This window comes from Mesocricetus auratus, unplaced genomic scaffold (genome assembly GCF_017639785.1).
Source record: "Mesocricetus auratus isolate SY011 unplaced genomic scaffold, BCM_Maur_2.0 Super-Scaffold_15014, whole genome shotgun sequence".
NCBI classification, from domain to species: domain Eukaryota; kingdom Metazoa; phylum Chordata; class Mammalia; order Rodentia; family Cricetidae; genus Mesocricetus; species Mesocricetus auratus.
Window position 1 is genome coordinate 24,456,917 of NW_024429186.1, and position 72,089 is coordinate 24,529,005.

Sequence of the window (72,089 nt, forward strand, 5' to 3'; positions counted from 1 at the left end):
AAACTAAGCTAAGGACTCTGGGAAGGCAGAGGACATAGGAGTCACCAACCAGATGAAGAATGAATCAGACACACAAAATAGGATACAGGTAAAAGCTAAGAGCCTTGGGGTAGCACATAGATTAATAGAAATGTATTAAAATTTAAGAGCTAGTTAGTAACAAGCCTGAGCTATTGGCTGATCATTTATAATTTATATTAAGTCTATGAGACAATTATTTTGGAAGCCTATGCAGGTGATTTGGTAGCATGCAGTTGGTGCAGGAAAACTCCATCTACAAATGGTACCCATTTGAGGCCAGAATTTCCACATAAACCAGTGAAAAGCAGGCTGAGCATTGGTGTAGCATACCTTTAATACCAGCACTCAGAAGCTAGAGACAGATGAAGTTTTATGAGTTTAATGTCATCCTGATATACAAAGCCAGTTGCAGACTAGGCTCCAAAGCTACACAAAGAAATCCTGTCTCAATCCCCACGCACACACACACATATACACACACACAAATGCAATCAAACAAGGCTTCTTGGTAGCCATCTTGTCTTTAGTAGGCTCTATTTGTTAGCAGCAAACAGAGTCATGGCTCCTTTAACACATGGCTACAGAGTTCATGCTAATGACATGGGCTGGATCTATTGGGGGAAGAATAGAGGAGAACAAGAAAAGAGTTACCTTAGTAGAGGGAGCAATTTTAGGTATAAAGAGAAATCTGGCACTAGGAAAATGTGCAGAGGCCCACAAAGATGATCCTAAGAATCTAAGTAATAGTGGAGAGGCTGTCTTAAATGCCCTTCCCTGACAATGAAATCGACGGCTATCTTATATGCCATCCTATAATGTTTATCCAGCAGGTGATGGAAGCAGAAGGAAACACCCCCAGATAAGCACTGAGCCAAACTCCTGGAATCTAGTTGTAAAGATGGAGGAGGGATGAACAAAGGGATCAAGACCATTCTGGAGAAACCCACAGAAACAGCTGACCTGACAAAGTGGAAGCACACAGACCCCAGCTGTAAAGCTGGAGAACCAGCATTGGACCAAACCAAGACTTCTGAATGTGGGTGTCATTTAGGAGGTCTGGGAAGTCTATGGGACCTCTGACAGTAGAACAAGTATTTACCCATAGTGCACAAATGGACTTTGGGAGCCCATTCCCCATGGAGGGCTACTCTCCCAGCCTAGATATACAGGAGAGGGCCTAGGCCCTGTCCCAAAGTACTTGATAGACTTTGATGATCCCTTGGAGAAGGCCTCACCATCCCTGGGAAGTGGATGGTGGTGGTATGGGGGGTGTTGATAGTGTACATGGAAGGATGGAAGGGAGAGAGAACTGGGCTGGATATTTAAAATAAGATTATTGTAAAAAAAAATGGAAAAAAAGATTATTGCTAATTTAAATAAAAATATCTTGACTTCAAAATTTAAGTCAAAATATGTTTCTTTGGGGAAGACACTATGCTTTAATTTCCACAGGAAGTGAGAAGCTATAAATTCATCCCAAACTAAACTAAAAAAAAAATAAAGTTTTTTTGAGGACTATCCCCCTGAAATGTTAACTACAAATGAATAGTATAAATGACATTAATCAAACACTTTACCAGTAGCTCTGTGTATTTAAAATGTTTTAAATAATTACATACAATTACATTGTACTTGCATGAAACATGGAGGTTTGTGAGGAAATAAATTAGCATCAAGAATTGGGAAATGAGAAAAATGGCCCAGTAATAATGTTGTTAATTCATTTAAAAAATCAGTAAAGCTAGCAACTAGAGGTAAAATTCACTTTAAAATTTGAAGAATTAATGAGTTTACTGCCTAGAGGAGGAAGCTTCATAATTTTAGAATATGGAATGAAACCATGTACTCTCACAGAGCCTTAGCTTCATATTCCTCCTTGATTTCCATGTAACTTGGGCAGCAATGCCAAATGTAATCATCCTCCAATACAGGAACAGATTTCATGTCATATGCCTTCACTTACTATCATTGTTCACTTATAATTTGGCAGGTGGCCATCACGTGTTGACAAGCTGTTTCTGTCTTCTATTTTGTGCCATGCATTTAATTCAGATTTACATAATTACTATCTTTTACTAGGGCAATCTCAGGAAGCATAATTTTAAAATTGCCTTTTGGCTGTAAGATTAGCTATCACATTGAAATCATCTTCCACAATTACCAAGTTAAATAAAAGAACTTTCACTGTATTAGTTGCTTCCTCAAAGAACCAATATTTTTAAACATACAGTTTTAATAATGTGTAGAACAAAAAACAAATTAAACATTTTTAGCTCATTAACATTTTTTCAGAAGTGTCTTATTACATTTCCAATTGACTATATTAGAAACAGTTTAGAAAGACAAGCAATTTTGATTATTCTGTTGACATAAGAAAATGTTACTATCTCCTCTTGTTTCAAACTTGTCCTAACCCTATTGTATGAATTGTTCTGAATAATGTGAATTTATTTAACATTCCTCAAAATCCTGGATTACTGAGTTACTTTTTTGCTATGTAAAATTTAAATTTGAAAGTAATATAGGAAAATATGAATTTTTACCCTGATTTGCAGAAAAACAAAGCAACATTGAAAAGTTAAATGTATTAGTGAATGCTTTATGGACGTCAAGCAGCAAGGCTGGTGAAAACATAGGTCTTTGTAGTTTGTTGAATTGGTACAGTTTGACAGTGCTCTTGTGTGCTGTGTGTCCTTATAAACATTGTGTTCTTCTAACTGTCTCTGAAGCTTTATGTCAGATCCCTTGACTACTAATCTACCTTAGCTGCTCATTATACAACAATTAGTCTTCCACTTTCTGGTTATTAGTTTTTTTTTTTTTTTTGGTTTTACGAGACGGGGTTTCTCTGTATTGTTTTGGAGGCTGTCGGTCCAGCCCAGCCTCAAACTCACAGAGATCCGCTTGCCTCTGCCTCCCAAGTGCTGGGATTAAAGGCGTGCACCACCACTGCCCAGCAGTATTTTTTTTATTTAAGTTAGAAACAAGCTTGCTTCACATGTCAATCCCAGCTTCCTCTCGCCCCCCCTCCCCCAACCTCCCCACCAGGCCTCCCAGTCCCCCACCCAATCTCCACTCTGATCCACAGGTTGGGTGGCATCCTCCATGGAGGATCTCCAGAGTCTGTCATTTCATCCATGGCAGGGCATAGGCCTTCCCCCCAATAGTCCAGGATGAGAGAGCATCCCTCATTGTGGGATGGGCACTCAAAGTCTATTTGTACGCCAGAGATAAATACTACCCAAGGACCCATAGATTACCTAGGCCTCTCAAATGATACCAGCATTCAGGGGATCTGGGTCAGTCCCATGCTTTCCATACAGCCATCAATCCCCTTTATAGGTCAACTGTTTCTGTGTGTTAAACCAGACCAGTCGTAAGTCCTTTGCTCATCAGTTCTCTCTTTCTGTCACTGGATTCCAGGAGTTCACTTTAGTGTTTAGCTGTGGGTGTCTGCCTCTGCTTTTGTCATTCTCTGAATGAAGGTTCTGTTTCCCAGACTCTCTGGCAGTGGGATTGTATGTTGGCACTCCCCTGATTCATGTCTAATATCCACATATGAGTGAGTACATACCATGTTCGTCTTTTTGTGACGGGTTAACTCACTCAGGATAGATTCCTCTAGTGCCATCCATTTGCCTGCAAATTCAAGATTCCATTGTTTTTTTCCACTGAATAGTACTCCATTGTATAAATGTACCACATTTTCTCTATCCACTCTTCAGTTGAAGGGCATCTAGTTTGCTTCCAGGTTCTGACTATTACAAATAATGCTGCTATGAACATAGTGGAACAGATGTCTTTGTTGTATGAATGTGCCTCTTTTGGGTATATGACTAAGAGTGGAATTGCTGGGTCTTGTAGACTGATTCCCATTTTTCCTGAGGAATCTCCATACTGATTTCCAAAGAGGGTGTACCAGTCAGCACTCCCACCATCAGTGAAGGAGTATTCCCCTTTCTCCACATTCTCTCTAGCATAAACTGTCATTGGAATTTTTGATTTTAGCTATTACTCTGACAGGAGTAAGAAGGTATCTCAGAGTTGTTTTGATTTGCATTTCCTGGATAGCTAGGGATGTTGAGCACTTTCTCAAGTGTCTCTCAGCCATTTTATACTCCTCTACAGAGAATTCTCTATTTAGTTCTGTACCCCCATTTTGATTGGATCCTTTGGTGTTTTGGAGACTTGCTTCTTGACTTCTTATTAAATATTGATTATCAGCCATCTGTGGTTAGTCTATATGTTTTCCTAATCTGTGGGTTGCCTTTTTGTCTTGTTGACTGTGTCCTTTGCCTTACAGAAGCTGCTCAATTTCAGGAAGTCCCATTTATTAATTGTGGATCTTAGTGTCTGCGCTACTGGAGTTATGTTCAGGAAGCTGTGCCAATATCTTGTCTTTAATATTTCAAATGGGGTCTTCTTCTTTGCTATTGTGAAGACAACTCTATAATGACTTCTTTTCAATCTGCTCTGCCTCATTGAGTCACCAGGAAATTTTTGTGAATGCTGAGATTTCAAGGGCAAAATGTGTCCTGTCATATTATCACTAAGTAAAACTACAGTTGATGGTAGAGGTGGGTTGGTCTAGAGAAAGTTCTGACCTTGAATAAGCCCATTCTCTGCAGAAAAATATAGTCTTGAAAGTTTCAAATAATGCAGATCCTGATACAGAACAGCTACAAGATTGATATTTAATAAACAGGTAACAGTGAAACAAGTGAAGGCACCAGGGGGAAATTTCAGTTAAAAAATAGTTAATAAATATTAAAATTTAAAAGACTAAACGCCATTTCCACCAGTAATACCTCTTTTATGCCAATTTAAGTTGTAAAAACTTATCTGTTGGGGTCCATAAAACTGCCTTCAATTTATCTTGGCTTAAGGTCATAGAGTTTGAAACTAACCTTACTCTTCCAAAGTTAAAATCACAAGACATAAAAATCTAAGTCTTGACTGCTATAGGATGTTTTGTCTTAGGTGTTGATGTCTCATCGAAATAGCAAGAGCCTTGCTGTGAGGTGTGGTTGTGCTTAATCCCTCAAGGCCAGATAATGAGATATTTAGTCTAAGGTGTGATTAACAAATATTTGCCAAATTAAGGAAGGTCTGTTTCTTGCTTGTATCTCGATAAAGAACTCCTTTGTCAGGAATTTAAGGTGGTCTCTCCACTATTGCTTGCCAGGTGGTGTCATCCATTTAGGTCACTAGAGGTCTCACTGGTGCCAGATCTGTCTTCTAACCTATGACTCCCTCTTTTATGGTATTTCTCATCCTGTTCTCCCCTATTTTACCCAACACTCAACCTTCCTGTTCCCCCATGATCTACTCTCTCTATCTCTTCTTCCCATCTCTTCTTCCCAGCTCCCACTCCCCTCCCACCCTTCTCCGTGTTCCCAATCTGTTCATAAGATTTTGCCTCAGTCCTCTTCTCTGGGCGTCTACACTATATGCCATCCTAGAACCTTCATCCAGTGATTGATGGAAGCAGAGGCAAACACCCACAGTTAAACACTGAACTGAACCCATGGAGCCCAGTGACAGAGAGAGAGGAGCGATGAGCAAATTGACAAAGAATGGGCTGGTAAAACCAGCAGAGACAGCTGATCTGAACAAGGGGGGAGCTCTTGGATCCCAGCCCGACAGCTGGGAGGCCAGCATGGGACTTATCCAGACCACCTGAGTGTAAGAGTCAGTGAGGAGGCCTGGGTAACCTATGGGGCCCTGGGCAGTAGATCAGTGTTTATCCCTGGCATATAAACGGACTTCGTGTGTCCATAACACAAAGAGGGATGTGCTCTCAGGCTGGACTCTTAGGGAAGTGCCTGGACCATGCCCTGAGCGAAATGACATACTCTGGATTTTCCCTATGTGGAAGGAAGTGGGGATAGGGTGGGAGGCTGGGGGGGATGGTGTGGGGGTGCGGGAGGAAGGGAGGGAGAGGGAACTGAGATTGACATGTGAAGCAAGCTATTTAAAATTAAAGTAATAAAAAAATCAACCTCAAAGAAAAAAAAAAAAAGAACTCCTTTGTCATGTTCCCTTTTTTGGTTGGGGTATTTAAGAATGTTTGACAATGAACTTGGCCATCCAGTATTTACTGATGCCCTTCTGACTCTATTCTGCATCTCTGTCTTTTCCTTAGCATCTTTACCTGCCCTTTCTCAATGGACAATCCCCCTCTCAGGTACAAATGGGGCAAGTCAGCTGGATCCCACTGCAGCCCCACAAAGGTGGGTGACAAAACTTACCTAGAATGTCAGTCTCAGATGAACTGACAAACAGACGAAAATGAAGCATATAGTCATCGGGAAACTGCTAAGGTGCCTCCCAACCTGCTCCTGGGGACTCTCTAAATGCAAGGTGGAATATAGCTCCTTTCAGAGTAGTTTGGCTCAGCTTAAACACAGCTGGGAAATCCCATTGGAAAATTCTAACTGTGAACACTAGAGAGTGAAATCCTTCTTCCCACATAAAATACTGAGATTTGTGCCTGCACTTCATAAAAATTCCAAGTGACATTTTAATTGTTTGAGATTTTTCACAGGCAGATTCATGTGCTTTTAGCTTTTCTTTTCTTGAGAATTAAAAGAGAGAGAAAAAAAAACCACCTACAAATACAAAGAATCTTCAGTTAAATATTCTGCTTTTAGTGGGGGTTGTTACTGAAAAGTAGCAGACTTCATTTTTAACGCAGTATCACCTTTTCACTTTGATGAATAATATTACTAAACTTTGAAACTAAATGTGTGGTCTTCAAGGAACTGGGATCTCTTCATTGACCAACACTATCCTCCTGAGAATGAAAATGAGAGATGACAGCAGAAATCTCTAGTGTGAAAACCATTCTTAGATCTTTTAGACTTCAAATATGATTATGGATTAACAAAGCATTGTTGGCAACTGTTAAGTATTGGAAATATCTGTTCATTTTCTTTGCTAGCCATACCCAAGGACCAATATTTGCTCATAAAACAATAAAAAGCCCAAGCTCCACTTATTGATTGACAGATACCTGTTTTTGCTGAAGTCTCTAGTGAAAGACGGGTTTGCTTTCTTTTTACTCCTGTTGTTTACGGGCAGTCTCTGGTCTTCAGTCAAAGCATTTCAATATCTGTCATGATTTAGTCTAAATAAATATGTCCTCAAAAATTCACTTGCTGAAACCTAACACTCAATCGGATCATAGTAGCAATTCAGATATTTATTAAGTGACTAAGTCATGAAAGAAAAGAGGACAAATTCCTTACAAGAGTTAGAGCCTGAACTGGTGCAGCAGTAAAACACAATTCTTCAAGGAAACATGTCTCACTAGTTACCAACCTAATAACTTGAACTTGGTCTTCTTGGTCTCTAGTATAGTTTGAAACAAATTTTCTTGCTTATAAGATATATGTGTCAATACATTTTGTTATAACAGGACAAATGGGTCATTACTTCCCTTCATAGTTAACCTGAATCTTTCTCCTATGTTTCTATATTTCTAGCTCTTCCATTTTTGCAAATTTGTTATTCACTGAAATGGAACTTATAACCAATATATTTTAGTATTATATTCCTGACTTGATGACCTCTGTATATTCCTTATTTCAAAATAAATTCATGTTCACTGGGACATTTTTTTAGTTTTTTTTTTTTACATACCAAATATAGTTCCACCTCCCTCCCTTCATCCTTTCCTACTGCCCTGCAACTCACCCACATCCAATCCTCAGAAAACAAAAGGCCTCCCAATGGGATACACCAAAGGCTGACACATTCAGTTGAGGCAGGACCAAGCCCCCCAACTTTGCATCCCAAAGGAAACTAATTTACCTCCTTCTCTTCCTCATCCCTGAACCCAGCACAACTTAATCTTTTAACTTAGTATTTTTCCCTTTTCTTTCATTTTGTATCTATTCTCTTATCCTTTTCCTGTTTTTAGTTCTGATGATGAAGTTTTAGATGAGTGTTATGTAAAGTGAGGTATAAAGTCCTACTTAAATTTTTACACATGTTCAAATATAGTTTTTCCAACATCATTTGTTGAAAATGCGTCCTGTATCCAGACATCATTTAACTGTATCTGTGTAGAGTTGAATCTGGGATTCCAATTTTATTCAACTGATCTGTCTGTTTTTATATCAACACTATGCTATTTTTATTACTATGGCTGTACAGTATAATTTGAACTCAGGGCTGATGATATGTCTTCTAATCTTTTGTTAAGGAATGCTTTAGACATCCTTGTTATTTATGCTTTTTTTTAATGCTGTTGTTGTTTGTTTTATGCCTCCATACAATTTAGTGATTTCTTTTCTATTTCTGTGTAAAGTGGATTTAGATTACTTTTTACTGAGATTGCAATAAATCTGTAAATTGCTTTTGGTGTTATAGCCATGTTTACAATATCAATCCATAAACATGAATGTGTTTCTGTCATCTAGTGTCCTCTTGAATTCCTTTCTTAAGTGTCTTAAAAATTTCAATACATTGTTATTTTATTTTAGTTTTATTGCCAGTTGTGTGTATGTGTATGTATGTGTTTGTTTGTGTGTATGTGTGTTTGTGTGTGCGTGTAACTGTGTGTATGTATTATGAATGGGTTTGTTTCCCTAATTTCTTTTTCATTGTGTTTGTCATTGGTATCAAAGAAAGCTACTGAAATTTGTCAGAAAGAAGAGATGGCCTTACAGAAATATACTAAATTGTAAGCTAATATCAAAATACTACTCTAAAATGAAAAATTTTAAATGGAATTACTCTCCATAAGTGCATGATATCACTCTCATAATACATGGGAAACCATCTGTGATTTATTCCAAAGAAGGCTCCAGAGTTCTTCTAAGCAAAAATGGCTCTTGCCTTCAGTAATCTGTAGTAAGGCACTGTTTCTGAACACATCACACACATTGGCTGCAGGGCACAGAGACATCAGTCTCAAACAAACTAGAAAACTTCATCGCCTCTACTTAAGGTTCATAATGCCATAGATTATGCTGACTGTTGCATCATAAATCATTAGAGTTCATTTTCAGTCTTGGACCCTGAATGCCACAATACTGATATGTGAGGCAATATGTACCTACTGGTCCAATAATGGCATGGATATTATGGAAAAGTTAACGACTTTTAAATCGGATTTAAGAGCATCTCCATAGAAATTAATTTCATGTTTAGTACTATACTCTTGGTGGAAAATCATATAGACTCTATAGTAGAAACTACTTTGGATATCTGGCTAAATAGCCATGCTGCCAATTCTCCTTCTGCATACTTATATCATACCTATATACAATTATGTTTGCAACCTTTATCAGGTAAAATTTTTCTTGTCAATGAACAACAAACAATTGGGAGACCCATAACTAGCCAAAATTAGGAGAATAAGAGACTCAGTGCTCATCCTCAATGGATATCTATATCAAAATCCTTACACTAACACAAATTCTCAAGAATCTTCACAAAAGAGGAGGTTGAAATAATTTAGCACCTGAAAACTGGGGAGTAGTACAATGAAATGCTGTCTTTTGTACATGGTATTGCTATAGCATTCGTGATCACATAGGAGCTGTAGGTATTTGCTCAAGACCATGCAATGTTGAGTCAGTCAATATCTTATCATAAATGGTTATATAATTTCTAAAACACATCTCTACCTCTGGAAACATTATTAGTGGATAGTTTGTGAGGGGGAATCATTCTCTGTGAAGACATAGTCACTGGTAGGTTTCCCATTTCCCCATGGATATTTCCCTACATATCCACATACAGGCATATTGGCAGTACTAGACAGATTTTATAAAGAAAGTGAAGGAAACATGAAAATTAGGAAGAGGTATATAGAGGAAAACACTTGGGTGTTCTGAGGAAGAGAGGAACAATTTTTTCATTATACACATGTAAAATTGTCACAAAACTAAAGGTTGGAAAAAGGGGAAACATAGTTAGGATACGTCTCGTGTATCAAATGAACTTTCAGGGTAATGATTAAGAAGTTTTACTTGTTCTTATTAATAGATGAGGCCTTACTGAAAGCATACACTACTTTAACAATTTATCATTTTTGCCTTTTAGGGAATAAAGCTTTCAGTGCTTTACATTCATCAGGAAGACAAGGGAACAATAGATGATTTGGAGTGGGGGTAGAAGTGAGGCCTGATTGATTATTCAAAGGAGTGCATAGCTCAGATAAAAGGTCAGCTTAACTCAAAACAATTACACCATTTCTTTTCACAGCCTTCATGTTTTATTGCTGGTGGTAAAAGGATGACATGAGGATATGAAGATGTCAAGAATGTGCAGATTTTGTAATTAAGCCACTTGCATGTTGATCAAGTCCAACTATATTTTTAGAGGAAAAATAGTGTCAGTGTACATCTACTCAAAAGACAGGGAAGATTGGTTTTACACACAAGTTTTCACTGCTTGAGATCCTCATCATTCATTTTAAAGATTTATTTAATTCATCTTTTTGCATAGTTCACTGCTCAAAGTGGTAGTCTCCATTCTGATTCTTCCTGTTTCTTTCAATAAAATCTCCTTTGTCTTAATCTTTGTTGTCTTCAAATACTAAACCATTGACTACTTCCTGCATTACTCCACATTAAGGTGTCCATGAAGTTTGATTTTCATATAAATAATTTGTGTTATCATTGAACTCAAAATTCAAATATAAAAGAGTTATAATGAAATTAATTCATTGTGAAAAGTTGTTTTCTGAACAAATTTCAAAACATCAGGTTAAGTGATCTTTGCAAAATGGAGAATCAATACAAGAAGTTATGTAAATTTCTTTTACTAGAGAAAGCACATTGAATTTTAATGTCCTTGAAAGGAATTTATACAAATATCCGGTAATTATCATGTGGTCAAGATAAGATAAAAGACTTATTTTTGGTAGTCATTGCTTTAATTACAAATCATAATACACCATCTACTTTAAAATAATACTTTAAATCACCAAACTGCAAACAATCAACTACAAAAGAGAAGTCAAGATTTTATAGGTCACAAAATTCTGAGTTAGATCCATGAGTTCAATTTCTATTTTTCTGCTATTTATGAGAATGGTAGTTTTTATCAGGGCACCATAACTTCACCCAGGCTTAGAATTAATGATCTAATAAAGTTGGAAGTATATAGGCCTTTTGTAAGGGCAAATAGAAAGTGTTCTGTAGGAGAGAGATAGGCAGAATGAGAGATAACGTTTTAGTTACTACAGATTTCTCAGATGCAATGGATGAGAAAGAAGTGTATTGCTACAAAAAATAATCCTACTTACTAAAAAATTATCTAATACTGAGTGTTAGAGAATAGTTGCAGCCTAAAGAGGAATGTACAAGATGAAATAATACATTGAACAAAAAAAACAAACTAAAGGCTCAGTGCATTGTATTTGTTCTTCTAATCTCACTTTAAAATAATGGTTCTAGAGTTACTTGACTGGTCTCGGAATTACAAATAATTTTCTATAAAGATCTATTTTATTCTTAAAACTTTGTTGGGAATAAATGCAGAGATATAAATTTTTATTGCAGGTAGTGAGATATGGACTGAAAGTAGTTGAGAAACCCGTCCAATTGCATAATTGGCAAACATGGACCATCTGAAATCTGACTCAGTGGCTGGTCACCCTAGTTCTTACATGAGTGAATCTCATGCAAGTTGAAATCTGTAATCTACCCCTCCCATATAAGAATGAAAGAATGTGGTGGGCAGTATGGGTACCAATCCTTTAGAAATAAATACTCATTATTTTAGAACCAAGACTTTCTTTAGACAGAGTCTTTGTGTTTACATCTTTTATACCATAGCAGCTAAACTGTATGTATACCAAAGATATTCCCTTTCTCAGGCTAATGACATTTAAGGATTAACTACAAAAGAGTATTAATACCTAAACTCATCACTCGAGACATCTATAAACACAATTCCACAAATATCCTTACACTAAAATGTTGCCACTTTCCTTTAAAAGTGAGAATTCTAGATGTCAGAAGAAATCTGTCATTGTACCACAAGAGCTGATAGTCCAGCAGAAGCTATGAAATTCTGTTTTGGATAAGAAAGGATAATCATGAGCGTTATTCTGACCTAACTCCAAGAAAGCCTGCTTTTGCATAATTACACAGGATGAAACCAGGGGACATAACCCGGTTCTTTTACTATTTGGTAACTGTTCACTGGGAACAGAGAAATATTTCTGTACAGTAAATATGGACAATTCTTCTATTGTCTGATTTCACAGAATTGTGTCTCCTATAGTGTTACTATCACTGTCTGGCTCCAGTTTGGCCTGGCATGGTACAGGGAGATGAGAACAATAAGAACTTTTATGGACAAGAGAAAGAAACATCAAACAATAGAACATGGAAAAAAATTCAGGACAAAATTGGAGAACTGTACTCAAAATGCTCAGGAAAAAAGCTCTGTGACACGAGGAAAAACTACAGTGCTAAGGAAAAAAATTCACTCTGTCTTTTTACTCAAAAAGATAGAGCCCCAGAATCATGTTAGAAACATGTTCAAACAGCATGTTAGAAAGAAAACAAGGCACTCTATGCACTAGCATACACACACATACACACACACACACACAAAAACCAATGTTACAAAAAGGTATAAGTAATTCAAGGACTCATACATTAGAAAGGAATATTTCCAGTGCATACAACCAGGATGAAAACTTCAGGGTTTAACTGAAGAGGATCAATAGAATTCTATTTGCTGTGTTGGTACAGTTGGATTGTAATCTACCATGTTCATCACTGCTTTCTATGCATTCCCTTAGCCTTTATAAGCTTCTCAATTTTCATTATTGCAATTTTTCATCATTTTTAAAAGTCCATATTCACATATCTCTGAGGCTATCTACTAGAACTCTAAGAAACAAAATGCTTACAGGTTTGCAAAATTATTTTATAATCATTTACAATCAACTTTCAAATTATGCTGTATCAACTCACAGATCATGCATGTTACTTATGATGGGTATTGATTTTCTTTCTGTATATTAAAATATGATTGCCAATTATTACAATTTATATATTCATAGTCCTATGGACCAATTCATAGATGGAGATTCTCATTGCATAAAATGAGTTGCAACAAATATTGTCTATGATCTACAAATCCACTTGTTAGGATTTTTATTAGAAATATGCTTAATCTGTAATTCAAGCATGTGCAATTGACATTTCAACAATACCACATTACACTACAAACATCTCCATATACTTAGATCTTCTTTGATTTCTTTTGTCAAAATTGTGTAGTTTTCTTCAAGTGGCATCATCACTTTTAGAAGGATTGATATATAAGCCAAAGTTCAAATTTTAGAATCGCAGAACAATTATTCTATATATATATATATATTTATATATATATCTTCTCAAAACATAGTACCTTGTACATAAGCATAAAATAGTAGGCTGTTAAAGAAAAAAATCTACCAGTAAAATTACACACACATACACACACACACATATATATGTATTAGACAAACAAATACATTTGCTTTTCCGCAAATATTATGATAGAATAGAGTATTTTAATGAATTGACAAGAAAGTAATTCAAGCCAGTTCCCAGAATACAAACAAGGCTTATTACACAAAATTGTATATTATTGTTCATATCATCATTTGATAGGGGACAACCTTCTGTGTATATGTTTGTCTGATTGGTTGATAAATAAAGCACTGTTGGCCGATAGGGAAGCCATTATAGGTGGGACTAGGAGTTGAGGAGGATTCTGGGAAATATTATTAATAGTGGAAATTTGCCTTTTGATCCTGAGAAGAGAGGACACATGAAGCTGCATCCTTGGTAAGAAAGACCTTATAAAAATATATATTAGTAATTATGGGTTAACAATTAAATCAGAACTAGCTATTAGGAAATCATAGAAAACAGCCAACAGCTTCATAGCTAATATAATGACCTGCGTGTTCATTTGGGACTAATGTGGCTCAGGGACCAGGTGGGAGGGAAGAATGCATGGTGAAACAATTAAAAATTTGGAGCTGATATCTTGAGAAAAATATACTTTACATTACTCTTAACATAAATTAATTTTTTATTAACCTTTCAAATGCTATATGGTGGAGAACAGATGCACAACCAATTTATAAAATGGGACATTACAAAATGACAAAACCACATCGTGTTACTTAAAATACATATTAAATTTTTAAGCAAATAGATACATAGATTAAAATACATGTTAACATAGAAAATATGATTAACAATTATGTTTATTTACATAGAGGATTAGTAGACAAATATAGTCAGTGTCATCTTTCTTGTTTTAGGTTTGAGGGCAGAAAATTGGTTTATGGTAAAAGCCAGAATAGTTATTGGTACAGATACTGAATGACATGTCATGAAGGAAGCCTCTGGGGTACCAGAAATTTTCAGTAATTTAGGTACAGAGTATGTATGTGTGAAGGCTGATTAACAGCAAAAGAATTTTGTTTCTCCTTTATCTAGAAATAAATCTGCAAACTATTAAGACCTAAGCAATACCATTGCTATGGTCAAGATTTTAAGTTATAGGATCCTTTCTCCCAGTTTGGGACTGAAAAATGAATATATCCACTTCTTCTGATTTATGTTTGCAAAACATGAAACATTCACAGAAATAGGAAGATCTTTCAGAAGGGAATCCAATTATAATTAATTAAAATTAAAAAATGTCTACAGTCACTCTAGAAAATTTCTAAAAATTATATTATTTTACTTAAGAAATCAATTTTGTATAGTCATTTAACATTAACAACTCATATTTAGGCAAGCTTTCATTTATAACATAGCTTTATATTGGTAATAATTAACCTGGTTTGCTTATTTTGATTACTTATAAATATATCTTCATTTTGGGAAATCTTAAAATAACTTGAATAATATGTCTACTATTTGAAATAAGGTTTTCCCAGGGTAACATTTCATTGGAAATTACTAAACACTGAAATATATATATATAATTTCAGGTCAGGTATATTACAGATTTAAGAGTGAGATAAGGAAAAGCATTGTTCATGCAACCCTTTGTACAGTCCTGGGAGCTGGCCCCCTGAGTTGCTGCAGACCAATAGGTTTGATATAATGAAGGAAAAATGTAGCCCGACAAAAATATTGGTTGAAGTTTTACCAGTGTATATCATGGTGAACTGCAATGTTTCTGTATATTTATACAAGAAAAGAAAGTAAATACAACCAAATAAGAAACATTAGGCTAGGATTCAAAAGTAGTCTTCAGGAGTAAAAGAGAATTAAGTTTAGAGTAAGAATAAGTAGGAGTAGAAGAAAAGAAGAGGAGGAAGAATCCAGTTGGCTGACTGTGCTATGCATTACCTGACAGGAGTTGGAACCATAGCAGGGTATTCTGATTGGAGCCACAGCAGTGAAATAGCCCATCTTTTGAGAGAGGAGATAAATGCAAACATTGACCTACTTGTTGTTCAGTGGTAGCTTTGTTGGAATATATCCAATGAAAGATCAGACAAGCTGATGGATTTATAACTAGGACTCAACCACACTATACACAGGACACTGCCTGGAGAGGAGGCAGGCAGAGAGTTAGCATCTACAGGCTGGACCAACTGACCTCTGTCCTCAGAAGCTGCGTTAGAGTTTCTCCTTTCATAAATGCACATACAGGAAAAAATATTGGTGTGTGGTTAAATAGGAAGAGAGAAAATTACCTTGTCAATGTTTTAGTATATTTGCTTGGGAAGCATTCATTATAATACAACTCTTAATGGTGTTACATTGCTGTTATTAAACCAAGATTCGGGGAACAGGAAATTGATTTAGTAAAGTATATTTTATATTGTAAAGAAGAGGCAGCAGGTACATCTTGTGGCAGAAATAGTTTATACAACACTAATTTAATTATTTTTATTATTCTGTCAAATGTATCTCACAAGTAAAGTGCAGAATTTAATTTTTTCTTTTGGTTATACTTTTTTATACTGTATTTATCGGGGAGAGTCACCATCAAGAGAGTCACCATCAATACAGCACATATGTGGAAGTCAGAGTGCAACTTGCAGAAAGCTGGTGTTTCTCTCCTTCCATCACACAGGTTCACAAGATCAATGTCAATCATCATTCTTTTTATTTAAATTACAAACAAGCTTCTTTCACATGTCAATCCCAGTTCTTCCCCCTCCTCTCCTCCCCTGCCTGCCACTAACCCCATAACGCATTCCTTTTTTGTTCCTCAGTGAGGGTGAGGCCTTCCATGGGGGTTTTTCAAAGTCTGTCATATCATTTGGAGCAAAGCCTAGCCCATATTTATGTGTCCTCTATGTGGAATGAGCTCTCAAAGTCCATTCACATGTTAGGGATAAATACCGATCTATTACCAGAGGCCTCATGAATTCCCGAGGCCTCCTCACTGATACTCACATTCAGAGTGTCTGGATCAGTTCTATGCTAGGTTCCCAGCTATTAGTCTGGGGTCCATAAGCTCTCTCTTGCTCAGGTCAGCTGTTCCTATGGGTTTCACCAGCCTTGTCTTGACCCCTTAGCTAATCACTCCTCCCTCTCTACAACTGGATTCCAGAAGTTCAGTATAGTTTTTACTGTGGGTGTCTGCTTCTGCTCCCATCAGCTACTGCATGAAGGCTCTAGGAAGGCATATAAGGTAGACAACAACCTCATTATTGGAAAAGGGCATTTAAGGTAGTCTCTCCACTATTGCTTACATTGTTAGTTGGTGTAATCCTTGTAGATCTCTGAACAATTCCCTGGTGCCAGATTTCTGTTTAAACCTATAATGGCTCCCTCTATTATGGTATCTCTTATCTTGCTCTCCTTTTTCTTCCCCCTACTCAACTTTCCAGCTCCCTCATGTCCCCCTCTCCCCTCCTCATCTTCCCTCCTCTTTCTCCTACCACACTTTCCTCTCCTCCAGGCTCCCAATTTGCTCAGGAGATCTTGTCCCTTTCCCCTTCTCCAAGGGACCATGTGCGTCTGTCTTAGAGTCCTCCTGGTTTCCTAGTTTCTCTAGTGGTATGGATTGTGGCCTGGTAATATTTTGCTCTATGTCTAAAATCTATATATGAATGAGAATATACCATGTTTTTCTTTCTGTGACTGGGTGACCTCACTCAGTGTGGTTTCTTCTAGTTCCATCCATTTGCCTTCAAATTTCAAGATTTCATTGTTGTTTTTTTTTCACAGAGTGGTAGTCCATTGTGTAAGTAAACAACATTTTCTGTATCCACTCTTCAGTTGAGGTGCATCTAGTTTGCTTCCAGGTTCTAGCTATTACAGATAATGCTACTATGAACATAGTTGAACAGATATTTTTGTAGTATGAATGTACATTTTTGGTATAAGCCTAAGAGTTGAATTGCTGGGTCTTGTGGTAGGCTGATTCCCATTTTCCTGAGGAATCTCCATACTGATTTCCAAAGTGGCTGTACAAGATGGTATTCTGACCAGCAGTAGAGGAGTGTTCCCCTTTCTCCACATTCTCTCCAGCATAAACTCTTATTGGTGTTTTTGGTATTAGCTATTCTGAAAAGTGTAAGATGGTTTCTCAAATTGGTTTTGATTAGGATATTTGCTGATAGCTAAGGATGTTGAACACTTTCTTAAGGGTTGTTCAGCCATTTCAGACACCTCTATTGAGAATTCTTTATTTAATTCTGTACCCCACTTTTTAATTGGATTACTTGATGTTTTGGATACTAGCTTCTGGATTTCTTTGTATATTTTGGATATCAGCCCTCTGTCAGATGTGGGGTTGTTGAATATCTTTTCCCATTCTATGGGCTGCCTTTTTGTCTTGTTGACTGTGTCCTTTGCCATAAAGAACCTTCTCAGTTTCAGGAGGTTCCATTTATTAATTGTCTATCTCAGTGTCTATGCTGCTGGTGTTATGTTCAGGAAACAGACTACTGTACAAATTCGTTCAAGGGTGCTTCCTATTTTCTCTTCTAAGAGGTTCAGATTGGCTGGATTTATGGGGAGGTCTTTGATTCATTTGAACTTAAGTTTTGTGCGTGGTGACAGATACGGATATACCTACAGTCTTCTACATTCCAGAATCCAGTTATACCAGCTCTATTTGTTGAAGATGCTTTCTTTTTTCCATTGTATGCTTTTATTTTCTTTGTCAAAAATCATGTGTTCACAAGTATGTGAGTTAATATCAGTGTTTTCAATTCAATTCCATTGGTCTTCCTGTCTATTTTTGTGCCAAAACCAAGCTGTTTTCAGGACTACAGCTCTATAATAGATCTTGAAGTGAGGGATGGTGATGCCTCCAGAAGTCCCATTATTATAAAGGCAGGTTTTGGCTATCCTAGGTCTTTTGTTTTTTCATATAAAGTTGATTATTTGTCTTTCCAGGTCTGTGAAGAATTGTGCCAGTATTTTGATGGGGATTGCATTGAATCTGTAGATTGCTTGTGGCAAGATTGTCATTTTTACTATGTTGAACCTACCTGTCCAAGAGCATGGGAGATCCTTCCATTTTCTGTTATCTTCTTTAATTTCTTTCATTAAAATCTCAAAGTTCTTACTATACAGGTCTTTCACTTTTTTGGTTAGCATTACCCCAAGTTATTTTATGCTGTTTGTGGCTATTGTAAAGGGTGATGTTTCTCTGATTATTTTCTCAACCCTTTTATTATCTGTATATAGTAGGACTACTGAATTTCTTGAGATGATCTTTTATCCTGTCACTTTGCTGAAGGCCTTAATCAGATGTAGAAGTTACCGTGTAGAGTTTTTCAGGTCACTTACGTAAACTATCATATCATCTGAAAATAGTGAAAATTTGACCTCTTCCTTTCCAATTTGTATCCCCTTTATCTCCTTTTTTATTTTTTTTTTGTCTTATTTCTCTAGCTAGAATGTCAAGTGCAATATTGAACATATGGGAAGAGTAGACAGCATTGTCTTGTTCCTGATTTTAGAGGAAAAAAGTTCAGTTTCTCTCCATTTAATTTAATGTTGGCTGTTGGTTTATTTTATATTGCTTTTATTGTGTTCAGCATGTTCCTTTTATCCCTGATCTCTCCAGGAACTTTATCATGAAGTGTTGTTGGATTTTTTGTCAAAGGCTTTTTCAGAATCTAGTGAGATGATCATGTGGCTTTTATTTTTCAGTTTGTTCATATTATGGATTATATTGATAGATTTTTGTATGTTGAACCATCCCTGCATCTCAGGGATGAAGTCAAGTTGATCATGACGGATGATTTCTCTGATCTGTTCTTGGATTCCATTAGCTAGTATTTTATTGAGTAATTTGCATCAATGCTCATAAGAGATATTGAACTTTATTTCTGTTTCTTAGATGTGTCTTTGTGTAGCTTGGGTACCAAGATAATTGCAGCCTTGTAAGAGGTGTTTGGCAATGAAACTTCTGCTTCTATTGTGTGGAAAAGTTTGAGGAATATTGGTATTAGCTCTTCTTTGAATTTCTGGTAGAATTCTGCACTGAAGCCATCTGCCCCTGGGTTTTTTTTGTTTGTTTGTTTGTTTGTTTGTTTGGGAGTCTTTTGATGACTACTTTTATTTCTTTAGGGGTTATAGGGCTGTTTAACAGCTTATCTGTTCTGGATTTAATTTTGGTAAGTGGTATATATTCAGAAAATTGTCCATTTCCTTTAATTTTTCAAATTTTGTGGAGTACGGGCTTTCAAAGTATGACCTGAATATTCTCTATATTTCCTCAGTGTCCATTGTTACATTGTCCTTTTCATATCTGATTTTGTTAATTTGCATGTTCTTTCTCTGTTTTTTGGTTCTTTTGGATAAAGGTTTGTCTGTCTTGTTGATTTTCTCCAAGAACCAAATGTCTGTTATGTTGATTTTTGTATTGTTATATTTGTTTCTAATTTATTGATTTCAGCCCTCAGTTTGATTATTTCCTGGCATCTACTCCTCCAGAGTGAGTTTGCTTCTTTTTGTTCTAGAGATTTCAGTTGCACTGTTAATTCTCTGGTGTGACTATTCTCCAGTTTCTTCATGTGGGCCCATAGTGCTATGAACTTTCCTCTTAGTAATGCTTTCATTGTCCCATAAGTTTGGGTATGTTGTGTCTTCATTTTCATTGAATTCTAGGAAGTCTTCAATTTCTTTTTATTTTTTTCTTGACACAAGCATGGTGCTATTGCACGTTGTTTAATTGCCATGAGTTTGTAGGGTTTCTGCAACTTCTGTTGTTTTCGAATTCTGACTGTAAAGCATGGTGGGTTGACAAGACCCAGGGGGTATTCCAATTTTATTGTACCTGTTGAGGTTTCTATGTTGCCAGGTATATGACTGATTTTTGAGAAGGTTCCATATGGTGCTGAGAGAAAGGTATATTCTTTTGTGTTTGGATAGAATGTTCTATAGATGTCTATTAACTCCAACTTGGTTGTAACTTCTATTAGTTCCTCTGTTTCTTTGTTAAGTTTCTGTCTGGTGGTCCTGTCTAGCTAGTGATGAGTGTTGGGTGTTGAAGTCTCCCACTATAACTGTGAAGTCTGATGTGTGATTTGAAATTTAGTAATGTTTCTTTTATGAATGAGGGAACCTTTGTATTTGGGACATAGATGTTCAGAATTTAGGCTTCTTCCTGATGGATTATTCCTGTGATGAATATTAAATAACCTTCATCTGTTTTGATTGATTTCAGTTTGAAGACTAATTTGTTCTATATTAGAATAGCTACACTAGCTAGTTTCTTACTCTGAGACAATGTCCATCTGAGAAGTTGAGGTGTGTTTCTTACATGCAGAAGAATGATGGTTTCTATCTTTGTATCCATTCTGTTAGCCTTTGCCTTTTTATAGGCAAATTAAGACCATTAATACTGAGGGAAATTAAGGACCATTGAGTGTTAATTTTTGTTTGCTTTGGAATTGTTCTTGTTGTTGGTATTGTGTCTGGATTTATCCTGCTTTTTCATTTGGCTTTTGGTAAAGTGGGATTTTCTATTGCTTATGTTTTGGTGAGTGTGGTTAATTTCCTTTGGGCAGAATTTCCTTCCAGTACTTTCTGTAGTGCTGGATTAGTGGATATGCATTGTTTAAATCTGGCTTTATCATGCTACATCTTGTTTTCTACATATATAGTGATCGAAAGATTTGCTAATTTTAGTAGTCTGGGCTGGCATACGTGTTTTCCTATGTTGACAGAATATCTATCCAGGACCTTCTGTCTTTCAGAGTTTCCATGGAGAATTTGAGTGTAATTCTCATAGGTTTACCTTTATATGTTACTACACAATTTTCCTTTGCTGCTCTTAGTATTCTTTCTTTATTCTGTATGTTTGGTGTTTTGATTGTTATGCCATAAGGGAAACTTTTTAGTGGTCCATTCTATTTGGTGTTCTGTAGGCTTCATTTACTTTCATTGGCATGTCTTTCTGTAGTTTGGGAAATTTTTTTATTATGATTGTTTTGAATATTTTTTCTGCACATTGAGTTGGGTTTCTTCACCTTCTTCTATACCTATTATTCTTAGGTTGTCTTTTTCACAATTTCCCATATTTCCTGGATATTTTGTGTTAGGGATTATTAGATTTAAGATTTTCTTTGGTCAATAAATCTATCTCTCCTACTGTTTCTTCAATGCCTGAGATTCTCTCTTCTATCTCTTGTATTCTGTTGGGTATGCTTGTATCTGTAGTTCCTGATTGGTTACCCATTTTTTTCTAATTCCAGTGTTCCCTCAGACTGTGGTTTTCATTATCTCTGTTTCAGCTTTCAAACCTTGCACTGTTTGAATTTTTTCTTCCAATTTTTGTTTTGTCTTTCCTTCCACTCTTTAAAGGATTTTCTCATTTCCTCTTTTAGGGTCTCTATCATCCTCATGAAGTTGTTTTTAAGTTTGTTCTCTTCTGCTTCATCTGTGCTGGGATGTTCAGGTCTTGCCGGTTAAGAGTCCCTAGACTCTGGCAGTGTCACATTGGTTTTTCTGTTGTTGAGTGTGTTCATATATTGTCATCTCCCCATCCCTTCTTCCAGTGGGTGCAGGTAGGGTCTCTTCCTCTCCTGATGAGTACAGGTCCAAGTTCCTCTTCTGGTTGGAGCAAACAGGTCCAATACTCTGATGGTACTCACTGTGGGTGCAGGCAAGTTTGAGGTACTCCCTTTCCCAGTGAGTGGTACCTGGATTAGCACATTGCTGCCAGCAGATTTGTGGTTGCTTGGTCTTTGGGGACTGAGTTTACCTGCCTGTAGTCCTCAGGCCAGGAAATATCAGAATGGGCAAGCAGAAGCCTTGTCACTCTGATACAGTAGCCTAAACTCACCTCTCCCCTGGGGGTGGGGTAGCCCAGAGATAGCAGCAGACTTCTTTTGCTTGGGCCACCAGGGGGAATTCCACCTTTGTGCAGTCCCCATACCAGGAGATGGCAGAGTAGGCCAGCAGAGCATCAGCATCATTTAAATTTCAAACAGTGGCTATCATCTGTAACTCTTCTTGTGGTAAAAATTTCAGTGGTAAAAACAATTAGGAAAAAGCAGAGTAAGAGCAGAATCAAGTGGGAAAATACCTTTCTTTTCAGGCCCAGCTGATGCTGTTATCAAATCAGGGTCTCATTCTTCATGGTCCCATACTTGATGCAAATTGTTGTGTATTTGTATATTATGTTCTCACTCATTTGTACTGAAATGAATTTGGGTCTAGCATTCTAATTCAATATGTAAAAGGAAATCTCTCTTCTCCATGTATATGTAATAATTATCCTTATATAACTAGAATATCACCATGAAATTCATGAACATGTTATTTTTAAAAGTTAGACACCAACTCCAATGTCAACATCTTTTCTTACTAATCACAGTATTGATGTTACCTTTTATTCTTCTCCAAGTCTGGTTTTGAATTTACAGCAAAATTAAATTTCTGAACTATGTATTATCTCATGGAACTTTCTGATTAGACACGTTTTATGTCACCTCATTTAACCTTAACCCATTCTGAACTTGTAATTCTTGAGCTGTCTAGACAGAGTCTATACCTGAACTCTGATCATCATTGAGATCTCTTTCTGTACCAATGCTGTAATTTGCTATCTACATTCCCACTATGGTGTTCTTTTATTCCCCATACCAAGTTATTGCACTTCCTTAGAGACATAGTGTCAGTGAGTCCCTAGTGAAATACTTTTTCTTTTGATTTAGGTTGCTATATTTTGATGTCATAATCCTCAGGTACTGTACTGTCATTTATAGTCTCAGTCAACCAAGATTTTGCGCTATTTTTTCCTTTTTATCACATCACCTAACAGTGGATATAATTTTGCTTGCACATATTTATATACTTACATATGCTATAATAAATAGGAATAGGCAATTTATATGTCTTTGTCAGTTCAAATTCTCAAAAGGGTCTCACAAAGAGTGACTGTCAAATATTTCAAAATATATTTATGAATCCACTTAATATTTTTCTGGTTTCAGGGCATGGAAGAATCAGAGGAATTCTTCATTGGTGCAGTCACCTAAAGTGCTTACACCATGAATAAATTGTCACCCACACTTCTATAAGTCACCATAATGAAAATCATTGAGTAAAAGAAATAAGTGGAAAAAATAGGCTGTATCTAGTTGGAAATAAGAAGGACTTTAGAAGGAACAAAATGGGGAAAAGAGAGAGTAATGGGGGGCATTATATTACATATTTTCCAACATATAATTAAGCCAGTGGTTTGTATTAATAAAACAACAAAACACCCCAAAGCTTTAAAAATTAAATATAATTCTATGTATATATTTGAGATACATCATAGTGAGACATTTATATTCTCAAACCACTTCTTTGACTTTGATTTTTAATTTGCTTTTACTATATTTTTTTGCATGTGTGAGCATTTTCCTGGTATGTGGTATGTGTACCATGTCTGTGCCTAGTGCTCAAGGAGACAAGAAGTAGTCATTGGTCTATAACTAGAGTTAGAGACAACTGTAAGGCACTCTATAGATGCTGGGAATTGAATCAACTGTCTCCTAGAAGAGAAAAAGGGATCTTGTACACTGAGTAATCTCTCCAGCTTCCTCTGTCCATTTAAATTTTACATAAACTGTCAGACTTATGTTCTATTGCTTATTCATATTGGTGGATATAGATATAATTCATCAGAATTCTTTATTGTATGCATTGCACATATTTTATTCTCCTGTCTCTAAACCAATGTATATTAAGTCTGTCTCTAAATCTGTTTTGGTTGCTGTAAAATGGTGAAGAACAAAAATACATAAATGAATAATTTTAACACATACAAAAGCAAAAATGTTAAAATGTAATTCACTGTCATTGAACGAAGTCTTTTAAAAGTAAGGATATAAGAGGAAAAGTGTTGTATGTATATCTATATACTAGAGCCTAAAATAAGATTCTTGTGACTCTTTTGTGTGTGTGTGTGTGTGTGTGTGTGTGTGTGTGTGTGTATCTGTGTACTTATGTCTGTGTATGAGCTATAAAGTATTTGTTTTTGTGTGCCAGGACATGCTGATGTTCAGAATCTAAATCAATTGATAGGTTTTCATTGAGTGATAAGCTCACTGTTTATATTATGCTGACTGGATAGCAAGGACTAGGGATCCACCTGTTTCTCCTTCTCCAACACTTGTGATGGATGTACATGCTACCAATTCCTGCTTTGTTCTTAGATAGAATCTTTCACTAACATTTGGATACTAATTTGACCCAAGATCTATTCAACATGAAAAAGACACAAATACCTAACAAATTATATATATATATGTATATATATATGTATGTATGTATATGTCTCACGAAGAAGGCATTTATCTAGTCCATCACCACCACCATCAGTGATGGGAAATGGCCAGGGAAATTTTAGAAAATATTCTTTTAAAAATTTAGTTTGAGTCTTGAAATATTTGGGGCTGGAAAAATGGTAATGCATCAGATTCAGTCTACAACAACCAATTTTAAATGCTATAGGTGGTACCTTTAATCCTACCATTGGGGATATAGAGACAGGAGAATCATGAAGGTTTGCAAGCCAGAAAATCTACCCACATTTCTAAGCTCTGGGTTCTGGGAAATACTCTATTTAAAAAAAGAATTAAAATTTGTTAAACATCATTTTATTTACTATTCAGAAAAATAACATTTTTGAGCCGAATTTGAAGCAAGCTTTATATATGTATATATCTTTTTATGCATGTCACTGTCAGTTCCCTCTCCCTCACCTTCTCCCCTACCCCCAATCCTCCCAACATCCCAACCCCTCACCCCTACTCCACCCCCTCTCTGCTCCACAGGGAGGGCAAGGGCCTCCATGAGGGATTTTCAGAGTCTGTCACATCATCCTGGGAAGGGCCCAGGTTCTTCCCCATGTGTCCAGGCTGAGAGAGCATCCCTGAACCCATACCACGTGGAGGGACAAATAACATTTTTAAAGAATATTAGGTCAAGTGTGCATATCCAAGGATACTTCTGGGAGATAAAGGGGAAGGCATTTTAGAAACCAGAGAAATTAGGATTATTTTAAAGATGTTTTAAAATAATCAACTTCACTGACAATATAATTGTTTCGCACTAACAATTGAAACTAATTTTCCACCTTTTATGTGAATGGCAATGCTACCAAAAACAAAACAACAACAAGATCCTTCCATGGCTAAAGGTATGCAAGAGGATCATGTAGGTGGATGTCCCCTCTGAAATTGCAAGTCCTTACTTGACTTTATCTTGCAATAACCACTGTAGCATTATGTTGCTTGATTTCTTTCTTTGCTATTAACTTTTCTTTAAAACCATTTACATTCCTCACTACAATCTTTCTTCTGCCTCATTTCTCCAAATAACTATCTAATCAGTTGAAAACTATGGTATACAATGAAAAGTAAAAGACTCAGAGACTGGTCTTGGGGTTCAAGATTGAAGATGAAGACCTGAAAGTCAAAATAGCCAGATATTAGCTCTTACCTCTACATCAACTCAGATAAAAGGGGAAATCCTCAAACTGCTCCTGATTTCACTTCTCCTCAGATTTACTAAGACTGCAATGCTTTCCTCAAAGTGGCAAGAAACTTACTCTCGGATTGAATGCCTCTACCTATTACAACTCTCAAATTCTGTAATTAATGGCATGAGCTCTCAGATTCACTCTTTTCGGACTAATTCAATCTCATGTAGCCCTGGATGGCCTGTCTACATCTTAATTCTGAGTCCTGAGAAATGATCTGCAGTAGCTTTATTAGATCATAAACAATATATCACCACACTACATTGCATATTTACTAACTACATAAGCATGTAATTGTCACATGTTCAAAAATGTCCCAGCATGAACATTCGAGCCAATCCAAAGTACTTGGTACCTTAATGTTTGCTTAATTTCTCGAAGATTACTTTTGGAAATTTTTAAGATTTCTGGCAGGAATAGAAAAAGTATGTGATATGTTTTAGAAGATTAACTTTTTTCAACCATTATTCTATTTTCAGCTGACAATTTTTTTCTCCCTGTGATAATGCAATGAAACAGATTTTCTTTAATTATGGAAAATGTGACCCTATATAACCTCTCCTGTCACAGTCTAAGTTTATTCTGATCAGCCTTTAGATGAATTGTAAGCAGCAGATGATTAATTGTGATAGCCACATATCCTATATTATTATAAATATCATGAAGCTTATTAATCTCTATTTTATATATTTATAAAGTTATAATTTGGAGATACTATTTATTTTAATGGTTGATTAGTGTGTACTTACTACACAGATAAATAAATAAATATTACATTAATCTCTGGGTGTAAATAGCTATATAATTGATTTGAATGTTTTGGGAACCCAAAGAATTGACGACACTCCATTTTGACATAAGGTAAGAGATTTTTTGGCTGCCCTTGGTCTTCCAAGGTGAAACAACAAGGATGTAAGGCCTAGGATGTGAGTGCAACTGGATGCTTGACATAGGATGTAGTCACTACACACCCTGCCTAAACAACACAATGTCTACCGCAGGAGATAGTTAATGTTTTGGGAATTTTTTCTCTTTTTTATTATTTTAATTTTAAATAGCTTGCTTCACATGTCAATCCCAGTTCCCTATCCATCCTGTCCTCCCGAACCCCCCCATCACCCCCCCCCAGCCTCCCATCCTATCAGCACTTCCTTCCACATAGGGGATATCTAGAGTCTGTCATTTCACTCAGGACAGGGTTCAGGCACTCCCCTAAGAGACCAGGCTGAGAGAGCGTCCCTCTTTTTGTATGCCAGGGATAAACACTGATCCACTGCCCAGGGCCCCATAAGTAGCCCAGGCCTCCTCACTGACTCTCACATTCAGGGGTATGGATCAGTCCCATGCTGGCCTCCCCGCTGTCGTTCTGGGGTCCAAGAGATCTCCCTGTTCAGATCAGCTGTCTCTGCTGGTTTTGCCAACCCATCCTTTGCCAATTTGCTCATTGCTCCTCTCTTTCTGTCACTGGGGTCCTTGGGTTCAGTTCAGTGTTTAACTGTGTGTGTTTGCCTCTGCTTCCAACATCAGAAAAATTATCCACCATGATCAAGTAGAGTTCATCCAAGGAATGCAGGGATTGTTCAACATTAGAAAATCTATCAATGTTTTGTGTATTAATAGGTAACTATGTTTGCTTGTTCTTTGTATCTTGGTAAGGAAGTCTTTTGCCTTCCCCTACTTTTTTGATGGGTATAAAAAAGACTGTTAACAATAAAGATGGGAGATTCAGTATTCACTGAGTGCTCTCCTGATTCTTTCTCTATCTCCAGTCTATTCCTTTCCTCAAGCCATCCCCCTCTCTCAGGTACCAACATCAATCAATGACAGATGTGCTTCAACATGGGGCAATGACAGAATTTTAATGATGCAAACAGCAAAATCATTTTAAAAAAAAGCATCAGAATTTAATTAAGCATTGAAGTCTATTATTGCATGACTATTTTTACAATTCTTTCTTACCACTACATCCTGGTATGAATATTTCTCTTCCCCATCCTGGCATTCTAACAATTAAGCATATGATGTAGAATTTAGGACCACAACTTTATATGATACCCTACTGCTAATTAGGTGCATGATGTTTTGAAAAGTGTTTATGCAATTTCCTCACTTGGAAAATGGAGCATATTCAAGTACTGACTATTTATTACTGTGAACCTAATGTAGGCATGAAGTTCTTGAACTTGTCCATTACTTGATTTAACATATCCTATTATTATATTATGAGGCAGATATAGTATTAAACTATGCTGTAAATTCTTAATTTTATACTATGGTTTAATAAATCTCTCTTTGATCATCAGAGAAATTTCCTGTTGAAGTGGAAAAACAACAGTTAGCATAGAGGCTCATACCTAGTAAAACTGCAGAGATCAGGCCCAAATGGGACATTTATATACTGAAGGAGCAGAAAGACTTGCAAGAGCCATAAACTGGAGAAGACCATAGTAATGCAGTGCCTTGTGCATTTGCTGTGTCGTCTCTGCTTAGAAGCTTCCAGAATTGTGGTCACCTACACAAGATTAACAAAAATTCAAGCTAATCAGTATTAAAGCATGTGACAGGGGGCTTTGATCCTCTCACTCCTAATTGATGGCATTTGGGGGAAGGAGTTTGGTTTTCTTTAAAGGTGTGATTTCAGATAGGTCAACCAATCTTCTGCTGATATCCCATACCTATGTATAAGTATGTCTGCAGTGCACATAATATTGGGAAGCTTAATTGAATGAAAATTATAATGTACTGGAAAGTGAAAGGAATTAGGGAGCTGGAGTGTGTATCTGGGGGGAGTTAGAGGGTGGGAAGCTGTGGGTGAATATGATGAAACAACAATGTATTCATATATGAAGCACTTAAATAATTAATAGAAATACTACATTAAAATTGAGATTATTGAGATGGGTCAGAATTTAAGAACACTTGCTGTGCATAAGGACTGAAATAACAAGGCATGTCTGCTTGTGGCCCTATTTGCCCAATTCTGTGATAAAAGAATTTCTTTTGTGCCTCACTGCACTAACATAGACAAATTTGTGTAGACACACACACATACAAATAGACACAGATATTCACATGAGTAGTAAAAACAAAGATCAGTTAATAATAGATACTGGTATTATCTTTTTGCATCATACAATGAACTAAAGCAAACCATCATTTGCATTAGAAGGGCAGTTGAAGAAAGTGTTTTTTCAGGCTCTATCACATCTTAAGTGCTATTGAAGTGTGAGCTTCCTACACTTACTTGTGGCTTCACTTTCCAAGTCACTGCATGGTGGAGAACTGATGTGATACAGCATTACAATTGGGAAGGATAATTAAAACAGAAATATATTACCTATCCTAAGAGAGCTAAACTAAAGAGAGTTTCTGCTCACAGTCACAAGCTCTGAGTCATCCTCATTCTCCCACAGCCACACCAATGCAAGTAGCCTCATGTTCTAAAGAGTGGTAGTGTTTCACTTTAATTCAAACTTCTCCCCTTTTCTGCTTTAAAACACTTGGCTGCAAATTTTGTACAAAGAGAAAATTGTCTAATACATCATGAGGATCTCATCAATTTAGCAAAAGCATAAAGTTAAGAAATAACCTTGGCTATTATTCAGGAACAATTAATTTGCTCTGCTTTGCCTCTTAATAAGCAGATTCTTCTTTCTGCCATTAAAGCAAAATGACTTGAGTTGGAGATTGAAGACTCTAGCCACATAAGGAGGATCAAAGTTATACATATGGCAAAAAATTAAATTACTGTGCTGCCCTACTGTAATGGCAAACAACTTTGTTATATTAGATTGTTCTAATGCTGCCAACCATGCATTAATGACAAAGTTGTCTCTGTCAAATAAGTGAATACCTCAATTGTTCAGGTATATTTGTTTCTTTTGTTGACTATGTTGTATATTGCAAATGTATTTCCATAGAAATGAGCATCAAATAAATGGCTGAAAATAGTAAATATGTTTTTCAGCAAGGTGATCAAAGTATTATATTCACTCAGCACAATGCACACTTGCATATTCTCTCCATTTCTGTTTCTGTCTCTCTCTCACACACACACAGCACACAAACCAACATACACTACTTTTTGTTATGAAATATTGGGTAATTTCATATTATTTTTATTTTGGCTCAGAAAATAAAGGACAACTGCAAGCGTGATTATTTCTAGGTCTTCTAAACAAGCACATCTTTTCATAAAGATGTAAAATATTGACCATTATTAGGAGTCAGGGCAGGACAAACAGGTAAGGGATGTATATGAAAGTGTTAAAGATCGCCATGTGAGCTGTAGTAGAGGAATTGTGTCTTGAGTACAACAGTAAGGATACAAAGAACTAATGTGTCATATGTGCTTCAATATGAATTTTAGAATGCAAATCTATTTTGAATGCTGAGAACCTATTTTAGAAAGCACTTTTACCATTACAGGACAGGCTGAGTGTACAAATTCTAGAGCTACCGATTTGTGTTGGACACAACAGATGCCACTAGAAGTTAATAAAAATGGTCGATGACATCTGTTTTGACTGACAATATTTATTTATTTTGTGTTTATGTTTGGATGTGAATAAGTTTAGAAGCATATGTAAGGGTATGACTGCACATATATCATGACTCACATGTAAGGGTCAGGTGAAAATTTGAGAGAGTTAATTGTCTCCACCATATGGGTTCTGTATATCTATTCTAGGTTGTCAGGCTTGGTGGTAAATGCCCTCATTTGATAACCCATCTAGAAAGCCTGCCAGGCCACGTTTCTATTAACTCAATTTTCACAATCCATTTGATCATTGTTCTATGTAGTATAAAATACTCATTCATAAATCCATAAAAGGATGGCTTCGTGTTTTATCTTTCTAACCCCATATTACTAATGAAAAAATAAATGTCAAGAATGTGCACAAATTGAACATTATAATTTCTCCTAAAAGGAATTCAATTGATCATTTTATCTAAATGATGTACAATACCTTGATAGTACTTTCACCAATAAGTTTATAGATGAAGATGATACTTGGTTCAAATTACAGTAGTCATCACATACATTTTGCATCATGTACTTCTATGATTAAACATTACACAATACCCATACCCTCTTTGGCCCATTTCAGAAAAGTTTAATGAAGAAATATCAGGGAAATGTGTCTCTACTTTGAGTTATTGTGTATTTTTACATGCAAAATACCACATATACCCTAAGCAAATACTTAGAGTTTTAAGAAAATATGACATAGATGTCAATTAAAATTCAGTGTTGAGAGGATAATATTAATGATTCAAGGAAATGTAATCTATGAGGGCAGTTGTTCAAAGAAAATTATGAATTACTCAGTTGAGAAACATATAATCATTACCTGGTGACCAGAGATACTGTTTATGACCTGAAAATTTAAAAATAACTAAAGAATCATTGAGTGGAGATTAATAGCTGTTAGGAATGTTTCATCATGTAGCAAGTCTTAAATTATGACATATAGAATACTAGGTAAGTAAGCAAGTATTCTGATTGGGAATCATAATTAGAAAACAGATGATTTATTGGTATTATTCTGATAATATTGGCAATAAAAGAAATAAAAGTTGAGAATAAAGTCAAGAAGAGGTTCAACAGGAGCATAAGAATAAAAATATATGCAATGCACTATACTATACAAGAATAAATGATTAATATAATGTATACAAATCTCCTCTGTGTGTGTGAGAGAGGGTGTGTGTGTGTGTGTGTGTGTGTGTGTGTGTGTTTATGTTTGCTTCTAGTAAGAGATACTAACATAAAGGAACTTATCTAAAGGTGTCAAAATAGTGATTTAATTAAAACTAGACTCCATAAAACAATAGAAAAATAGGTTGGCCAAATTTATTTTCTAAAGGATTAAATCTGTTTTCTGTGGCCAGTCCAGATGACCAGCCAGAGAATCCCTATCCTTAAATTTTGTAGTTCCTTTAGTTACTGGTTATGCATGACCCATAATGAAACAGATTATTTGTAATTTCATGGAGAAGGATGTGGGAAAAGAATTTATTAGTAAAATTTTCAAGGTCATGAATAACAAATAATAAAAGAATTAGAAATTTAAACTTAATATTTTAAAGCTAAAAACTAAACTACTAATGCAGGTCATGTCATTTTTTTCTTTTTTATGTATTTTTCATTTTTAAATTTAAAATTAAATTAGAAACAAGGTGGCTTCACATGTCAATTCCAGGTCCCTCTCCGTTTCCCTCCCCTCCTCCCGTGCCCTCCCACCAATCCCCCAAAATCCCCCCATTTCGCCAGGGAGGGTGAGGTCCTCCATGGTGGTATCCATAATCTGTCATTTCATCCAGTGCAGGGCCTAGACTCTCCCCCAAGTGCTAATGGTGAGAGTGCATCTCTCATTGTTGGATGGGAGTCCAAAATCCATTTGTATACCCGGGATAAATACTGATCTAATACCCAAGGCTCAATAGATTACCTAGGCCTCCTCATTGACACCCACATTCAGGAGGTCATGATCAGTCCAAAGATGGATTGAAAGGCATCAGTCTGGGATTCAAGAGCAAAAACTTGTCAGGTCAGCTGTTTCTGGGGTTTAAACCAGCCCAGCCTTAATGCTTTTGGTCATCTGTTCTCCCTCTCTGTCACTGGACTTCTTGAGCTCAGCTCAGTACTTAGCCATGGGAGTCTGCCTCTGCTTCCATCAGCCACTGAATGAAGGTTCTGTTTCCCAGACTCACTGGCCATGGGACTGTAGGCTGGCACTCCCCAGATCTATGTCTAAAATCCATATATGAGAGAGTACATGCCATGTTTCTCTTTTTATGACTGGGTTAGCTCACTCAGTATGGTTTCTTCTAGTGCCATCCATATGCCTGCAAACTTCAGGAATCCATTGTATTTTCTGCTGAATAGTACTCCATTGTGTAAATGTACCACATTTTCTCTATCCACTCTTCGGGTGAGGGGCATCTAGGTTGCTTCCAAGTTCTGGCTATTACAAATAATGCTGCTATGAAAATAGTGGAACAGACATCCTTGTTGTATGAATGGGCATATTTTGGATATATGCCTAAAAGTGGAGTTGCTGGGTCTTGTGATAGATTTATTCCCATTTTTCTGAGGAATCTCCATACAGATTTCCAAAGTGGCTGTACAAGTTGACACTCCCACCAGCAGTGGAGGAGTGTTCCCCTTTCACCACATACTCTCCAGCATAAAATGTCATTGGTGTTTTTTATTTTAGCCATTCTGACAGGAGTAAGATGGTATCTCAGAGTTGTTTTGATTTGCATTTCCCAGATGGCTAATGATGTTGAGCACTTTCTCAAGTGCCTCTCAGACATTTTAGACTCCTCTATTGAAAATTCTCTATTTAGTTCTGTCGCTCACGTTTTATTTGGATCCTTTGGAGACTTGCTTCTTGAGTACTTTGTAAATTTTGGAGACCAACCCTCTGTCAGATGTGGAGTGAGTGAATATTTTTCCCATTCTGTGGGCTGCCTTTTTGTTTTGCTGACTGTGTCCTTTGCCTTACAGAAGCTTCTCAGTTTCAGGAGGTCCCATTTATTAATTGTTGATCTCACTGTCTGTGCTACTGGTGTTATGTACCAATTCATTCAAGGGTACCACTCACTTTCTCTTCTAAGAGGTTCTATGTGGCTGGATTTATATTGAAGTCTTTGATCCATTTGGACTTAAGTTTTGTGCATGGCAATAGACATGGATCTATGCACATTGTTCTACATGCCAGCACCCAGTTATGCTGGCACCATTTGTTGAAGATGCTTTCTTTTTTCCCATTGTATATTTTTAACTTCTTTGTCAAAGAGCAGATGTTCATACTTGTGTGGGTTAATATCAGGGTCATCAATTCAATTCCATTGGTCTACCTGTCTATTTTTGTGCCAATATCAAGCTGTTTTCTAGACTATAGCTCTATGATAGAGCTTGAAGCCATGGATGGTGATGCCTCCAGACATTGCCTTGCTGAACAGGGTTGTTTTGGCTAATCTGGATCTTTTGTTTTTCCATACAAAATTGATTATTGTTCTTTCAAGATCTGGGAAGAATTGTAGTGGGATTTTAATGGGGATTGCATTGAATCTGTAGATTGCTTTTGGCAGGATTGCCATTTTTACTACATTGATCCTACCTATCCAAGAGCATAGGTGATCTTTCCATTTTCTGAGGGCTTCTTTAATTTCTTTCTTTAAAGCCTCAAAGATCTTGAGGTACAGGTTTTTCACTTGTTTGGTTAGCATTACCCCAAGGTATTTTATGTTGTTTGTGGCAATTGTAAAGTGTGATGTTTCTCTGAATTCATTCTCAGCCCTTTAATCATCTGTATATAGTAGGGCTACTGATTTTCTTGAGTTGAGTTGATATTATAGCCTGCCACTTTGCTGAAGGTGTTAATCAGGTGTAAGATTTCCCTGGTAGAGTTCTTTTGGTCACTTATATAAATTAACATATCATCTGAAAATAGTGAAAGTTTGATCTCTTCCTTTCCAATTTGTATACCCTTGATCCCCTTTTGTTGTTGTATGGCTCTAGCTAGAAATTCAATTGCAGTATTGAAAAGGTATGGAGAGAGAAGACAGCCTTGTCTAGTTTCTGATTTTAGCAGAATTGCATTGAGTTTCTGTCTATTTAGCTTGATGTTGGCTCTCGGTTAGCTCTATATACCTTTTATTGTGTTTAGGTATGTTTCTGTTATCCCAGATCTCTCCAAGACCTTTATCATGAAGGGTCGTAGGATTTTGTCAAAGGCTTTTTCAGCATCTAGTGAGATGATCATGTGATTTTTGTTTCTTCAGCTTGTTTATATGCTGGATTACATTGATGGATTTTCATATGTTGAACCATCCCTGCATCCCTGGGATGAAATCTATTTGATTGTGGTGAATGATTGTTTTGATGTGTTCTTGGATCTGATTTGCCACTATTTTATTGAGTATTTTTGCATCACTGTTCATGAGGAATATTGGTTGTGTCTTGGGGGTCAAGGTTATTGAAGCCTCGTAGAAAGAGTTTGGCAAAGACCCGTCAGCTTCTATTGCGTGGAATACTTTGAGAATAATTGGTATAAGCTGGTCTTTGAATTTCTGGTAGAATTCTGCACTGAGGCCATCTGTACCTGGGCTTTTTTTCGGTTTTGAGATGTTTGCTGAGTGCTTCTTCTTAGATGCCTGTGTATTTGGGGCATTGATGTTCAGGATAGACATTTCATCTTGGTGGATTTCAACTGTGATGAGTATGTAATGACCTCCTTCATCTCTTTTGATTGATTTTATTTTGAAGTCTAATTTGTTAGATATTAGGATTGCTACCCCTGCTTGTTTCTTGGGTCCATTTGATTGGAAAATCTTTCCCAGCCTTTAACTCTCAGGTAACATCTGTCTTTGAGGGTGAGTGTGTTTCTTGTATGCAGAAGAAGGATGGATTCTGTCTTCTAATCCATTCTGTTAGCCTGTGTCTTTTTCTGGGTGAGTTAAGGCCATTAATGTTGATGGATATTAATGACCATTGATTGCTCATTCTTCTTTGAATTGGAAAGGTTGTTGATGGAATCATGTGTGGAATTCCACCCCTTTGTTCTTTTGGCTGTTGGTAAAAAGGGATTATCTAATGCCTATATTTTTCTGGTTGTAGTTAACTTCCTTGGGTTGGAGTTCCCCTTCCAGAAATTTCTGTAGGGGTGGGTTACTGGATACGTATTGCTTGAATCTAGTTTTGTCATCAAATATCTTGTTTTCTCCATCTATAGTGATTAAAGAGCTTTGCCAGTTATAGTAGTCTGGGCTGGCTTCCATGGTCTGTTAGTGTGGCTACAATATCTATCAAGGACCTTTTAGCTTTCAGAGTTTCCATGGAGAAGTCAGGGGTAATTCTGATAGGTTTGCCATTATATGTTACTTGGCCTTTTTTTCTAGCTGCTCTTAATATTCTTTCTTTATTCTGTATACTTTGGTTCTTGATTATTATGTGGCAAGGGCACTTTTTTTTGTTATCCACTCTATTTTGTGTTCTGTAAGCTTCTTTTACCTTCATTGGCATGTCTTTATTTAGTTAGGAAAGTTTTCTTCTATGATTTTGTTGACTATGTTTTCTGCACCTATGAGGTTGTTTTCTTCACCTTCTTCTATACCTATTATTCTTAGGTTTGGTCTTTTCATGGTGTCCCATATTTCCTGGAAGTTTTGTGTTAAGGATTTGTTGGACTTAAGATTTTCTTTGGTTGTGGAATCCATTTCTCCTAATGTATCTTCAACACCTGAGATTCTCTCTTCCATCTCTTGTATTCTATTGGTAATGCTTGTAATGACAATACCTGACCATTTCCCCAGGTTTTCTATTTCCAGCCTTTCTTCCAGTGGTGTTTTTTATTGTATCTATTTCAGTTTTCAATCCTTGCATTGTTTGAATTGTTGCTTTTTATGAATTTTTTGGTTTGTTCTTGCCTCCATTTCTTGAATTTTTTGGTTTGCTTTTTCTTCCATTTCTTGTATTTTTTGTGTTTTTTTTTCATTTGCTGCCATTTTTGGTTTGTTTTTTCTTCCATTTCCTGCCTTTTTTTGGTTTGTTTTCTCTTCCATTTCTTGCATTTTTGTTTGTTTTTTCACCCATTTCTTTGAGGGATTTTCCTATATCCTCTTTTAGGGCCTCTATCACTTTCATGAAGTTGTTTTTAAGGTCATTCTCTTCTGCTTCATTTGCAATGGAATGTTGGAGTCTTACTGGTGTGGAGTCTCTAGAATCTGGTGGTGTCATATTTGTTTTTCTGTTGCTGAGGGTGGTTTTGTATTATCTCTTTCCCATCTCTTCTTCTATTGGGTGCAAAAAGAGCCCCTTACTGGTCTGGTGGTTATGGGACCAGAGTTCCCTGTCGATGAGTACTCGTAAGTCCAATACTCTGGTAGTTCTTCTCTTCCTCATCCTAGTTCTGGTCCATTGGGTGGAGAAGAAGACCAGGAATCTTGGGTGCTTAGCCTCTCACCTGCCTTTGGTGGATGAGAAGATTTGGGATCTAGGGTGTTCTCGCTGGGATGGGCAGCTCTGTGGCCGTCCACAGTCACTGGAAGGCATGCCCAGGATTCAGGGCCTTGTTGACCTGGATCTACTGGTTTCCTGGTCTCGTTGGTGGAAGAGAAGACCTGGAATCTGGGGTGCTTGGCTCCTGCCAGGATGGGAAGCTCTTTGCAGTTCCCAGGCAATCCCAGGACACTGGAATGCAGGCCAGGATGCAGGGCCTGCTTTGCCTGGTCCTGCCAGACCAGCTGGTCCCCTGGTCTCCTTGGTGGAAGAGAAGACTTGGGATCTGGCATGTTTGGCTCCACCAGGATGGGAAGCTCTGTGGCAGTCCCTAGTCACTGGAAGGCATGCCGGAATGTGGGGGCTTGTTTACCTGGATCTGCTGGTTTCCCAGGTCATGTCATTTACTATGTGTATTCCATTGGCATTTCTGACTGTCTCACACAGAAATATACGTTGAGGTGACTTGCATTATTCATCCATGCAAAGTTTTGGTAAAAATACAGTTATCCATGATTAGTAAAATGTTTTTCTTCTTTTCCTTCCCCATAGTAAATTTGTACAAAATATCACAAATAGTATAGACAATATAATGAGTGAAAAAGCACAAGATTTGCAAGTCTTAAATAACATTGCATTAAAATATGATACATGGTGACAGTTTAGTATATTTTGGAAAATATAAAATAAGGATTATGCTAGGTAAAATTAAATTACTGATTCACTTTCATCTCTATATTTTCTCAATTTAAAATACCAATCCACAACCTCTGTATCACCCACACGTATACTGCTCTATAAGAACCGTGCACTAACCGATTTTGCCAAGACGGAACTGGAAATATCTGCAGAAACAGTTGACATAATTAAGAGCACACAGACTCTAGCTGTAAAGTGGGGAAACCAGTGTTGGACTGAACCAGGCCCGATGAATGTGAATGCCAGATAGGAGGCCAAGGCAGTCTGTGGTACATCTAACAGTGGAACCAGTGTCTATTCCTAGCTCACAAATGGGCTTTGAGAGCCAATTTCCTACGGAGGGATAAAATTGCAGCCCAGATGTGTAAAGGAGGGCCTGGGTCCTGCCAATAATGTTCATAAAAGAAACATTACTAAAACTCAAACCATACTTATAGTGGGAGATTTCAACACTACACTCTCAGCACTAAACAGGACCACCAGACAGAAACTTAACAAAGAAGCAAAGGAACTAATAGAAGTTATGTCCCAATTTGATTTAACAGACATTTATAGAACATTCCATGCAATCACTAAAGAATATACCTTCTTCTCAGTGGTACATGGAACCTTCTCAAAAATTGACCCAAAAATTCCAAAAATTGGAATAGCTCCATGTACCTTTTCAGACCACCATGAGTTAAAGTTAGAATTCAACAACAACAAAATTACAGACATTCTACAAACTCATGTAGATTGAATAATGTGCAAATGTACCATTCCTGAGTCAAAGAAGAAATAAAAAATGAAATGAAATACTTCCTAGAATTCAGTGAAAATGAAGATACAATATACCAAAATTATGGGACATTTGAAATCAATGCCAAAAGGAAAATTCATAGCACTAAGTGCCCACATGAAGAAACTGGAGAATAGTTATACTAGAGAATTAACAGCACAACTGAAAGCCCTAGAACAAAAAAGAGCAAATAAACCCCAGAGGAGTAAATGCCAGGAAATTATCAAATTGTGGGCTGAAATCAATAAAGTATAAACTAGGAAAACAATACAAAGAATCAATGTAGTGAAGAGTTGTTTCTTTGAGAAAATCAACAAGTTAGACAAGCCTTTATCCAAACTTAGCAAAGGACAGAGCAAACATGCAAAATAACAAAATCATAAATGAAAAGGGGGTCATAACAACGGACACTGAGAAAATCCAGAGAAACAGTAGGTTATACTTGGAAAAACCTGTATTGACAAAATTTGAACATTTGAAGGAAATGAACAATTTTCTGGATAGCTATCACATGTCAAAATTAAATCAAGAACAGATAAGCAATTTAAATAGATCTATAACCTACAAAGAAATAGAAGCAGTCATCAAAAGTCTCCCAACCAAGAAAAAGAGCACAAGTCCATATGGCCTCAATGCAGAATTCTACCAGAAATTCAAAGAACAGCTTATCCCAATTCTCCTTAAAGTTTTCCATGTAATAGAACCAGAAGGGTCTGTGCCAAACTCTTTTTTACCAGGTTTCAATAACATTGATACCCAAGCCACACCAAGATACATCTAAGAAAGCGAAATTCAGACCAATATAACTTAATGAACATTGATGCAAAAATACTCAATAAAATGCTAGCAAATCGGATCCAAGAACACAGCAAATAACTCATCCATAATGATCAAGTAGGCTTTATTACAGGGATGCAGCGATGGTTCAACACATAAAAATCAATCAGTGTAATCCATCATATAAACAAGCTAAGAAACAATAATCACATGATCATGACACTACATGCTGAATAATCCTTTGACAAAATCCACCAGCCTTTCATGATAACGGTCTTGGAGAGATCCTGAAAACAGGAACTTACCTAAACATAATAAAAACTATATATAGCAAACCAAGAGGCAACATCAAACTAAATGGACAGAAACTCAATGTGATTCCTCTAAAATCAGGAAAAAGACAAGACTGTCCACTCTCTCCACAACTTTTCAATATTGTCCTTGAAGTTCTAACTAGAACCATAAGACAAAAATCTAACTAGAACCATAAGACAAAAATAGGAGATCAAGTGTATCCAAGTTGGAAAGAAATAGGTCAATCTTTCACTATTTGCAGATGATATGATAGTTTATATAAGTGACCAAAAAAAAAAAAAAAAACCTCTACCAGGAAACTACTACAGCTGATAAATACCTTCAGTAAAGGGGGGAGGATACAAGATCAACTCAAGAAAATTAGTAGCCCTACTATATACAGATGATAAAAGGGATGAGAAAGAAATCAGAGAAACAAAACTCTTTACAATTGCCACAAACAATGTAAAATACCTTGAGGTAACGCTAACCAAACAAGTGAAAGACCTGTATCGCGAGAACTTTGTGTCTTTAAAGAAAGAAATTAAAGAAGTCACTAGAAAATGAGAAGATCTCCCATGTTCTTGGATAAGCAGGATCAACATAGTAAAAATGGCAATCCAGCCAAAAGCAATCTACAGATTCAATGCAATCTCCAATAAAATCCCAGCACAATTCTTCACTGATCTTGAAAGAACAATAATCAATTTTGTATGGAAAAACAAAAGAACTAGGATAGCCAAAACAACCCTATTCAACAATGCAACAGGCATCACCATCCTTGATTTCAAGCCCTATTGTAGAGCTATAGTCCTGAAAACAGCTTGGTATTGGCACAAAAATAGACAGGTAGACCAATGGAATCTATTTGAGCACCCTGATAGTAACCTGTACATGTATTAACATCTGATCTTTGATAAAGAATCTAAAGATATGCAATAGATAAAATAAAAAATCTTCAACAAATGGTGCTGGAGTAACTGGATGCTGGCATATAGAAGAATGAGGATAGATTCATGTCTATTGCCATGCGCAAAATTTAAGTTCAAATGGACCAAAGACCTCAACATAAATCCATCCACACTGAACCTGCTAGAAGAGAAGGTGTGAGGTACAGGAGATCATTCTGAATGAGGTAACCTAGTCACAAAAAGAAAAACATGGTAGGTACTCATTCCTATATGGATTTTAGACATGGAACAGGGGATTGCCAGCCTACAGCCCCACTTCCAGAGAATCTGGGAAATAGGGTCTGGGAGGACATAAGAGAGGAACCTAGAAGAAGGGAAATGGGACAGCATCTGCTGAGTGGATTTGCAGCATCAGGGGTGGGGAGAGGGAGCTGGGTGAAAGAGAAAGAGAGAAGACAAGGGGAGAAGAATACATGGGGAACAGGAAAGTTTAGTCAGTGTAAGAAATGAGGGGAGCAGGATGAGGTATACCATAATAGAAGGAGCCATTATAGGTTTGAAGAAAAATCTGGCACTAGTGAGATTTCCAGAGATCTCCAAAGATGATACCAGCTGGCAGTCTAAGCAATAATGGAGAGGCTACCATAAATGACCTTCCCCTATAATGGGATTGATAACTACTTTATATGACATCCTGGAGCCTTCCTCCAGCTGCTGATGGAAGCAAAGGCAGACACCCACAGCTAAACACAGAATTGAACTCCTGGAACTCAGTTTCAGAGAGGTAGGAGTGATGAGTAATAGAATCAAGACAGGGATGGTGAAACCAACAGAATCAACTGAACTGAACAAGGGGGAGCTGATGGACCCGAGACTGATGGCTGAGAGGCCAGCATGGGACTGATCTAGACCCCTGGAACTTGGATGTCATTGAGGATGCCTCAGAAATCTATAGGGCTTCGGGGAGTAGGTTAGTATTTATCCCTGGCATAAGAATTGACTTTGGGAGTACATTCCACAAGGAGGGATGCTCTCTCTGTCTGGACACATGAGGGAGTGTCTAGGACCTGCCCAGGATGATATGACAGACTTTGGTGATCCCCCATGGAGGGCATCACCTTCCCTGGGGAGCAGAGGGGTTCTGGTGTGGGAGGATGGGAGGATGGTGTGGGTGCAGGGGAGGATGGAATGGAGAGGTTTCTGGGATTGACATGTGAAGCAAGCTTGTTTCTAATTTAAATTTTTAAAAAGTTGGAGTGTGCTGAGTTTCTTATAAGTTGTTAGAGTAGTATCTTGTGTTGGCCTCAGGACTACAATCTCCACTTCTCTGTCTTTTCAGTATAACTATTTTTGGAGGTGTTTGCAATCATTAATCACTTTGGATATAAGCTAATGTATCTGATGGAGACAGGATTGTCATAATAGAAAATTATAAAAAGTAATATTCCTCTAGTCAGTCGTCATACATAAATATGGGTGCAACTGATTAAACATTGAGCAGTAAGGCTACTACTCCCTAAGTACAAAGTTCCCAGAAAAACTTGTGGTAATTGAAACCTGCAAGTAAAGATAAACAAATAATGCAGAAAACAGAAAATGGAAATTGTTACCAGATTTTAGTGTCCTTTTGGTTGACAAACAAACAAAACCCCAGCAAATATTTCCCTGATTATTTTTCAAAGAAAGGAGTCAGTTTAATTTCTGTGTTTAATTTGTTATCTGTGAATGACCTTTAAATTTATATCCTTTGATCTTCACATTAATATTCTGCCCTCTCCTCCATTCATTTTTCTTCACTAACAGGACACAAGAATGTAGCTATTATTTTACAAACTACCCACAGTAACCTATACCCCCAGTTTGATTACACTTTGATGTATTTGACATTTTTGCAGTAGAATTAAATTTTAAAAATTTATCATATACTTTTCTGAATTTGCACTGTGAATGATTGAATAATATTATCATGTTTACACACAGGTTGAATAAGATTCTTTTTTTCCACACAAATACAAACAATTATGGAAGTAGATTGCTCTTTACTTATAATTTATCTTACATTAGTTAGAGATATATTATAAAAATATTTGCCTCTTTACTTGGAGAATAATGAAAGGAAAAGAAAGGAATTCCCATTATTCTGCTTCCTTTAGTACTAAGTATAAAAATCACATTTCAGGCAAGATACACAATATTTGAATCAAACAACAGTTGGTTAGCAAATATTCTCTTGAGTATTGATTCTCAGTCTTTGTGGAGTAGCCTAAATATAATTTCTCACAATTTTTTTTTGTCATTCATACAGAACTACCAACAACAGGTACAGCTGAAGGATTTACTTAATTGGGAACTGTAGAATATTTTCATTATTCCAATTTCTAATGTTTGAATAATTTTACATTCAGGTCCACATGAACTGCTATTTAGAGACCTCAGGAAACAAAATTTTAGGCCCAATATAGAATCAAGCACAACTCTATTCTAAAGAAATTGCTGGGCATTAGTAACAAAGTCCTTTAATACCAGCACTCTGGAGGCAGAGATAAGTGGATGGCTGTGAGTTCGAGCCCATCCCGGTCTAGAAAATGAGTTCCAAGACAGGATCCATAGCTATAGAGAAACCCTGTCTTGACAAACCAAAAACAAAACAACAACAATAAAAAGCTAAGCTAGGGCAATTATGCTGAAGAGAGGTGAGGGGATTTTAGGAGTCAGGGAGGTCAAGGACATCACAATAAAACCCACAGAATGAACTAACTTGGACTCATAGGAGTTCATGGAGTCTGAACCAACAACCTGGGAACCCGCATGGGACCTATGTAGTCCCTCTGCATATATGTGACAGTTGCATAGCTCTGTCTACTTGTGGAACACATAACAGTGTGTGAAGAGACTGTTACTAATACTTTGTCAGACTTTAGGGACCTGATTCCTCATACCGGGTTGCCTTGCCCAGCCTTAATACAAGAGGAGGTACTTAGTCCTACTGCAAGGACTGCCCCTTTCTGAACAGAAAGGAAGGAGTAGTAGATTTTATGGGGGCAAGAGGAGTGGGTAAGGTATTAGGAGAAGAGGAGGGTGGGGAATCTGTGGTCAGAAGGTACAATAAATAAATAAATTGAATTAATTAAAGAAAAGAAAATGAATATTACACCCATACCATCAGACACCTTTAAGTTTGGTCAGTAGAGACTAATACATAATTAATTCCAGTGCATGATAATTAATTAATCTCACTGCCAGAGAGTCTGGGAAGCAAAGAGGATCCTAAGAGAGATATGCATGGTACCTTGGAGATGGAGAATGGGACAGGATCTCCTGAGGAGATTGGAAGCATGAAGGCAGGGTAGGGGAGGGGGACCTCGAAGAAAGAGAGAGGAGAAGAGGCGGGGAGAGGAGGACATGGGGGAGCAGGAAAGTTGAATCAGGGGAAGTATAGAGCAGAGCAGGATGAGAGATACCATAATAGAGGGAGCCATTATAGGTTTTAGGACACATCTGACACTGGTGAGATTTTCAGAAATATACAAAGATGACATCAACTGGCATCAAAGATACCTCAAATGCCTTCCTCTGATTAATGAAATTGATGACTACCTTATGTGCCATACTAGAGCCTTCATCCAGTGGCTGATTAAAGCAGAGGCAGACACCCACAGCTAAACACTGAACTGAACTGCTTGAACCCAGTTGCAAAGAGGGAGGATTGATTAGCAAACGAGTCAAGACCAGGTTGGTGAAACCCACAGAGGCAGGTGACCTGGAGCTGATGGACCCCAGACTGATGGCTGAGAGGCCAGCATGGAACTAATCCAGACCCCCTGAACATGGGTGTCGGTGAGGAGGCCTTGGCAATCTATGGGGCCTAAGATAGTAGATCAGTATTTATCCCTGGCCATTCCACATGGAGGGATGCCCTGTTAGCCTGGACACATGGAGGAAGGGCCTGAGCCCTGGGTGGGATGATAAGATAGACTCTGGAGATCCCCCATGTAAGGCCTTACCCTACCTGGGGAGCAGAAGGTGGATGGGGTGAATGGTTGGGGGAAGTTGAATTGGAAGGGGGAGGAGGGGAAGAAGAGGGAGCTGGGATTGACATATGAAGCTAACTTGTTTCAAACTTAAAGAAACAAAAAAGACAAGTTTTTACAATGAGTACAGTCTGATCAGATTTGTGCTAAGATTTTATCTGCTGCCTGTTACGTATATTACTGAAATGACAAGAGTTGTTTAAGGCATAACAGAGAGTAGAAATCAACTTATGGCCAGGCAGTTGGCTGCACTGCCTTTTATGTTACATAATTTCCCCTCTCCTCCACTTTCTGTACCTAAGATGTTCTCTTCCTTTCTGGGAAAACCCAGAAGTTACCTTTCCCAGAGTCCTCTCTACCCCATTTTAAGTAGAGTTGTGTATCATCTGCATCTGTAAGAGAGAAAGTGAGAGAGTCTTGGGGAATCTGGAGTTAGCTGCAAAGGCAGATGACAAGAGGCATTTCAGAGTGGCTATTGTTTTTTAAATTTTTATTTAAATTAAGAGCAATCTTATTTTACATACCAATCCCAGTTCCCTTTCCTCTCCCATCCTTCCATGCCTCCCAACAATTCCCCATCAGAGTGGTTTCTTGAAGCACACTTGAGAATGCCATCTTGTGCTGCATGGTGAAATGATCTGCTGGCCTGACATGGAACTAACTCCAGAGCTTTCCTCTGAACTGTGGAAAATAACTCTCCTCTGTTAATGAGGGAGATCAAGAAAGCAACTGAGAACTATCTGGCAAATTTCACTAAAATTCTTAAAGCTATTGTGTCTATAGTGACATGTCTTTCTAAGTGACAGCGAGATGCGCAATGATCCTAAATGGAGAACAGATTTTTCACAAGGTCGAAAAAGTGTTCAGTTTTTAAAACTGCACTTAGCACTCATATAAGAAACAAATACATGTGTTGTAGAGTAAATGTATTTCTAAAGTTTTGTATCTCTCCCTTTCAAGAAACTGTTTAAACACTTTGATAGTCTGCTTCCAAACATAGGGGGGAACTTAACCCTATGCTTTTGCCATCCATGCAAAAATATTTGTAATGAATTGCAGCATTTCAAATGGATAATAAGAAATTATTCATTTACCCTAAAATTCAACCTTTCCAAGATATGCTTGATATTATTTTATTGTGTTATTTAGCAATTAACCCAGATTATTTATTAGATTTTGTGTTTACATTGCTCTGAAACTCAGTCAAGATCTTACCCAATGCATTTAGATTTTGCAGTATTCATCTAGTCGATGAAACAGAGTGATTTACTAAGAAATAAAAGAATATCTCTTTAAATTCAGTTATTTATTTAAATTTTAGTGTGCCTTTTCTACCTACTCTTGTCATCTAGAATGGTACTTTATCCAAGTGCACTGGTCTGGTTACCAAACAGGGAATTTGAAGTGTTATCATTCAAAGTTAAGTGTTTGCAGCATCCTCCCTGTAATTCTCTTCCTAATTTCAAGACCTATGTTACTAAATGTGCTTTTGTTAATAAGCTCAATCTGGAATGATAATGTAAGGGACTGCTTAGCAAGAGTACAATTCCTCACAGCTGCAGACAAGATGCTGCTAAATATGAAATTATATGACTAGCTTGTCTTTATCATAGGGTTAACAATGTCTCTTCAAAAATAATAAATCAAAATAGATCTGGTGCTTTGTGTGCAAGTACTTTAGGAGAATATATAGATGAACAATATATGATGAAAATTATATGACATTCAGGATACCAGAGATGACTAATCCTGCTTGTGAGTTTGACACATAAGAGAAGAGGGAACCTCATTTAAGGAACTGTCTACATTAAATTGTCTTGTAGATATGTGTTTATAGGATTGTCTTGATTGCTAATTATTTTAGGAGGGCCCTGGTTACTGTGGACAGTACCAAACTGGAATGTATAAGAAAGGTAGCTGAGCATATGCCTGGAAGACAACCAACGAGCAGGTTTCTACAAGAAGTTTGTATGTTTCTGCCTATGCTTCTTCCAAGGAGAGCTATCTCCTGCAAATTAAAACTGACGTTTTCATCTCTAAATTGCTCTTGATTAATGGTGTGTCACATGAAGAGAGAAATGAGCTAGAATCTCAGGTAAACCAGGTTATAAAAGAGAAATATACCTAGTTTTCCAAAGGGTTTATTTTGCATTTGTTTTGGTAAAGGGAGGTGTCTTTAAGGTGATTGGCATCATTGTTTCATGCAAACAAATTTGTATGGCAAAAATTAGTTATGTTTATTTGCAAAGGAGTTGAAATGATAAGTTAATTTTCAGAAGTTGGGAAATGTAAAGATTAGAAAATATTAGCACTATGATTTGGAATCTCATACTATCTGTATTTAACATGTTTAACATGACAAGATTAGCATTAGAAGGTAAATTATTCTTACACATATCCTCTTATTATCCCAAATTAACATATTTAATAAAATTAGATTGAGAGTTCATATGTGATATGATATTATTTGAACAACATTTAATTTCTAAAAGTCTATCAAGATTATGCTGTACATACATATACAAGCCATTTTCTTTACATTTTATGCAGTGTCACAACCCTCTCATATTCTAATAATTTAGCTTGATGCTTGGATTGTTAGTTCACCTGGGCTACTTGATCCAGCTTGTTGTGTCACATATGAAGTAAATTAGTCAACAGTATCTGAAATAAACCAGCAAATTTATGTTTTGTGAAAATGTATTCCTACAATTATTAGATGATCTCTCTGCTAATGTGACAGATGTTCAGTTCTCTGAAAAGCAAGAAGTCTCACATGCTGATCTATTACTTCAAGCATCAACCTCCAGAAATTCTTTTGTATATAATATTTTTTAAATTAGAAACAATCTTATTTTACATAGCAATCCCAGGTCCCTCTCCTCCCATGGCCCCACCAACCCTCTCATCCACTCGCCAGGTAAAGTGAAATTCTTGACTTAAAAAGGTTTCATATACTTCAGTAAATTATAAAGTACATGTTTGTCCATATTGTATCAGATATAGTATTTATTAGTTGTTTGCAGCTCTTTGTGTAGACTTGATACCTCATGAGCTTTCCCTGAGCCACATATACACATATGTAACAAATCATCTCAGATTTCATATGTGTATGCTTATTTTATAAGGGAGATTAGTATATTTCTAATATTTTGAAATGAATGGAGAAATGTCATTACAAACTTGTTAATTTAGAAACACTACTACTATTTTGATTCTTCTGTTAACTATAAGCCCCTGTTTTTCATTTCTCCGCAAGTAAGATTGACATGGATGTGCTTAGACAAGGCTCAAGACCACCTGAATGTGGGTGTCAGTGAGGAGGCCTTGGGCAGCGGATCAGTATTTATCCTGAGTATACAAATGGACTTTGGACACCCATCCAACAATGGGAGATGCACTCTCATCCTGAACTCTGCCCTGGATGAAATCACAGACTATGGACACCCCCAAGGAGGGCCTCCCCCTCCCTGGGGAAATGAAGGGATATTGGGTTTAGGGGGAGGGCAAGGAAGGAGGGGAGGGAAACAGAGAGGGACCTGGAACTGACTTGTGAAGCAACCTTGTTTCTAATTTAATTTAAATTTTAAAAAAATAATAAAAAAGAAAAACAGATTTATTTGTCTAGATGGACTAAGTATAATCACTCTTCTAACTCTGACTCTGAACCTGTGCTATCACTCATCTCAGAATATACTTTGATTAAATAGATGTTCAAGTCTGCTCTGTATCTTGCTGAGAAGAAGATGAGCAAATATATCATTTGAATTATTAAGTTCCCTAAAGAAACCAATTGAGTTTGAATTCTACCTTTCCTTCATTAGTGATTCAGTGACAAAACCCCAATGTACTTTTTTTTAATCAGTGATTGAATTTGTCATTTAATGATCCTCTTCACAATCATGTCAGGCATTATGTTCCCCAAATCACAGTGGCCAGGATTATAGGACTCAACCATTGCCTGTGTGATACTATGGTAAAGTCTTTGCTGAAACACTTGCGTGTTCACTTCAGTAAAAGTGACTTACTGGTGACAGAAACCTGATGACTGCCACCAATTTCCATTTCTTTTTGAAAACGGCTTCCATTTAAGGAAGACAAATTGATTTGTGTTCATACTCCCATTTCTAGGGACATGCAGTTTATAATGACAGTTGATGAGGGAATTCTCAAGATAGGCTTTAGTGCTCCAGAACTTCATTTTGAAGCTCTCTGAAGCCCAGATTCCTCCTCTGCTGGGCTCTACACTATTGACTGCAAATACAACAGAGTTAGCATTTCATGGTTAGGGTTAAGGTTAGGGTCAGGGTCAGGATTAAGGGTAGCATCAGGGTTATGGTTAGGGTTAGGATTAGGGCTAAGGTTAAGTTTAGGGTTAGGGCTAAGGTTAGGTTTGGGTATAGGGTTATGGTGAGGCTGAGGGTGAGGGTGATGGTAAGGGTTAACCTGTGAATTCCATTCTTGCCTTTTAATTTCCATAAGGTTTGACTTTATTTTAATATTTTAAACAAAATTGTGGTAAATTGGTTTTCTTTATTCTGATAAGAATGATATGTTGTTGCTCTTCAATTAATTGTATCAAGATTGTGAAGTAGACCTTCAATCCAATCAGAAATTAATTGATTACCCTAATAATATTCATGCCACTGTTGTAAATGGGATATCTTGTTCGGATCATTGCTAAACTATGAATATAATGTCCAAAAATTAATAATCTTTATCTGTGAAATGTCGACAAATAAAATTATACCTAGCATTGAGAGGCTGACTTCTTCTAACTTGAACTAGAAATTGAGGACTGTTAAATTATTTGACCAAAACTTCTAGGCTTCAAATAATACATGGAAAAGACATTCAAAACATTGCACTTGCAAAATTAGAGATAATAGTATTCTACTTTGAAGATTTCATAAACTCTACAAATAAATTGGAAATAATAGTTGAGTTTAAATGGATCTATGATCAATATACACCTGAGTAACATGTGTATTTGAAAAAAAAACACACTGACAATTGGAGTGTTATTTCTATAAATCATATAAAAATTACAATATTAAGTTCTGAAACATAAATTTAACCATGAATTGATAAGACACGGGCATTGAAAATTAGAAAATATCAAGAGTGACTACAGTGTAAAAGAAGAAGAAATGCTACAGTCACAATTTGACCACTGAACAATTGTGTGGGATTTATGTACTTATTGGTATGTTTGCTTGCATGTACAGGTGCATGAAATACGTGTGTGTGATGCAAGGTGAAAGTGTGTTTGTGTGTGTGTGTGTGTGTGTGTGTGTATGTTAGTGTGTAAAACAGAGGACTGCCTCAGTTGCTGTTCCTCCAGTTATATTCAACTTCTTTTTGTGTTATTACGTCTCATTGACCTACATTTTACCAGACAGGCTACCCTGGCTGACAAATTTGTTCAAGGGATCTACTTATCTCTGCATCCAAGTTCATGGATTAAAAGACCATACCACCTGTTGTCTTTTGATATAAGCTTAAGAATAAAACTCTGATTATTGTTTTCAAGGCAATCATTCTACTAAAACATTTACCTAGGAATAATTATTTTCTACAAAAACCCCAACTTCAATAAATGTAACCTATAAATTGTTCTTAAGACATTAAGTTAGATATCAAAATATTTGCAATTTGTAGTGCAGACATGCCAACTTTGGCAAATATTATACAGATAATGAAGAAGAAATATTCTATTATACTCTCAGGGGGGCACAATCTTTAAGAAAGCTGGCTTTATTTCCCATGTAGCCATCAAATTGTTTATATCAGAGTGCAACTTCATAAATTACCTCCTTCTGTGGTTTTTGTTAAAGTGATCATGTATAGAACATGTACATATACTTGCAAACACTATAATTTCATGTATCCAAAAGTATTGCCACATGTAGCAAATACTGTTTTACCTCAATTACACAATATTATTGTCTCATACATTTATTCTGTGGTGGTCCTTCAGCCTTAAGCGAAGGAAGGATGAAAAGTTGTCATATTCTCTGCTTATTGACTAGTTGTAGGTATCTCTACTGATTAATGTAAAATGAAGTCCCTCTAATGATGTTTGAGAGACACACTAATTGATTGGTGTGTGTGTATGTGCATGTGTTTTATCTGCTTGTATGTGCACTGTGCATTTAAAGAACATAGGAGACAGTATATTCCTATCTAAATTGATGATGATGATGATGATGACAATAATAATAGTAACAACAAAATAAAATCTGTACTAGGGATTATAACTTAGCCATCATCAGCTTTTTTTCCAAATTAACAGTTCCAGGTGTGAGTTGTGTCTTGTCGAGTGGACTTTAAAATCTAATAAGAAAGGAACTTCCCTAAACATTAATATCACTATTGTACTAACAGGCAGCACAGCTAACAGGAGGTGTGGATAACATGAAGGCAGTGCGGATAACAGGCAGGCAGCGCGGATAACAGGCAGCACGGATAACAGGTAGAGCTACAAACAGGCAGCGCAGATAACAGGAGGTGTGGATAACAGGCAGACAACACAGATAACAGACAGGCAGCATGGATAAGAGACAGTGCAGATAACAGGCTGCTCGGATAACAGTCCGCATGGATATATTCTAACCCAGGAGTTACTGTACCTCTCAGGGTTTACACTGCACTTTTCAGACAGGAAAAAAAAACAGTATTAGTTAAAAATCTCTGCATGAATTTCTTCTTAAATGCTATGAACTGATTTTAAAACTGAATAAAAAGGCATTGCAATGAAAGACCAACTCTGCATGTATGCCTAATGCAAACTTAAATTCAAGAGCATGATACTGATGTCAATACAGACACATTCACTATAGAATACAGAATTCAGAAATACATTTAAACATATTTTCAAGTTTACATGTGTGGATATTTTGCCTGAATGTATGTCTGTGGACTGTGTGTGTGTCTGGTGGTTGTGGAGGCCAGAAGAGAGTGTCTGATACCCAAGATCTAGAATTACAGACAGAACTTTTGTTTTCATGGGTTGCCATGTGGGTGATTGGAATCTAACTTAGGAACTCTGAGAGACTAGACAGTATTTTGGACTGCTAATTCATGGTTCAAGAACTTTACACAGTTTTTCTAAAAAATATTGTTGATTGATCAACTCTCTGTGAAAATTTTCATATAGTATAAAAATATGGTCACAGATCCATGTATGCAATTTAGAATTTAAAAAAAAAATCAGAAGGCCGGGTGGTGGTGGCACACGCCTTTAATCCCTGCACTCGGGAGGCAGAGACAGGCAGATCTCTGTGAGTCAGAGGCCAGGTTGGACCGACAGCCTCCAAAACAATACAGAGAAACCCTGTCTCGTAAAACCAAAAAGAAAAATCAGAAAATGATGAAAAACTATTATGTGAATCTTTAATTTTTATATAACACAGCCATTATTCATAATGAAAGCAGCACAATGACCTACCCATTTGCAGACTTTTCACATTGTAACATGAACACAACAAATTGAATTGGCAATTTGAATATGATGAAATACTTTGTAATTATATAACTAATAAGGTACTATGCCTCAAAACATATAAATAACAGCCAATACTGAATAAAAGACAGCATAGACTTCAGTAATAAATTTCCAGATGATATGCCCATTTAATTACAGAAGGTTTGTGAAAGGCCAAAGAACACTTGAGATAATGTCCAATATTATTAGTCATTACAGAAATGTCACTGAAATGGCACAAAATGCTCCTCTACACTGAAGTCAGATGTCTAAACTCTAAGACTGTTGAACATGACCAGTGTTGGCAAGGCGATCCTGAAAATTTCAGGTTGCAGGTTGGAATAAATAATTGTAAATCATTTGAGGAAAAGGAGTTGGCCAATTTAAGAAGGCATATTTTATTTTTATATTATCTAAGATGTTAGTTAATTACCATCTACAACCTTCCCTCTTTATTCCCATACTGAAATGTCAATAGAAGTGTATTGGGCCTGGCAAATATCTGAGCAGGAGAAGGGGATTGCTGCCAAGTGTGAGAACCAGAGATTGATTTCAAGGACTCACACAAGAGGAGCAGAAATCTTGCTCCCAACAATTGTTTTCTGACTGCCATATCAATCTGTGTTATATAAGCACATAAGTACATACTTACATACACTCAAACACATGTGTTACATACACAAACAATAAAATCAAAAAATTTTAAAGGTGGCTATTCATTTAGTTTAATGGTGACAAAGTTCCAAGGAAGCAGTGAAAATCATAACAGGGGTAGATAAGTAGATTCACCCATTATCCCTGTAGACTAATTTTACACCGTATCTTTATGGTGGTGATGAACAAAGGAAATCAGATAAGTACCAATTCTATGCAACCTTGCTTCTTCAATGTGGTATTTCAAACCAGATTCATAAGCAAAGTTGTGGTCCTGAATTTAAAGTTCCAGAAGACAGTTCCTTTAAAGGTTAAAGACTTCTTTCCTTTATTCCTCTCCATGTGAAAGACAGCTTTTATAATTGAATGGACATGTACACAGGGTCCTGCCTTTTTTGAGAATTAAATTATCTCAAAGGGCAAATAGGTAAAAAAAGTAAATGTGGGAGAGACATTCTATAGTAAAGGTGTCTTCAAAAAGCCATGTAGAATGGGACACAATTTTTTATTCTATTGGCAAGAGGTAGTGAGATGAAGGAGAATGGCCTAAGAGATTAGGAAGATGGAGATTAATAAAGTGTGGTGACATTTGCATGAATGATACATTTGTGAAAAACTAGTCTTTATTAGGATGTAAAACTATACTTCTCATTGTATCCAATTATGTCCTCCACAAAAATATGATAGTTTTAAGGTTTCAAGTCTATTCAGTTTATGCTGGAATTAGCCCATTTTTTAAAACAATGGAATGCATTTCCTTATATATCATATTGTATGAAAGCGTGTGTGAAAAACATATTCAGCTCCTCACAGTCTTTGTATCTTTTTGGCATATTGACACTAACTTGCTCTGGCATCCTATATTAAAACCTCTGATTTTAGCTGTAGTTTTTCTTCTGTCAGCATCAGTCCCCTACATTTATTTTTCACGGATCCTGCCCATTCTGGAACTCTTCCTTTGTGCTCTAATGATATCTTTTATTATTTCTCACAATGTATAAAAAGCGAGATGCTCTTACACTTCAGTCTCACATACACAAAATGAAATACGCATTCCATATGCACTAGAAGAATAAAAGGTGAAAAATAGTTTTGTATTTGTGTTCAGTTAGCTGACCTGAAACCCACTTGTTCCATGCACTCTCATGGCCATGGGAGAACCAATGAAACAGACATGAACCTTATTCCCTATATGTTAATTCTTCATCTGGAAATCACTTTATTCATTTGAAGCTCCTCCGCAGAAAATGCCAACTGAGAATGGACTTATACAAGCAATGCCCTACCTATCATATTTGCTGTAAAAGCATATCATGTGAAAGAACAAGATAAACACTTCAGTGACTTAGACTAAACTGCATACAAATGAGAAAACACATTTTATTCTCAAGTGGGGTGAGTCAAGAAACATGTTTGATTGCCAAGTGTTTTGATGTGGCAAATAGCAAATATTTACATAAAGTATACATATCTAACAAAAATAATATTGAATCTTTCCTTTGGGACATTGAGGAGACAGTGAAAATATGGATATATCAAATAAGCTTTGACACTCTTGATTGTAAAAGACAGAAGTTTGTTTCCATCCACTCATCAATGAAAAGGAGAGTTAGTGAAACATTCAGGAGCTATATGCTCACAATATCTTAAATACTTTGAACCGTATTAATATGGATGTTGTATAATTTTGAACTCAAATAATTGACTGAAATTTAAGTGTAACAGTGCACAATATATAATTTATATGTCAAGAAAGAGTGATTTTCCAACAGAAAAGAAGGACAGAATAATGAGGGTATCTTTTCTAAGAATACAAAAGCCATTATACCCTAAAAGAGATCCACCATTATGGACTAATTACTTCCCAAAGGCTGTTCCTCCTAGTATCACAATGCGGTTTAGGATTTCAACCTGTGCATTTTTTTGTAAACTTGGGGCAAATTCAACTTGCTTATCAATCTAATATGTTAAACAAAATATGGTTATTTACCTAAAAATAAGAGTTGTAGAGAAAAACTGTGTTGCAGTTCTAATAGTTTTATTAGTTGTCTTTCACAGAGAAGCAGAATAACAAGGCAACATCTTCACACACACACACACACGGTACATATGTCATAGTGATTTATGTAAGCATTTGATTTATATAATTTTGAAGCTGACAAGTCTCAAGATGAGGGAAACTATAATCTGCATATCCAGAAGAGAATTGTTTCAGTAAAAGGGTGAATTAATTTAAATCTCAAGATATCTCTATTTGAGTTTGAAGGCAGGTAAACACACATTTGAAGGCACTCAGTAGAAGGCATGTTCTCACACTGTGGCAGGGACAGAGTTCTTGTTTAATTTAGACTAATAACTAATAGGATGAGGTCTATCAATATGTTTTAGAAATAAAGCATCTCCTAATCATATAAATCCTAGAGAATTGGTTCAAAAATAGCTCACAGACTGTAAATGATAGAAACACTTGACCAAAGTTCTACTGGAGATACTTACCTCAATGTCTTATGCTCTTGAAAGAATTGTAAAACTCTGGTCTCTTCTTTTCTTCATTTCACTAATTTTTTACATTGAAATACGCTTTTTATTTGCCATGTTATGGTGCCTTACCTCAGGGGTGAAATCAGGTTATAATTTCCAAAACTATAAAAGTTAAACTTACATTGGATCACCAAGTGATTTATTTTATTTTAGTTCTTTCAGGAAAATGCCATGCTAATTTCCCATATAACTCTAATTGATAAACCACCAGAGATATCTGTGAGTTATTTTCTCCTACATCCTTACCACCATTTATCTTCATTTGTGTAGTTTTTTGTTGATATTTTAAGTGAATCAGACAGATCTCAATATAATTTTAATTTGCATTTCCCTGATGGCTGAGGATGTTGAAAATGTGTTCATATATGTATATATATATATGTGTGTGTGTGTGTGTGTTTTATATATATGTTTTATATATATATGATATATATATATATTCCCATTTGCATTTCTTCTTCTGTGAACTGTCTGTTTGGTTAATTTGCACATTTACAGAAAACCAAGAGATGTAATCGGGATGAATATTAATAGATTCCAATGATATGCATGTATGGAAGTCCCTTAAATAACACTAATATTTTGTATCATTATTAAATAATAAGCAATGATAAAAATAATGAAGGGATTGAGGACATGAACATTCTTGGTATCTTCAGGAAGTCTCATCAAAGGTTGAAGTTATTTTTCATTTTTTTCAATTAAAACATAGTTTTCATTTTACATATCAACCCTAGTTCCCCCTCCCTTCTCTTTTCCCACTCCACTCCCATTCTTTTGACCCCCCATCCATTCCTTAGTGGTGGTAAGACCTTTCATGGGGAGTCGTGAAGTCTGGTATACCAAGTTGAGACAGCACCAAGCCCCTCCCCTGTTATCAAGGCTCAGCATGGTATCTTGCCATAGTGAATAGGCTCCAAAAAACCAGTTCATGCCCCTGGGATAGGTCCTGGTGCTACTACCAGGAGCTTTCCCAACAGATAAAGTCACAAAACTGTCACCCACATTCAGAGGGTCTAGTTCCATCTCATGGAGGTTCCATAGCTTCATGCATAATCTATGAGCTCCCTCCCCCTTGGCTCAGCTGTCTCTGTTGTTCTCTCCACCATTGTCTTTGTGCCCCTTGTTCATATGATCCTTCTCCCTCTCTTCAGCTGAACTCGGGTGTCACTGTATCTGCTTCTATTAGTTCCTTGATGTAAGTTCTATGATGACAATTAGGATACTCACTAATCTGAGTAAAGGGGAAAGTCCCATTCCAATACTCTCTCTACTATTGCTAGAAGTCTTAACAGGGATTATCCTTGTAGATTCCTGAGAAGTACTCCAGCATCAGGTTTCTCCATAACCCCATAATGGCTCCCTCTATCAAGATATTTCTTTTATTAGTCTCTTCCTCTGTCCTTTCCCCAACTTGATCTTATTTTAAAAATGACTAAATTTCATTAAGGAACAAATAACTGTTTGCTAGATGACACTCTGTGAGGGAAAATGCTATAAATTGTGCAGCTTCCATCTCAGTCATGCTGCTGTTCAGAATGATGCATGGCATATATCTTGAGTGGAACTACTGCCCCAAGGTTTCCACATGATTTAGTGATGAAATAAATGCATATAAATCATCCATTCTTTTATAAATAATTCTGATGAACTAATTATACCACCAAGCTGAACTTGGACCGTGCCATCTCTTTAGTCTGTGCAGTGCTGTCTTTTTGGGGGGTGAATAGATATTCCCTTAAATCTATCTAGGGATTACAACCAAACTTGAAATAAATATTGCAATTTGGTATCTGTGTTATGCTCAAGAGAACAGAATTAGAATATGCCATAGTCAATGTTCTATTGCTGTGAAGATATATCATGACAATGGCAACTTGAATAAAAGAAAGCATTTAATTTGGGATTGTTTACATGTTCAGAGCTTTAATCCATTTAATCCATTCACAATGTGTGGTGACATGCAGGAAGACTTGGGGCTGGAGGTGTAGTTGAAACTTCTACATCTTGGCAAGCAGCAGGAAGAAAGAATAAAGCATTAAGTCTTACTTGCGTTTCTGAAACCTCAACACATCTGAGCTTTTATTCATAGCTTGCATGTGAAAGGAATGTTAAGTAGAAAGCATCTGAAGGGTCAATGAAGCACAGACAGGAGGATCAGCCCAACCCAGTAAATTTCAGTTTCAGTAGAGACAGTGTCTCAAAAGATAAGATGGAATGTGATTGTAAGGTACAGCTGACCATGACTTCTGGCCGCCATATGGATGTACACATGCATACTTACATGCATAACACATAAACAAAATCACACATGTAACACACACTCAAACACACACTGACACTAGACAAAAAGACAAGTATAAGAAGGTGTTGAGAATGTCAACCTTATGCTTCTTTCCATTTCATAAAACTGAAGTTTATATCCATGGAACACATTTCCAACCCCCATTCCCATTTTTAACAATTTTTTGAATTGTTAGTTGAAGAAATAAAATACATTTAACTTTGTCACATGTATAAACTCATAATCTTTGGCCAATGATGTTTCTAGTCTCTCTTAGTTTCATTATTATTAGAATATTTGAGTACTGTTCTGCTTTTTAACATGGTACACACTTATGACAATAAAATTAAGTAAATTAATAAGGCCCTTAATATTATGGACTGATACTATAAAAAAATGAAGAGCACGTTGTGTAACGACAATGAAATTATATGTATTATCCAAAGAATTAAAAGTTAACATTTGCCCCATCCCCCTTGATCTTCGGGGCCATTCCCGGAAGCCAGAAGACCCACCCACACAGGAAAGACATCAGCCCCTCCAAGACCCCAACCCCAGCAAGTCCAGCTTCAGGTGAGATTGGGTCTCCGGCGGGGACCACCCACCCTTCCCCCATCCCCCTTGATCTTCGGGGCCGCTCCCAGCATCCAGAAGACCCACCCACACAGGAAAGACATCAGCCCTTCCAAGACCCCAACCCCAGCGAGTCCAGCTTCAGGAAAGACATCAGCCCTTCCAAGACCACAACCCCAGAGAGTACAGCTTCAGGAGACCTGCCCACACAGCAAAGAAGTCAACAATTCCAAGAAGCCAACCCCAGTGAGACCAGCTTCAGGAAAGACATCAGCCCTACCAGGACCCAAAATCCATGTCAGCATGCCCAGCTTCAGCTGCAGAAAGCAAGGAGATCAGTAGAGACGGAAAGCCCCCCCAGCACCCACTGAAAGAAGAGATGGGAAGAAGACAGAATAAGAGATCACTCAGCAATAGAAACACCAACATGACCCCACCAGAATCCAGGGATCCAACACCAGCAAGACCAGAAAAGCACTACATAGACAAAGAAGAGGAGACAGACCTTAAAAATCATTTCATGAAGATGATGGAGACCCTCAAAGAAGAAACGAGGAAATCCCTTAAAGAAATAGAAGAAAAAACAAACAAAAAATCCATGAAATGGGGGAAAAATTCAAGAAATAAACAAATCTCTCAAAGAATCTAAAGAGCACCAAGAAAGAACAAACAAAAAAATTAAGGAAACAACTCATACAGTTGAAGGATTGAAAGCTGAAATAGAAATGATAAAGAAAACACAGAATGAAGGGATGCTGGAAATAGAAAAGCTAGGTAAACGATCAGGAACTACAGATGCAAGTATCACCAATAGAATACAAGAGATAGAAGAATCTCAGGTGTTGAAGACTCATTAGAGGATATAGAGTCATCAAACAAAGAAAATCTCAAAACCAACAAATCCTTAGCACAAAATATCCAGGAAATATGGGACATGTGAAGAAGCCAAACCTGAGAATAATAGGTATAGAAGAAGGTGAAGAAATTCAACTTAAAGGTACAGAAAACATATTCAACAAAATCATAGAAGAAAACTTCCCTAACCTAAAGAAAGATATGCCTATGAATGTACAAGAATCTTACAGAACACGAAATAGGCTTGACCAGAAAAAGAAGTCACCTCGCCATATAATAATCAAAACATCAAACCTACAGAGTAAAGAGAAAATATTAAGAGCAGCTAAAGAAAAAGGCCAAGTAAAATACAAAGGCAGACCTATCTGAATTACACCTGACTTCTCAATGGAAACGATGAAAGCCAGAAGATTCTGGACAGATGTCCTACAAACGCTAAGGGAACAAGGATGCCAGCCCAGACTACTATATCCAGCAAAGCTCTCAATTACCATAGATGGAGAAAACAAAATATTCCATGACAAAGCCAGATTTAAACAATACGTATCCATGAATCCAGCTCTACAGAAAATGCTAGAAGGAAAACCTAGAGCCAAGGAAGATAACTACATTTACAAAGACACAGGCAATATATAATCACACTTTACAAAACACCAAAGAAAAAGGGAGGAGAAACTACACAAAATAACTTCACTAACAATAAATCAAGCACAAACAAGGATCACCAATCAATGGGCATTAATATCCCTCAATGTCAATGGCCTCAACTTGACTATAAAAAGACACAAACTAGCAGAATGGATAGGAAGACAGAACCCTTCCTTCTGCTGCATACAAGAAACACATCTCAACATCAAAGACAGGCGTTATCTCAGAGTAAAGGGTTGGGAAAAGATCTTCCAATCAAACGGTCCCAAGAAACAAGCGGGTTTAGCAATCCTAATATCTAACAAATTAGACTTCAAATTAAAATCAATCAAAAGAGATGAAGAAGGGCACTTCATATTCATCAAAGGAAAAACACATCAAGACGAAGTCTCAATTTTAAACATCTATGCCCGAAATACAAAGGCACCTACACTCGTGAAAGAAACATTACTAAAGACTGGATCTCCAGACAGAAACTGAACAAAGACACAAAAGAACTAATAGAAGTTATGACCCAACTGGTTTTAACAGACATCTATAGAACATTCCACCCAAATACAAAGGGATATACCTTCTTCTCGGCACCACATGGAACCTTCTCTAAAATTGACCACATAATAGGAAACATAGCAAATCTCCACAGATACAAAAAAATTGGAAAAACCCCCTGCATCTTATCAGACCACCATGCATTAACATTAGAATTCAACAATAACACAAATGGCAGAAACCCTACAAACTCATGGAGATTGAACAATGCACAATTGTACCATCCCTGGGTAAAGGAACAAATAAAAAACAGAAATTAAAGACTTCCTCGATTTCAATGAGAATGAAGACACAACATACACAAACTTATGGGACACTTTGAAAGCAGTGCTGACAGGAAAGTTTATAGCATTAAGTGCCCACATGAAAGAACTGGAGAACAGTCATACTAGAGAATTAATAGCACAGCTGAATGTTCTAGAACAAAAAGAAGCAAACTCCCCCAGGAGGAGCAGACGCCAGGAAATAATCAAATTGAGGGGTGAAATCAATCAAGTAGAAACCAGAAAAACACTGAGAAGGATCAATGAAACAAAGAGTTGGTTCTTTGAGAAAATCAACAAAATAGATAAACCTCTGTCCAAACTAACCAAAAGACAGAGGGAGAGCATGCTAATTAACAAAATCAGGGATGAAAAAGGGGACATAACAACAGACTCTGAGGAAATCCAGAGAATCATCAGGGCATAATTTGAAAATCTGTACTCCTCAAAATTTGAAAATTTAAAGGAAATGGACAATTTCCTGGATAGATATCACTTGCCAAAACTAAATCAAGAACAGATAAACAATCTAAACAGACCTATAACCCCTAATGAAATAGAAGCAGTCATCAAAAGTCTCCCAAATAAAAAAAGCCCAGGCCCAGATGGCTTCAGTGCAGTATTCTACCAGAAATTCAAAGAAGAGCTATTTCCAATACTCCTCAAAGTATTCCACACTATAGAAGCAGGAGGCTCACTGCCAAACTCTTTCTATGAGGCAACAATTACCTTGATACCCAAGCCACAAAAAGGCACAACTAAGAAAGAGAACTATAGACCAAATTCCCTCATGAACATTGATGTAAAAATACTCAATAAAATACTCGCAAACCGGATTCAAGAACACATTAGAAAAATCATCCACCATGATCAAGTAGGCTTCATCTCAGGAATACAGGGATGATTCAACATTAGAAAATCTATCAATGTAATCCACCATATTAACAATCTGCGAAAGAAAAACCACATGATCATCTCACTAGATGCTGAAAAAGCCTTTGACAAAATCCAGCACCCCTTCATGATAAAGGTCCTAGAGAGTTCAGGGATAACAGGAATGTACCTGAATATAATAAAAGCAATATACAGTAAACCAACAGCTAACATCAAACTAAATGGAGAGAAACTCAAACCAATTCCTCTAAAATCAGGAACAAGACAAGGCTATCCACTCCATATCTCTTCAATATTTTACTTGATGTTCTAGCTACAGCAATAAGACATCAAAAGGAGATAAAGGAGATACAAATAGGAAAAGAAGAAGTCAAACTTTCACTATTTGCAGATGATATGATAGTTTACATAAGTGACCCAAAAAACTCTGCAAGGTTACTCCTAGAGCTGATAAACACCTTCAGCAATGTGGCAGGATACAAGGTAAACTCAAAAAAAAAGTGGCCCTATTATATACAGATGATGAAGTGACTGAGAAAGAAATCAGAGAAACATCACCCTTTACAATAGCCAAAAACAGCATCAAATATCTGGGGATAATGTTAACCAAGGAAATTAAAGACCTGTATATCAAGAACTTGGTGTCTTTAAAGAAAGAAATCATAGAAGATACCAGAAAATGGGAAGATCTCCCATGCTCCTGGATTGGTAGGATCAACATAATAAAAATGGCAATCTTGCCAAAAGCAGTCTACAGATTCAATGCAATCCCTATCAAAATTCCATCACAATTCTTCAAGGACCTGGAAAGAACATTAATCAACTTTATATGGAAAAACAAAAGGCCCAGGATAGCTAAAACATCCCTATACAATAAAGGAACTTCAGGAGGCATCACCATACCTGACTTCAAGCTCTATTATAGAGCTATAGTCCTGAAAACAGCTTGGTATTGGCACAAAAATAGGCAGGTAGACCAATGGAACCGAATCGAAAGCTCTAATTTTAACCCACACACCTATGAACACTTGATTTTTGACAAAGAAGCTAAAACTGTACAATGGAAAAAAGAAAGCATCTTCTATAAATGGTGCTGGCATAACTGGGTACTGGTATGCAGAAGACTGCAGATAGATCCATGTTTATCGCCTTGTACAAAACTTAAGTCCAAATGGATCAAAGATCTCAACATAAATCCAGCCACACTGACACTTTTAGAAGAGAAAGAGGGAGATACTCTTCAACGAGTTGGTACAGGAGACCACTTCCTAAACATAACACCAGGGGCACAGGCTCTGAGATCGACAATTAACAAATGGGACCTTCTGAAACTAAAAAGCTTCTGTAAGGCAAAGGACACAGTCAAAAAGACAAAAAGGCAGGCCACAGAATGGGAAAATATATTCACTAACCCTACATCTGACAGAGGGCTAATCTCCAAAATTTACAAAGAACTCAAGAAACAAGTCTCCCAAACACCAAAGGATCCAATTAAAAGGTGGGGTACAGAGGTAAATAGAGAATTCTCAATAGAGGAGGTTAAAATAGCCAAGAGACACTTAAGAAAGTGCTCAACATCCTTAGAGATCAGGGAAATGTAAATCAAAACAACTCTGAGATACCATCTCACTCCTGTCAGAATGGCTAAAATCAAAAACACCAATGACAATTTATGCTGGAGAGGATGTGGAGAGAGAGGGACACTCCTCCACTGCTGGTGGGAGTGCTGACTCATACAGCCTCTTTGGAAATCAGTATGGAGATTCCTCAGGAAAATGGGAATTAATATACCACTAGACCCAGCAATTCCACTCTTAGGCATATATCCAAATGAGGCAAGTTCATACAACAAGGGCATCTGCTCCACTATGTTCATAGCAGCATTATTTGTAATAGTCAGAACCTGGAAGCGACCTAGATGCCCCTCAACTGAAGAGTGGATAGAGAAATTGTGGTACATTTACACAATGGAGTATTACTCAGCAGAAAAAAACAATGGAATCTTGAAATTTGCAGGGAAATGGATAGCACTGGATGAAACCATCCTGAGTGAGGTAACCCAGTCACAAAAAGACAAACATGGTATGTACTCACTCATATATGGATTTTAGACATGGATAGTGCCAGTTTGCACTTCCACTGATAGAGAGTCTGGGATACAGGAAAGAACCTAAAAGATATGCATATATGCATAGTACCCAAGAGAAAAGGATGGAGACAAGATCCCCTGAATGGATGGGGAACACGGCGAGGGGTGAGGGGGAGTGGGACCTGGGAAGAAGAGAGGGGGTGAAGAGGAAGAGAGTTGGTCATGGGGGAACAGGAAGTTGAGGGGGTGGGGGTAGAATAGGGGGAAGAGGGAATCATAGGATCGAATACAGATCAGGCACCAGAGCGACCTCGAGTGATCTAAAGGGATAACACCAATTGGCAAGCTAAGCAATAGTGGAGAGACCACCTCGAATGCACATTCCTGATAATGAACTTGATGTCTATAACCATCCGGGAGCCTTCATCCTGTGACTGATGGAAGCAGAGGCAAACACACAATTAATCACTGAACTGAACCCAAGGACCCCAGTGACAGAGAGAGAGGAGTGATGAGCAAATTGGCAAAGAATGGGCTGGCAAAACCAGCAGAGACAGCTGATCTGAACAGGGGAGAGCTCTTGGACCCCAGACTGACAGTGGGGAGGCCAGCATGAGACTGATCTGGACCCCCCAAATGTGAGTGTCAGCAAGAAGGCCTGGGCAAACTATGGGGCCCTGAGCTGTGGATCAGTGTCTATCCCTGATATACAAACAGTCTTCGTGTGCCTATAGCACAAAGAGGGATGCTCTCTTAGCCTGGACTCTTAGGGGAGTGCCTGGACCCTACCCAGAGTAAAATGACAGACTCTGATATCCCCTATGTGGAAGGATTTGGCAATAGGGTGAGAGGGTGGTGGGGAAGGGGAGTGCGGGAGGAGGGGAGGGAGAGGGAACTGGGATTGACATGTAAAACAAGCTATTTAAAATTAAAAAAATGATAAAAAAGTTAACCCTCAGTTTTTATTTTAGTGAACCTTTAATTTTTATGTGGACGTTGTTTATGGTATAACTGCACATACACATACACACACACACATACATGTATATACATTATATGTATATACATTTTTCAAAAACTATACTTTTTTCAAAAGCTATTAATTCAGGCTAGGATTCAAAACAGAAGGATTCAATTATTTCTGCTAATTATTAAAGCTCCCACAACCTTCAGAGGAATTCACACTGACATTCTCAATGAATTTAACATAACTGTCACAGTATTAGCTAATTTTACTTTTCCCTACTTTACTCCATCTTTCTTCTCCCCATGCCTTTTTCCCTCTTGTTTACCCTCCCTTCTTATTGCTTATTGGGGACAATCCTTGTAACGGCCTGGACTGACTAACTCAGTTACCACCAATACCCATTTATTTGAGCTGACCCACCCCAACATCTCCCCCATCTATGACCTGCTGGAGCACATATAGGGACCAGTCCTGCGAACCATAGCCTTAGGATCTCCATGACTTAGAACTATAGAAGGATATTTGAGGGAAGTTTCAGTGAGAGTCCAATATTGATTATGTACCACAAACCAGAGTCCTTTATCCAGACTGACAACTCATTGCAATGAACAATTGCAAGTAAAGCTCTTTGGACAAAATGGTATACTGTGTGACAACATTGCAGCTCCAGAGGCCACTTGACAAAAGAATATATGATGGAGAGTTGGAAAAGACAGAGGAGTGGAGTGTTTTGTTTTTGTTTGTTCATTTTTTTTTTTTTGGTTTTTACAAGACAGGGTTTCTCTATATTGTTTTGGAGGCTATCGGTCCAGCCCGGCCTCGAACTCACAGAGATCCGCCTGCCTCTGCTTCCCAAGTGCTGGGATTAAAGGCGTGTGCCACCACCGCCCGGCACTTGTTTGTTCATTTTTATTTTGTCTTGTTATATCATTTTTGTTTGATTTTATTTTGTATTTTATTTCTTTGGAGGGAGATCTGCAAATTTGCCAATTTCTCAAGACAGAGCTTCTCTGTGTAGCCCTGGCTGTCTTAGAATTCACTCCGTAGATCAGACTGTTCTCGAACCCACTGAAATTCACCTCCTGAGCGCTGGGACTAAAGATATGGACCACCACTGTCATGCCTTATTATTATTATTGTTCTTTTATATATAGTAATTTTTATTTAGCTTTTTCACTCGTTACCCTCAGCTCCCTCTTCGTCCCCTCCTCCCCTGGTCCCCCATTCCTCCTCCCCCCCTTCCCACTCCATCCCCACTCCACTCCCCAAAGAGGGTTAGACCTTCCATGAGGGATTTTCAGAGTTTATCATATAATCCCCCACAGCGCCTAGGTTTTCCCCTGTGTGTTCAGGCTGAGAGAGCATTCCTCCATGTGGAATGGACTCCCAGATTCCTTTTGTATGCCAGAAATAAATACTGATCTACTCTCCAAGGTCCCATAAACTGCCAAGGCCTCTTCTCTGACACCCAGGTTTAGGGAAGGGGGTGTCTGGATCAGTCCCATGCTGGTCTCTCAGTAATCAGTTTGGGGTCCACATGTTCCCCCTTGTTTAGGTCAGCTGATAATCTAATTTTTATGACCTTAAGTTTGGTTATTATAGATAACTAACTTATTTTTGTAAACCTGCATTTCTTATTTGCACATTGCATTAATTGAGCTTTTTGTTTCCAGCACCCTTGTCAGGTGACTCACTTTTCTTTAGGAGTACCAGGCTTGCTGCAGTATGGGCTGGGAACCACCATTCTTTTTCTGTCTTTGAACCTGGCCTGGTCCACTTGGAGAGTCTCTGATAAAACAAACAGAAGACACCAAGAAGCCTAGTTCCACATTCTGGTTAACTATAGTAGCTTCCTCTCATGATGATGCTGCCAGCTACCTAAATCCCTCACTAAGTACTCAGCTATTAACCATGTTTGGACACAAACCCAGCTGGCGGCTGACTCTTCGCCCCTTACCTACAACACTGCTTTAGTTTAGGCACAGAACTTCTCTGTCTTCCCTCTCTTAGACCAGAGAACCTGCTAGGGAATTGCTTTGCTCAATACACATGTTGTTATACATTTTCCATTCAACTTGATTTGGCTTACTGCATGAGCAGAAACACTTATTAATGCAGGGGTAAGAGGGGTGGGGATAACGGAGGCAGAAAACCTATGACTCACAATCACAGCTAGCACTGGCTCTACAGGCCTCCAAAGCCTCTAGCCTTCTCAGGCATTTGCATTACATGTACATGCTACTACCCCCTTCAGACTCATTTGCAGGCATATAAATAATATAAACTATAAAAATAATGAAGATGATGTCTTCTTATGTTTATTAACTAAACATACAGGTAGAATCATTAAATTGTGCAACTCTCTCTTATTAAAATTTATGAAAATATCCCAGTGAAAATATTCCAGAGTGAAAATAGTTCAGCAAAGTGAAATATTGTTTTTATTTTTGTTAGGACCAATGCAGGGCTCTCAACATGGTAGTGCTGATGACAATGTCCTAAAGAGAAAACTCTGACCTGGTAAACAGAAGTATTGTTACAGGGTAAACACAGACCTAACTTCAGTGGTTCTCAGGAATCCTGTAGGGCATGTTTCTGTTTGCCTAAAGTGATGATGTCCCAAGCATACAAACTCATATGAGTTATTTGTACAGGAAACAATGCAAATGCTGTCTGTACATTGGGGCAGTAGGGAATCAGGATAGAACTACACAGTGAACAAAGTGACTCTCACAGGTGATGTTTTGTCCTTATATCTCATCAGATAAATGATTACAATTATTAAAAATATTTCAAAGTAGATGTTTTCTCAATACCTGTAATGTTCATTTCATCTATGTTCACACAATTAACTTATCCGTGAAGTGGAGGTCACTCACATTTTATAAAATTTTAACTATCAGGGTAATCATATATGTTATTATGTTTCTGCTCATGAAAATCAATCTTTTTAATGTTGTTGCATATTTTTCAAATTCAACAAAAGAAGTATGGGCTGAAATATTTTCTAAACTAGAGACAATACTTTGACTTAGCAACTTGGACTATTTGTGTGTCATGATAAGTCATTTTAATTTTTTTTTTTTTTTGGTTTTTACGAGACAGGGTTTCTCTGTATTGTTTTCGAGGCTGTCAGTCCAGCCCAGCTTCGAACTCACAGAGATCCACCTGCCTCTGCCTCCCGAGTGCTGGGATTAAAGGCGTGTGCCACCACCGCCCGGCTAACTTATTTTAATTTTGTTGGTTCTCAAAATCAACTTTCCAATACTTTAATTCATAAGTAATATAAATCAAAAATATCTTATAAATTATTCATGATTATGCTTGAGATTATGTTTTTTTCCTAAAAAATTCTCTATAAAATAATCAGTATTTCATTTTGAGTGAAGAGTTTAATCATCAAAAGCTCTCACCAGAATGATTTTCACATATTTTTACAGCTATATATTATGCATGAAATAAGAAATTAATATCATAAAAGAAAACCTGAAAAAAGTGAATCTTAATGTGATTTTTACATCTATTAAATAAGCAAAGAATACAGGACACGTGAATTGTTCAGCAGGTAAAGTACTCTTTGTAGAAGTACAGGAAACATGTACTAATAATCATACTACTCCTATGGAGAGAAGGAAAGTGAGGGACAAGCGAATCCTTGGAACTCATGGAGCACGTAGTCTGGCATACAAAACAGCACATACTAGGATAGTTCCAGTAGCCTGGAAATCAGACCTCAGTGTCTGAGATAGTCCTTTAATATCCACATGGATCAAGGCATGTATTACATACTCACACATAAAACACCATCTCTACACATGCTCACAGATATGTACCATCAGATATACACAGGAAGGAAAAGAAACAAGCCCAATGAAATATTAAGCCTTTAGTCAACATAGACATTTAGGCACCTAATATCCTTTGTGAATGATAATAATTTTTAAAAAATTCTTAAAACCATAACATTTTCTAGAATTGTGAAGGTATCACTGTCTGACACTTAAGTTTAAAGAGAATTATTTCATATATATTAAATTTTTAAATTGGTAGCTAAATGGCTCTTCACATATTAAAATGAATGTTTATAATGATAGTTGGAGCATTCACCAATCTGATTACAGGGGTAGGTCAGTTCAGGTATTCCACTATTGCTAAGAGTCTTAGCTGGGGCCCTCTTTGTGGATTCTTGGAAGTTACCCTAGCACCAGGTTTTATCTAGTAATTGATGGAAGTAGACACAGAGATTCAAATAAAAGAACCAGGCCAAGCTCCAGGAATCAAGTTGAAGAGAGGGAAGAAGGAATATATGAACAAGGCGGGTCAGGACTATGATAGAGAAATCTATAGACACAGCTGAATGAAGATGGTAGAAACTCATGAACTATTGACCTACAACTGTGGAAACTCCAGGGGATCAAACTAGGCCCTCTGCATGTGAGAGATAGTTGTGAAGTTTGGACCAGCTGACTACCCCTGGTAGTAGGACCATGATTCAAACCTGGTACATGAGTTAGCTTGTTTATTCCATTCCCTATATTGGGATGCCCTGCTCAGTCTTAAAGCATGGGACAGGGACCTGGCCAGGCTAGGTTGACTCCTCATTGAAACCCTTTCCCGTGAGGAGAAATGTACTAGAGGTGGGTTTGTGGGGAGGTGGGGTTGGAATGTAAAATGAGATAAAAATTAAATAAAGGATTCAAAAACTGAAAAGAAAATAAATGAATAGCTGAAAAAGGAAAAAAGAATGTATTTTCTTTTAAAGAAATAAACAAGCATGGGACACACCTCTCAATTTATCATTTGAGAAAGGAAAAAAAATAGAACCCCGATTTCTCACAGTCACTGAGTTCAAACCCCAAACAAAGCTGACACTTTTATTTCTCTTTGTCTATACTTTTGACAGAAGACAACTGTGATAGAATATAACTTCTGACCTTAATAAATTACTGTTAATGTCAATACATAAGGCAACAGAAAAGCTATATAGATTGCTATCTTATTTTTAACTATCACCATAGATGAAAACATCAGTAAGAAACTACTGTGGTCACAACCTGAATGTCCTAGACTCAATATTTCTAATTCATTTTATTTACAGTTAACTAATAACAATGACCCACATAGGCTAATACAGTAAGTTCATGAAACACAATAGGTTTAATACATCAGGAAGGAAAATAGGAGAAGACTGAGAACAAACAGAACACAGTATCTGTTGAGATTTCCATTTATTTAATTTGTTTTTGAGATTATAACATAATTGTAATATTTTCTCTTCCTTTTCCTCCCTTCACGTCTTCCCATATAAAAGCTATATATAGCAAACCAACAGCTAACATCAAATTGAATGAAGAGAAACTCAAGGCAGTTCCTCTAAAACCTGGAACAAGGCAAGGCTGTCCCCTCTCCCGATACCTCTTCAATATTATACTCAAAGTTATAGCTAGAGCAATAAGAAAACAAAAGGAGATCAAAGAAATACAAATTGGAAAGGAAGAGTTCAAACTTTCACTATTTGAAGATGATATGATAGTTTACATAAGTGACCCCAAAAAAAAAACTCTACCAAGGAACTCTTACAGCTGATAAAAACCTTCAGCAAAGTGGCAGGATATAAGATCAACTCAAGAAAATCAGTAGCCCTGCTATATACAGACAATAAAAGGGCTGAGAAAGAAATCAGAGAAACATCACCTTTTACAATTGCCACAAACAACATAAAATATCTTGGGGTAACACTAAACAAACAAGAGAAAGACCTGTATTGCAAGAACTTTGAGTCTTTAAAGAAAGAAATTAAAGAAGGCACCAGAAAATGGAAAGATCTCCCATGCTCTTGGATAGGTAAGATCAATGTAGTAAAAATGGCAATCTTGCCAAAAGCAATCTACAGACTCAATGCAATCCCTATCAAAATTCCAGCACAATTTTTCATAGACTGTGAAAGAACAATTCTCAACTTGATATGGAAAAAAAGCAGGATAGTCAAGACAATCCTGCCCATCAAAGCAATGTCTAGAGGCATCACCATTCCTGACTTCAAGTACTATTATAGAGCTATAGTCCCGAAAATAGCTTAGGATTGGCACAAAAATAGACAGGTAGACCAATGGAATTGAACTGAACACCCTGAGATTAATCCGCAAACCTTTGAACAACTGATCTTTGACAAAGAAGCTAAAATTATGCAATGGAAAAAAGAAAGCATCTTCAACAAATGGTGCTGGCATAACTGGATATTGGCAAATAGAAGACTACAGATAGATGCATGCAAATCACCATTTGCATGCACAAAACTTAAGTCCAAATGGATCAAAGACCTTAACATAAATCCAGACATACTGATCCTGTTAGGAAAGAAAGTGGAAAGTACCCTTGAATGAATTGGTACAGAAGACCGCCTCCAGAACATAACACCAGTAGCACAGACACTGAGGTAAACAATTCATACATGGGACCTCCTGAAACTCAGCAGCTTCTGTAAGGCAAAGGACACAATCAGCAAGACAAAAAGGCACCCCACAGATTGGGAAAAGATATTTGCTAACACCACATGTGACAGAGGGCTGATCTCCAAAATTTACAAAGAACTCAAGAAGCAAGACTCTAAAACACTGAAGGATCCTATTAAAAAGTGAGGGACTGAACTAAATAGAGAATTCTCAACAGAGGAGTCTAAAATGGCTGACAGACACTTAGGAAATTGTTCAGCATCCTTAGCCATTAGGAAAATGAAAATCAAAACAACTCTGAGATATTATCTTACTCCTGTCAGAATGGCTGAAAGCAAAAACACCAATGACAGTTTATGCTGGAGAGGATGTGGAGAAAGGAGAGCACTTGTCCATTAATGGTGGGAGTGCAAACTTGCACAGCCACTTTGGAAGTCACTATGGAGATTCCTCAGGAAAATGAGACTCAGTCTACCACAAGACCCAGCAATTTCACTCTTAGGCATATACCCAAAAGATGCCCAATCATACAACTTGTATGTCTGTTCCACTATGTTTATAGCAGCATTATATGTAGTAGTTAGATCCTGGAAGCAACCAAGATGCCCCACAACTAAAGAGTAGATAGAGAAACTGTGGTACATTTACACAATGGAGTACTACTCAGCGGAATAAAATAATGGAATCTTGAAATTCGCAGGCAAATGGATGGCACTAGAAGAAACCATCCTGAGTGAGATAACCCAGTCACAAAAAGACAAACATGGTGTGTACTCACTCATATATGGATTTTAGGCATGGATCAGGGGAATGCCAGCCTACAATCCCACTGCCAGTGAGTTGGGGAAACAGGAAGGCTCCCAAGAGATATGCATTATAGCCAAGAGAAGTGAAATGAGGCAAGATCTCCTGAGCAGATTGGGAATATGGGGGAAGGGGAGAGGGAACCAGAAAAAAGAGAGGGAGATAAAATGTGTGGAGTAGAAGATATGGGGGAGCTAGAAGGTTGAGTTGAGGTAAAAATAGAGGAAAACAGGATGAGAGATACCATAATAGTTGGAGTCATTATAGATTTGAGGAGAGAGTTGACACTAGTGAGATTTCCTTAGATCTACAGGGATGACACCAACTGGCAAACTAAGCAATAATGGAGAGACTACATTAATAGCCCCTCCCTGATGATAAGGTTGATGACTACCTTATATGCCATCCTAGAACCTTCATCCAGTGACTGATGGAAGCAGAGACAGATACCCACAGCTAGACACTGAACTAAACTCCTGGAACTCAGTGGCATAGATGGAGGAGTGATGAGTAAAATCATCAGGACCATGCTGGTGATGCCGACAAAGATGGCTGACTAGACAAGGGGGA